The 72089-nt window shown below is 36.8% G+C and overlaps 3 protein-coding genes, 1 long non-coding RNA gene and 1 pseudogene across 4 annotated transcripts; 3 read left to right on the plus strand and 2 right to left on the minus strand.

Moving 5' to 3' along the window:
* Window positions 1-13594: 13594 nt before the first annotated feature.
* LOC132612776 (uncharacterized) lies at window positions 13595-13954 on the minus strand. Its single transcript, XM_060326866.1, has one exon. The coding sequence runs from the start codon at window positions 13952-13954 to the stop codon at window positions 13595-13597; it is 360 nt and encodes a 119-aa protein (XP_060182849.1).
* A 2461-nt stretch (window positions 13955-16415) lies between these two features.
* LOC132612777 (uncharacterized) lies at window positions 16416-39963 on the plus strand. Its single transcript, XM_060326867.1, has 9 exons — window positions 16416-16759; window positions 17710-17816; window positions 18155-18256; window positions 18494-19040; window positions 21794-22081; window positions 38580-38833; window positions 38933-39029; window positions 39123-39640; window positions 39725-39963. The coding sequence occupies exons 1-9, from the start codon at window positions 16416-16418 to the stop codon at window positions 39961-39963; spliced, it is 2496 nt and encodes an 831-aa protein (XP_060182850.1).
* Window positions 39964-51708: 11745 nt separating this feature from the next.
* LOC132612778 (uncharacterized) lies at window positions 51709-53537 on the minus strand. The gene is made up of 2 exons (XM_060326868.1): window positions 52437-53537; window positions 51709-52347 (listed from the first exon to the last, which is right to left on the minus strand). Exons 1-2 carry the CDS (start codon window positions 53535-53537, stop codon window positions 51709-51711), a joined length of 1740 nt encoding a protein of 579 aa, XP_060182851.1.
* Window positions 53377-53470, plus strand: LOC132616329 (small nucleolar RNA R71; annotated as a pseudogene).
* Window positions 53538-66689: 13152 nt separating the features above from the next.
* Window positions 66690-68281, plus strand: LOC132615009 (uncharacterized). The gene is made up of 3 exons (XR_009572523.1): window positions 66690-66879; window positions 67257-67385; window positions 67989-68281. It is a non-coding gene; the product is annotated as an uncharacterized LOC132615009 (long non-coding RNA).
* The last annotated feature ends 3808 nt before the right edge of the window (window positions 68282-72089 follow it).

Below are 72089 nucleotides of genomic sequence, written 5' to 3' on the forward strand. Positions count from 1 at the left end.
TCAGTATGATTCTATTTACTATATTTCATGCTTTACATGCTCAGTACATATTCCGTACTGACCCCCTTTCTTCGGGGGGCTGCGTTCATGCCCCCAGGTACAGACACTCGTTTTGGAGATCCGCCGTCCTAGGACATCTATTCAGCTACTTTGGGTTGCTCCTTTGTTCCGGAGCCTAGCTTGTGGTATAAATCCCTTTTGTTGTATATATATGTGTTTGTTCGGGGGCCCTGTCCCGTCATATGATACTGTCATTACTCTTAGAGGTCTGTGGACATTTGTGTGGGTCTGTATATAGTTGTTGTTTCGTTGTATGGATAAGACTTATGTTTTGGGGCGTACCCATTCGTAGTGGCAGCCTTGTCGGCTTGCGTATATATACATATGTTTTGGGATGTTGTGCGTAGTGGCAGCCTTGTCGGCTTGCGTAGACATATATATATATAATTGATATGAAAGTTGTAACTCCTCAGGAGACAGGTGGCTATGATATGCATATATATGACAACTTTAAAATAACGTCTTGCCTTTTTATACAAATAAGATCACGACATGCTAGCTGTAGATGATTATAGTTAACAGGTGATATGAGTGTCCAATTCGGACACTAGTCACGGCCTACGGGGTTGGGTCGTGACAATTCAATTGTTTCATTATTGCTAAGATCTCTTAAGAAATAAAACTTCACATCAATGTGCTTGCTTCTTCCATGTAGCACTGGATTCTTAGATAGTTGGATTGCTGAATTGTTGTCACAAAAGATCTTGGTAGCTCCTGGTTGCTTGAATTTCAACTCCTCTAGAAGTCTCCTCAACCAAATAGCTTGACAAGCACAAGCAGTCGCAGCAACAAACTCGGCTTCCGTACTAGACAACGTGACAATTGGTTGCTTCTTAGCTGACCATGAAATAGCACCAGACCCGAGCATAAAAGCGTAACCTGTAGTGCTTTTTCTATCATCTTGATCACCAGCATAGTCGCTGTCAGTATAACCGAGCAACTTGGATTTTTCATTCTTCTTATAAAATATCCCATAGTCTCTCGTTCATTGGAAGTAACGGAGAATTCTTTTCGCTGCCGACAAATGCATTTCTGTGGGATTCTCCATATACCTACTGATTAAACTCACAGAGTACATTATGTCGGGCCTTGTTGCAGTGAGATACATCAAACTGCCCACAACCTGTTTGTAAAGTGTGCTGTCAACCTTCTTCCCAGTAGGATCTTTGTGTAGCTTCAAACCAAGCTCTGTAGGAGTGTTAACAGGATTACAATCCCTCATCTGAAATCTGTCTAGAATTTCTCCTATATATTTCTTCTGAGAAATGAAGATCCCGTCATCAGATTGCACTACTTCTATGCCAAGAAAGTAATACATTAATCCGAGATCGGACATTTCAAACTCATCCATCATTGACCTCTTGAATTCTTCAATCATCACACCACAGTTTCTAGTAAATATAAGATCATCAACATACAAACAAATAATGAGTATTTTTCCTTGATCCCCAATCTTAACAAAAAGTGTATGCTTATAAGGACATTTCGAAAAACCAACTTTTAGAAAATACCCCTCAATGCGACTATACCAAACTCGGGGAGCCTGTTTTAGTCCATAAAGGGCCTTTTTCAATTTGTAAACCTTATGCTCATTTCCAATTTTAACATAACTTGGGGTTGTTCAACAAATACCTGTTCGTCCAAGTACCCATGTAAGAATGCCGACTTGACGTCTAACTGGAAAATAGGCCAAGATTCCTGAGCCGCCAACGCAATTACCAATCTGATTGTATCATGCCTCGCAACGGGAGAGAATACTTTTGTATAATCGATCCCGTATTCTTGCTTGTACCCCTTAGCTACTAAACGTGCCTTGTACTTGTCAACTTCACCGTTTTCCTTCAACTTCGTTTTGAAGACCCATTTTACTCCAATAGTTTTCTGTCCATTTGGAAGATCAGACAGCTCCCAAGTATCATTTCGTTCAATGGCATTAATTTCATCATCCATTGCTTTTCTCCATTTGTCTTCCTTCACGGCACTCTCAAAAGATGTAGGATCACAATCTGAAAACAAAGCAAAGTGAGTAATTGGATCTTCAATTCCAGTTACCTCATAATCTTCCATCCAAGCAGGCCTTCTTCTAATACTCCCAACAGACCGAGTTGTTTCTTCATTTTCTACAGCAACTGTTGCTGAAGTTGCTGAATTTTTCGGTGTGCATGCTGTTGAAAATTTCTCTGGTTCAACGTCACTATCATAGAGTACTTGGGTAAGCTGCTGCCCATTCCAATCCCAAGTGTTCTCCTCATCAAAAGCAACATCCCTACTGATAACAATCTTCCTTGTCAATGGATTGAACAATTTATATGCTTTGGAAAATTCACTTACACCAAGAAAAACACATTTTTCAGCCTTGTCATCAAGTTTCTTCCTCTTCTGATCTGCGACATGAGCATATGCGATGCATCCAAAAATTCTAAAATGATCTACTGTTGGTTTTCTCCCATTCCATGCCTCTTCCGGTGTCATATTTTGAACAGAAAAAGTTGGGCTTCTGTTTAAAATATGAATACTCCAATTTACTGCCTCAGGCCAGAAGATTTTTGGAATGCTTCCTCTTGCCAACAAACTTCTCACCATGTTGAGGATGGTTCTATTTTTTCTTTCCGATACACCATTCTGTTGTGGTGTATCCGAATGCCATGATCTATACAAAAACCTTCAAATTCTTTCGAACAATATTCGCCACCACGATTTGTTCGGAGAGTCTTAATATTTTTTCCTGCTTCATTTTCCACACGAACTTTGAAGCTTTTAAATATTGAAAAAACTTCAGATTTCTCTTGAAAAAAATAAACCCAAGTTTTCCTTGAAAAATCGTCGGTAAAAGTGATTAAATATCTTTTACCTCCATTGGATGTTGGGTTTATTGGACCACAAAGATCTGAATGCATAAGCTCCAAAACATCCTTTGCTCTCCATGACTTTCCTTTAGGAAATTGAGAGCGAAGTTGTTTGCTAACAACACATTCTTCACAGATTTTGGAAGGAGCAGTGATTTGAGAAAGCCCTGTGACCATGTTTTCTGGTGGAGTGTCTTCAATCCTCCAAAACTCAAATGACCATAACGAAAATGCCACAACCATGAGGAATCCTTGACTTCAGCCATCAAACAAGATTGAATATCATCAATCTTTAGCGGAAATAATCTGTTGGAGCTCATTTGAACTACTGCAATTGCTCCTCTCACAGGATCATAATTTTCACACTCACCGTTCTTAATAGTGATGACATAACCCTTCTCTTGCAACTGACCAGCACTAAGTAAGTTGCTTTTCAAGTCGGGAAAATACAACACATTAGAGATTGTTTCAACAAAACCATTTTTGGTTTTAATCTTGATATCACCTTTCCCCATCACTTCAATAGTAGAACAATCACCAAATGCCACAGTGGAATGGAAATTTTCATTTAGAGATGAAAAAGAAAATTTACTTCCACACATGTGGTTACTACATCCAGTATCTATATACCAAATATCCGACTCATGTTTTATTCCATCTTGGACAACCATTAACAAAGTTTCTACTTCCTTATTTTCGACAAAGTTGGCACTTTATTCCTTTTCTTTATCATTAGGCAGTCTAGTATAACAATCTGATGCATAATGACCAAATCTGTGACATCTATAGCATTTTACCTTGGATTTGTCATGGTCTCGACCTCTGCCTTTGCCTTGAAATTGATCAGTGTTGGCTTTGAAATTTATGTGGAAATCTCTGCCTCCACGATCTCCTCTTCCTCTTGCTCGGCCTCTGCCTCTACCCCTTCCTCTATGGTTATTGGAATGAGTATTAGTAGAATCCTTCAATGCTTGCTCCTGTACCGTGGAACTTTTGTTCATCTTCTGTTCATGAACCAGTAAAGAACTTTGCAATTCATCAAGAGATAGTGCATCTATATCTTTTGACTCTTCGATTGAGCAGACCACATAATTATATTTTGGTGTCAACGAGCGCAAAATCTTCTCCACAATGGCAACATCGTCTATCTTCTCACCGTGGAAACGCATTTTGTTGGTGATTTCCATTGTTCTAGCACAATAATTGGTGACAGATTCTCCTTCCTTCATCTCTAGTGTTTCAAAATCCTTTCTCAAAGCTTGAAGCTGTGCACGCTTCACCCTTGTAGAGCCTTGATACTTCTTCTTCATGGAATCCCAAATATCTTTGGAAGTTTCTTTGCAAAGAATTGTTTCCAAGATGGGACGATCAATTGCCTGAAAGAGATAGTTCTTTGCTTTCAGGTCTTTTAGCTTTCTAGCTTCGAGTTCTTCTTTTTGTGAATCTGTCAAAGTTGTGCCGGCCAGTTGCTGGCTACTGAATTCCATTTTCGATGACCTGCCAATACTCCTTGGACCGCATGAAATTCTCCATTAACATGCTCCAATGATCTGCATTTTCTGTGGCCATTGGTTAAATGTAAAAGGAGATGAAAGAAATTTTGGCTGCCTCACTTGTTTTCCCTCTCAGGATAACTTGGCTCCTGATACCACTGTTGGAAAGAAAAGAAGAAGAAAAAAGATACGCAAGGGCTGAAGAGAATAATGGCTAGAAAACTGATACTTTCATTCAAAAGTTCAAGCCTAATATATAGGCAAATATGTAACAGAACATACCAAAAAAATAGCACCCATATCAGTCCATGATATGCATAAAGCAAATAAACTTCTAAAAGAAACAAAACACGTTACTCCACTTATCCCTAAAAATCATAACAACCTGGACTGATTCAAACAAAAAAAAACATAATTAAAAAAAGAAAAGAAAACAGACTAATATTTCAACAGCTATTACAACTTACAAGTTTAACTTGTGATATATAGTAACTAGTAAGTTAGTTTCCAATTTACATTTTTATTTTCAAGAAACAAATTCAACTCTGAATCTTACTTTGATAAAAACTCAAGTTGGCTCTCGAAAGATATTGAAGAAATATTTATATAAAAAATTCTTTAATGAAAGATGAAAATTCTTTTTAACCTTTAAACTATAACGATAACGCTATGCGTGCAATATCTAAATTAGTAATATTCAAAAAAAAAAGAGTACGCAATATATGAAAAACAGTTTTAAAAAAAAGAAGAATACAAATTCAACCAAAGAATAACACATTACGGAATTAGAAAAAGAAACATTTCTATTTAACTGCAAAAACACCGACAACGAATCACCAACAACACTTGGTGCTCGTTCTTGGAAAATTGTTATATACGTGGAATATTGTATGGAGAACTAATATAATCATTATTAGATCAACTTGGAAATAATAAATCAACAATTTTTTTCCCTTTGCATTAGGCACAATTATTGGAGGGCACTCACATTCCCGTAATCGGATTAAAATGCCCTTGTTCTGACAAATTTTTGTTAGAATATCACTAACTCAGGCAGAGTGTATTCCAGTCTGATATAACTATAGATTTAATCTACCCTATTTAAAAGAAGAAAATACTAGGAGAAGTAAGAGAAGATGACAAAAAATTATCTCGTGCCTTTGGCTAGGTTTTAAATAATCTCATTTATATAATCAAATAGTTTTGATTCTTTAAATTTATCAAAAATGAGAATTTTGAATTTTTTTTAAGATATTTAATAAACTTTAATTGTTAGATTTAACAAGAACTATTTAAAAAGAAGATTTAGAAAACGCACATTTGGAGGTGCACTTTTTTTTTTTTTTTTTTTGCAGTTTCTACTATTTTTGGCTTATTTCTAATATCTAGTGCAGTTATTTGGGGTACTATTTTTGCTGTTTTTCTTAATCAATTTCTGGTATATAGTGCAGTTTTTGGGATATATAACTGGACTTAATTTTTGGTGTTTCTATTTAGATCTTCTTCTTCTTCTTTAACAGTCTCTGTCAAATCTAACAAGCTAGAGTTAGTTAAAAGTTTTACGGAGCCCTAACGTGCTCCCTTTTAACAAATTTTAAAAGATCAAAACGGCTCAAGTGTGCATTTAATGGACTTTTTTAAACAAACTCCAAACACAATGGATCATTTTTATCATATTCCCCAAAGTGAAAAATTTCACTCCTGGTGCTTCAGTTTACCCTTAACAAATAAAAGGTTGTGATTTGATACAATATTTTTACTATCCTTTAATCATGATTATATTTTCTCTTCATTTTCTAGGAACATTGTCATTGAAGAGGTACTTTATCCAACAGACGGCCTTTCGTATCTCTAAGACGTGGTTTAAAGATTTGTGAAATGATAAAGTCAAAATCGATATCGTTGCAACCTTGAAAGACACATGGAAGACTTCTATTTTAATTATTCAACAATTTGATTTATTTATTTTTATCCAGTGGTTTAGTGTGAATTGACATAGACTACTTGACGACAATGTAGGAAATATTTTCCTTGTTGGAATATTTTTTTTTTTTGGTTTGCAAGTAAGCATCACTTGTGCAGGAGTATTTGAACTCTACTGTTATAATGTAGAAGAGTATATTTGATAACTATGCCAATAACACTAGATTTCTGTGCTAATCCAGTTTAAATCATTTTAGATCACAGAGGTCGGGATTCAATAGAACAACCTTCTCCCTCCCATCCATCCGATGAAACTACTCTGGCAAAGTCATTTGTAAAACCTTCCTTCTTCCGCCGATAAGAGCTCTTAGGAGTCATCAGTCTGTTATCCTTGGTGTACCATTTTGATCTGTTGAGTGAGAACTCTTTCTCATGGGACTCCTGGATCATTATGGCCGACTTTCGTAACATTTTAATATAGCAATGATAACTATTTTTGTTTCCCACCCAGTGTCCAGCAATTATATTTGGGCCCGATCAACTAAATTCGGTTTCACACCTGGGTGTTCCACATTTGGGAGCGGAGGGGGGTTAAACCGCTTCCTAATAAAGACGATTTTCATACTCAGGACCCGAACTGAAACCTTTAATTAATGATAAAGGAGTACTTTGTCAAATGGTATCAGAGTCGGGCCCATGGTCGATATGGGTCCACGGAAGCCCGGACCGATGAGGAGTGAAAATACTTCCGATCCATGAATATGCACACTCCACACCGGACAGTGAAACCCCGAATGAAGAATATCTAAATCTGGGTGTGAAGGGAGTGACGAAGAAAATGATCTCACATCGGTCCGGGATGAGATCCCTGTGCTCCTTATAAGGCTTGTAAGGAGCTTAGGATTCTCATTCTTCACCGATGTGGTATTCCATTCATCATACGTATTACTCCACCAGAGCCCTTGTATGTTGGCTATGATCAGTTGAGAAGGTTCACTCGTGATGGAAAATAAATTGTCAATCATAGTTGAAATGAGAATTTTATTGTAGATCATATTTAGTGCGGAAATCCTTGATGATAAAACCTATGAGTCCACCAAAACAGTCTAAGGGACCTGGTCCCTGAACTGTTTTCACAGATAAATACATAAAGTAAATAAGGCAAGATATTTACGTGGAAAATTCCTTACTCAAGGGATTAAAAACCACGACCTACCCTAGTAAGATTTCCAACTTCACTAGACTGAGCAATGTTTCAGATTACCAGCTTTTGTAACCTAGGAATTAGAACACTAATCCCTCCCCTTATAATAACTCTATTGCAAGCACACTTTTGACTAACTCTAGTCAAGCATCAAACTGATTCAACTAACTCTAGCTGAACCTTAATACTACTATGACTAACTCTAGCCAAGTTTCTACAACAAAAGTTTGATAAAAACAAAACACCTACAAAACCCTTCTTGAAGAAGTGTAGGTTTACAATGTAGAGATCACAAAGACAAAGACTAGACAACTCTAGGACTCAAAACATCTTCCGTTGTTGGGATCTGGTCCATGAACTTGTCTTAGCTTTGTTCTTGAACGCACCAAGAGAACTGTGGTGGCTGCACTTGTATGGTTCTAGATTTCTAGGTTTTTAAGTGATGGATTAAACAAATGCTAACATGTTGTTTATATATGGAACCAATGAGGGCATGTGAGGATCATGTGAGTGACATGTGACCTGGATAGAGACGTTACACTAGTCTTTTGCTTTTAGCATGCATGCAGCTATGCTGCTGTGATACTGCCTGTCGGAACAGTGTCATAGCTTTACAGCTGTCATGTAACGTACAGTGCTCAGGGGACCTGATCAAGGACTTGGTCCTTGGAATGTTTGTCAAATCATCAAAACTATGAAATGTCATAACTCATCACTTGATAACTAAAATTGTCGATATACGAGGTTGTGTTTGATATAATGGAAATCAATCAAAAAGACATTTTTTAGGAGGGAAATCATCTGTTGATATGTGATTAATTATCAGAAAACATATTTCATCACGGGGAAATTAATTTGCTTATTTATGAGGGGAAGTCATTGTTCTTGCAACTATCTTGACTTTTAACTTTTATATTACTTGTCTCAGCCAACATTTACATATTATTATTTATCATTTGTATTAAAAAAAATTAAAAATTACTCTTCGATTTGCTCTTTAATACATTTATTTTTTTCGAAAATATTATCAATCGAACATCAGAAAACATCTTTCACGGAAAAGACTATTGTCACATCAAATAAACTCATTGTTTAGCAATTTTGATGCAATAAAGTGAAAGTTGCACGATTATATATGTTACAAAGTTATTAAACTATTTTTTGTAAAGAAAAAATGATTAAACCTTTCGTTAAAAGTATCTAATCTATTTTTTTTTTAAAGTCACTCAATTATGTCAAAGTATCATAAAAAGTTACTAGTACAAATTATCGATAAGGCTTCAATTATCTAATGACCTTATGTGATGGTAAAGCAAAATTGGGTGTCTTCTCATTAGAACAAATAGTTTAATGATTTTTAATGATACTTAAACATAATTGAATGATTTTTTATTACAAAAAATAATATTTACAAAAAATAATATAATAACTTTGAAATAAAATTTGAGTGACTAATATCCGTAAAATTAACCCTTAATTTTCCTAATAATTCTTGAATACAAGCATGTTATCCATGACTGAACTCCCCATGCATCTAGAAATTGCTATCATATTTGGACGCTTATCCTCGATGTTGGTCCCTTTGTGCTCCTGTAATATTATGTGCGAGTGGCTAAAATATTCATTCACATTTTAATAATTTTGTACATTAAATAGTTTAACATCTGCATTGTCAATCTCTTTAACAACAGGCCATGTACCCATGCCATAGTTTTGCTTCTCATAGTAACACCACAAGACTACTTAGTTTCGCGCTTTCTCGTTAAATATAACTCTATGCGCTACGAGTTTAAATCAGCCGAGCTAGAGATAACTCAATGATTTCAAGAAGATGAATGCACTATTACGAAAGGTGAATCTAAAATTTATATTTGACATGGTTCAATTTTTAGATTCTTACATTGAACCTTGTTAGAAATTATAAGTTCAATTTTTTCTATTTTTGCAATTTTAGTGATTTTTAACATATGTACATATACCCTGTGTTGAAAATATTGTGATCAGTTGAATCCATCAACTATATGCTATTTCCTCCACTGCTACTAGTTTTAGTATAGACTTTTCGTCTATTATATAAACTAGATACCAGAGCCCATGTCAGCACGGGCCCAACATGTATTTATAATTTTATTTTTATGCAATTATAAAAAGAATTGATATATTCTGCAACATTTCTTGAAAGTCATGTATGTAAAAATAGAAATTCTGAGAGCACGGGTTCAATAATTTGTGACATGGTGTTATTTCTTTGTTTCAGTTTATATGACTTTATTTAAGAAAAAGGCTAATAGACACTTTTAAACTGCGCGTTAATCAAATTTGAACCAGAATTTCAAAACTTATTGACTTTTTAACTACTTCTAAATACGGAAACGTCATTTGAACTACCATTCCCCTAGGCTAAAACGTGAAACTTTTTATACATATGGTGATTATGTATATTGTGTCATATAACATGGGCATAAATGCGGTATAAGATTTCTATCCTTTTTTTTACTTAACCTATCATAAGTATGTACAAATAAATTATTTTGGTTATTATGGTGCTTCGTATATAATTAGAAACTTAAGACATTGGAAAATGCCTTTTGAGAATGTAATACCCATCTTAGTTTCTTTTTAGGATATTAAACAGTACTGCAATAAACATCCGAGTAATTTATTTTATCAGTTGTAACAATATTCAATTAATTTGATTATAGAATTACAGTTGGTGAGGTAAGATATCACCCATGGAACTACAAAATGTAATAAGTTGTGATAGTAACTTTTAAAAAATGAAGCTTGATAATAATATATTCAGAACTATTTTTGAAAAATTAATCACCATTATTGACTTAATGAGGGATACTTTGAGAATTACATGTATATTGCTTGATTTTTTAATATGGAGTCCACATTTTTTTTTAAATGAGTTGGAGGTGGACGACGAAACCACCTCCAAACTCATGCTTATATATAGTATAAATTTTTCAATAACAAAAGGAGAATAGAGAATTCAATAAATCGAACTTTGGAGATTTTGAAATAATAAGTCATCAAATAAAGGAAATAATACTTAATTTTAAAAACAAGAAGGGACACCAATCATGCCCACAAACGTGAGATTTGAAACCCCAAGCTCAATTCTAGAAAGAAAGAAAAAACAACAAGATAGACATGAGATTTGAACTCCCAACTTCACTTGTAAAAGTGCGTGAATAATCATTGTACTATACTATCATTTTTGAGTTTGGGTGCACCCATATATATATATATTTACGGTCAAAGTTATAGGAGAGGAGCACGGATGCACTTGAACTAAATATGCTCCTCCACATATACCCACTCCTGAATTAGGATAGTGAATTTCGGATACTAAATGATTATATAGAAAGAAAAGAAAAGGTCCCTCACCGATAACTTTCTTGTTCTACAAACAATACCAGCCTTGTTCTTCTGCAGAATTTTCCAAATATCACATTGACTTTTCATTTTAATATCAGCTATTTCCTGAGATCTACAAGAATCCTTTTGCATACCCTTGTCGAGGAACAAAGTGTATAGTGGACACATTCATATATAAGACACCTCGTGCAAATAACCCCTTAACCTTCAGTGTATTTGATAATGTAAACTCTACTCAAATGTCAAGGAAGATTTGGGATCAAAACTAGATGAAGGACACCAGTTATATATTAAAAAATCTAATTGGATATTCTCTACCATTGGAATTAAAAAGGAAGAAGCAATTGCGTAGCATAAAAATAAAGTGCTCAAGCACTTACACAATGCAGAAGATTCGAGAAAAATCAAAGACATTAGAAGGGAATAAATATGTAGGATTCAGAAAAGTTGAATTTAATTTGTAAACTGAAATTCAGCATTTTGAGTGAAAGATTACCTAAAAAATAAACGTAGAAGAAGGATATAAGATGATGAGTGAAGCCCATAAATGTCAAGGGAAGCTTTCAGTGAGATGATCGGCAGAAGACATAAGTTTGAACTGAGTGCTTTATTTTTCATTCTTCTTCTTTTGAACAGAGTGCCTACTAGAAATATATTTATCAATAGACTTGATAGGGAAAAATACTACAAGGCTTTTGTTTTATTTGGGCGGCTTAACAAAGGTTAGGGGTGGTTTGGTACGCTGTACTAATCAAAATAGTCTTTGTATTAAAATTTAGTCCATCCAATACGATGTTTGGTTAATTCAATTTAATCATACGTAATACATGAATTACTTATACACCACAGGGGGCTTATCTAATACTGAGGAAATTAAGGGATTAATTATACCAGGTTTAACTATACCTGGATAAGACCCCTAAAATGACTAAACTACCCCTCAATCCCTTTTTCCAATTACATGAAATAGAAAATCCCACAAATATTCAAGGATATAATTGTAAAGAAGATTTTGTATAGTTTTAAACCAAACACAAGCTTAGATTATATATTGTATATCTAATTTTTAATACAATGAACAAAACACTTGATAAAAAATAATTCTAGCATTACAATCTCTGCATTACTAATACCTACATTACTAATCCCCGCATTACTTGTCTCCGTACCAAACGACTAAGGCCACTTTGTGATACCCTGGTGTGACAATAATTACAAATTATTGTTATGAATAATAATAATACTAATAACAACAACAACAATTACTATTTGACTTAACACAAAGTTTAAGAAATAAAAGAAGACTTTTGAAATTAGTGGTTTAAAACAGAACTTGGACATTTGTGTGGTTATAAATCATTTCATTAAGGGTAAAAGGGAAATTTTAAAGTTAAATTGTTTCTAATTATAGCATGATACATTCTTTTTGGGACAGACTAAAAATGAAATGGTGCCACATAAATTGATATTAATTTTCATAATTCAAGTCCATGGCTCATGTTATTCGCTTTGGTCCAACAGACATTAATTTTCATAATTCAAGTCCATGACTCATATTATTCGCTTTGGTCCAACAGACTTCACAATTTTGTTAGTCTCGAAGCACAAATACTGATTATAGTAATAATAATCAGGCAGATCAAATACTTATTTCTAAAAAAAGGTGACAATTGATGATGAAAAAGAATAACTTAGAATAAAGTATAGTCTACAAATTAGAAATTACACTATAATTAAAAAAAAAAAAAGGAATAGGAATTGCCGATGAAAATCATATTTTTGTATATTAATTGCTAATTCGTCATTAAATAAGTTTAGCCATGAATTTTATTTATTTTTAATTTAGCGAGAGAAGTTGTACACCACTATTTTTTTTTTGTTAGTGTTACTTCTCAATTAGGCCTTCCCTACTCCATTTGCTAAAAAGGAAAAGTCATAGTCATTAACTGCTATAGTTTTTGTTTAATGGAATGTACATGCAAAAGGTTAAGATATTTTGGTTTTGTGATTAAGAAATTGGATTACTAGGATTGAAAATGACAACTTAGAAACAAACAATTGCTAGAAAAGGTCTTTTTGTTTTATGCGGCTACAATGAACAAAATGCGTTCTAGAACGAAAATGACATATGAACTGCACCATTGCATTGTGATGTGAGTTAAAGACTTGATTATTTTTAAGGAATAAAATTATCCCCCTTTTGGGGTTCTAAGAATTCAATTTTAACAATTTTTTTATTAAACAATAGTAGAGCTCTGCTAATAAAGCCGATATCTTAGGGGAAGAGAGAATAGGAGTGATGACAACTAAAACTCCTTTTGACTGTGTAATTTTATTTTATTATTTTAGTTTAAACCGGCATCCTTTTATTCAAATTGGCAATAGCCAGGAGGACAAATGAGGGCCTTTGTTTGAAGCATTGGCATCCCAATCCCTATGGCTGTGTCCATCTGAAATAGTGTAAAAGAAACAAGAATTAAAACATATCTATTCATGTCTATGGTGGTTCAAATTGGATCTCGGACGACTTTAGTTGTCTGAATCTCAAAGACGCAGTCCCCATTTTGTCAAGTAGTATCAGTCCACGCACTACTCTTGGGAGATAGTCTGCTCTTGTGAAAACCAGATGGCGTTTGTGTATGTGACTCAGAGCTGCAATCTTATCCGCTACCATGTTTGCTTCACGATAACAGTGCCTCAAGTCTCATGAATTTTTCCACCACCTTCTCTATTCTCCGTGGTGCGGTCACTTCATCTCTTGAGCATTTCGTCAGTAAGTTGGAGTCCGCTTGCGCGATTATGGGTTGTAGGTGAAGTGTTTCACACTTTTGAAACTCAAGTAGCATAGCTTGTCCTTCCGCCAAGTTGCTCGTTACATCACCCAAAAAGACTGAGAATGCTAGCATGATGTTACCATTGCTGTCTCTAATGATTCCTCCAGCACCACATTTTTCATCTCGACAACTCCCGTCTGAGTTTAGTTTGTACATATTTGTTGGTGGTTTTTCCCATCTCACAATCTTGTAAGTCTTGTGTTGCATCTGTTGATCTGCTATTTATATCATTCGCAGGTCTGAAACACTGGTGCTGAACAACCTAGCAGGAATCACCGATCAAAGATTTGGTAAGGTAAAATTGCAGGCACCACATTTTTCATCTCGACAACTCCCATCTGAGTTTAGTTTGTACATATTTGTTAGTGGTTTTTCCCATCTCACTATCTTGTACGTCTAGTGCTGTATCTATTGATCTGCTATTTGTATCATTTACTCCGAGGAAGCCTGCAATTTTACCTTACCAAATCTTTGACCGGTGATTCGTGCCTAGGTTGTTTAGCACCAGTGTTTCAGACCTGCGAATGGAAGGTTGTTCTGTACCATACTTTACTGCACATCTTGATCATCATAATTCCTATATTATCAGACTAGGTAGTATCTTGATTTTTAAGGATGCCACCATATTCCAGCTATGTTGTTGCCACCATCTTACCAACAGTTGCCCCAAGTTCAAACCTGTAGTCTAAATTCCAAATAACCCTTCAAACCTTGTCCACAGGCCTTGAGCAAGGCTGCTCGAGCAGAACAGGTGCTCTTTGGTCTCCAGTTCAAGAATGGGGGGTGAACAACAGTAACACTTTGGCTGAATGTTTATGCCAAATTTTGGTACTTTCTCATATGTTGGGACCCTGTTGTGTATAGTTATCCAAGCCATAAAAGCCTCTTGAAAGGTACTTTCTTATGCCATACCATCTTCTCAATCATTGTTGGTGTTTTCTTCTGTCTGAGTAATTCCCATGCCGACCCTACTGTAAATTTTCCTTATTCAGTAACTCTCCAAAAAGCTTTGTCTGCAACTCCTGGTGTTAACCTGATCACTTGTTGATTGATAATGTCACTAACTTCAATTGGAATGTCTGCACTCAAGCCTTCTAAGTTCCATTCTCCATTGTTGTTTACTTCATTCAATAGCACATCTTTTGGTTGTATCTCATCCTCTAACAGATTCACCAATGAGCCTTCACCAGTCCAATTGTCATACCATAAAGAAATATTTTCCTCTCCTGGTTGCCACATGATATGTTCCTCCACCATTTGTCTGATGTCACATGATATTCTCCATGATTGGGATTTTCCCACATTCCGCTTTGTAACTGTAGGATGGGATATTCTACAAAACTTTGCCAGTATAAAGTCTCTCCATAATGACTGTCCAGTTCTCAAGTTCCACCAAGTGTTTGCAGTAAAAGCTTTACATACATCTCTGATTCTCCTAAACTGAGCTCTTTCTTCATGATGAGGGTAGCACATGGCTTCCCAAGCAATCCAGTGATGCCTCTCTTTTCCATCAGAGACTCTCCAGAAGAAATTAGTTAGACAAATTTCTATTTGAGTAAGGACCCCTTTTAATGGATTCATTGCTACCAGCAAATGTATAGGAATAGCTTGAAGTACATGTCTAATGAGAATTGCTTTACCTTCTGTTGAGAGAAATTTAGTTTGCCATCCCCTAGCTCTGCTTGTCACTTTGTTGATAAGATCTGAGAAGTGACAAATTTTATGCCTATCTTCAACCAATGGACACCCCAGATATTTGACCGGGAACCTTTTCTGTTGCATGTAGATTTGCCTTATGATTCTTTTGATTCTGCTTCCTGGTGTCCCAGAAGCTAGAATTACATAGCTTTTCTCTTTGTTCTCCTTTTGCCCAGAGACAGCTTCATATTTAGCTAGAGTGCCCATGATTATGTTGATTGTTTTCCTCCTACCACTAGAGAATAAAATCAGATCATCCGCAAAAGCCAAATGGTTGATTGATGGACCCAATTCACACATATGAAAACTTGTATACCCTCTTCTTCCTTGCAAATTATTCAACATGATGGACAGTAACTCAGCACTGAGAACAAATAGGGAGGGAGAGATGGGATCTCCTTGTCTCAACCCATTGTCTGATTTAAAGAAGCCATATCTCTGTCCATTAACTATCAAGAAGTACCAGTTATAGAGATGTACCTCTTAATTAGACTGATCCATTCCTTTGAGAAGCCTAACCTCTCCATTAACCTTTGAGAAGCCTAACCTCTCCATTAACTGTGTAATTTAAAAGATAAAAGATACTGGTCAAATTATAGTGTCTGCCGCTTTCTTTCATATATAATAGAATTGTTATCTCTCAATGAAATAGAAGCTTCTTGCCCAAGCGAAAAAGATGCATTCTTTATAATGATTGTATCTAGATATGAATACTAAATAATTATGTGTCTTGAATATCTAAACATATATTATTTATCTTTATTTACGAACTAATAACTATAAAACTTAAATCAGCTAATAATAAATAAATAAATATAAGTTGCTCTGTTGATACACTAGTTTCTCGGCTGAAATATTCTCTCTCTAAAATAAAACTCCTCTCCGTACAAAATTGTCCGTTAGGATTAACAACGGTCACTTTTTGACCCATCGGGTAAAAAATTAGCGCGTCTCCATCAAGCGCCACCTCATGGAGCCTCTAATAGCCAGTGAAACGGCGCGTATCTCTCAGCCTAAGGACCCTCTTAAGGCTGCGATGGAACCGGAGGCGGCTGTGAACCAAAAAACATCTTACATAGATGCATTCACTGGAGCATCAAGCTCTGAAATTACCAAACTTCCAGCTCCAGTGATAGCAAGCTATACTTCTCACAGCAGTAAGACTACTGTACTCTTTAATGCCACTGATTACTATGGCGAAATGACTAAAGAATGCAAATTTACTCTGGTTGGAAAATTCACAATGGGAAGGCCCCAAATTGATACTATTAGATTAAAATTTCTTGAGCAAATCCCCCTTAAAGGGAAACTACGGTTAGGGGCTTATGACTGCAGACACGTTTTCATAGATCTCTTCAATGAAACTAACTTCAATAAAATGAAAAGCTTATTCCAAAAGATTCATAGAAGTTGGGAGCTCTCTTATGAGAATATTCAAACGGACTTCGGATTTTGACCCGACTGAGGAGACTTCTTTGGCTCCTGTATAGGTACTGTGCCAGGGCTGAAATACCATCTCTTCAAATGGGAATACCTCAACCAAATCCTTACTCCAGTTGAAATACCTTTGAAGGAAGATGTTGCAACATTAGGAAAAACCAGACCTCATATGGCCAAAGTAAGAGTGGAGTTCGATTTGATGAAACCCCTACTGGATTCAATCTGGGTGGGATTAGAAGGTTATGGGATTAGAAGAAAAGGTTATGAGCAAAAGTTGGAATATGAAGGGGTTCCAGCATTCTGCAGATCATGTAGAATGCAGGGCCATGATATTTCTAAATGCAAGGTAGAAGCCAGGAAGAAGGAACAAAAAGAGCTTGAAAAAAAGCATGAAAAATAAGGCAAAAAAAAAAAAAAAAGGATCAGCAAACCAACAAACAAGACACCAGGAACAAGGCCAAGCAAAATGGTGATCAAGAGGAAAATAAGAAACAAGAGGATAGTGATGGTTTCACAGAAGTCAAGAATAAATAGAAAAGGAACAACACAAATAGACAACAAAAAAACAAAGTCTAGCATAAGAATAACAAGGAGAACAAGGGAAAAGATCACACTAAAGAACATGAAGACACTTCAACAAACATGAATCAAGCAGATCAGACTAGAGCAGCACCATAACAAGTTCTGACTCATAACAACTCAGATGATGACCAAGAAGAACAAGAGGACAACAATAAGAGAAGAGCTAATAAGAATCCCAATTCCAACATAAAATAAGCACATGCCAGTAACTTCTTGAAACTGCTGGTTTGGGCTAAACAAAGGTTGAAGCAGACTCCTGAAGGAAGGAATAGAAAGGGCAACAAGAAAGACAATAACATGGAGGAAAAGGAAAAACCAGGAACTGGGAAAACTATTAACAAAGACAAAGGCAACAAGAACAAGAAAAAAAAAAGAAAAAAACAAAGGCAAATCATATCAAGGACAAAGCAAATCCTAATCAACAGGAGGATCAACATAGTAATTTAGGACCCCTTACTATCACAGAACATGAAATTGCACCTGATATGAGTGGTCAGCTTGTAGTGGACTTAGGCTCTGTGGAAGTGTTGTTGGATCATAACACCAATCACAGACATGGTCCAGATTTAGAGTAGGGGTACAACAACAATAATATTATGAAAGGAGGTGAAGAAAATTCATCTTAAGATGAGCTAGAGGACAGGGTTTCAGACTCTTCAGATGAAGAGGTGGACTGTGAATCTTCAGATGAGGAAGTGGTAGAGTGTCTTATCAAAACCTTTGCTCCTATCAGCCAGCAGGAAGAAGACCCAGTATCCAAAGAAATCAACAAAGTTGTTTCCATACAAGGTTTATCTCCAAAAAGACAAAGAAACATCAAGAAAAAGCAAAAGTGGGGGTCTGATCAGACTTCCTCAAGCATCCAATTTTAAGGTTCCTACATAAGCCATAATTTTTTATGATTAACTTCATACTATGGAATATTAGGGGTATGATTTAAAAAAAAAAAAGCATCTGAGAGACTTCTAAAGTTAACTAGAATGCACAAAATTGATTTTGTGACTTTTTTGACTGCTACACAAATAGAAAGGTACTGGCTTTACTTTGGTTTTGATCATGTTGCTGCTAATGTCAATAGTAAAATTTGGTGCTTTTGGAGGAGTAATATTACTTGTAATGTGATCTCCAACAAAAAGCAACAATTGTCTTTCAAATGTTGTAAAATCAATTCCACTGATCAGTTTTGCATCACAGTGGTGTACGCTAAGTCCAAAGCCAGAAGAAGAAGGAAGTTATATGATGATCTGAGGTTAATTCATAACACAATGGATGGACCTTGGACTGTTCTAGGAGACTTCAACTCCATCTTAGCTCCTGAGGAGAAAAAAAGGGGGATCCTTCACAGTTTTAGTAGAAGTCTTGACTTCATTAATTGTTTGGAAGAATGTGATCTAGTAGATGCTGGATACACAGAAAATACTTTCACTTGGTGTAATGGCAGAAGAATGAGGTTCAGGGTTAGTAAAAGGCTAGACAGGGTCCTTATTAATGACAAATGGTCTGATATGTTTCATAACACTAGAGTGGATCACAAAGCTAAGAATGGGTCTGATCATAGTCTTCTTCTCATGAGGTGTGTCAACAACAATGATCACCACTATCGAATATTTCAAATTCTTTAATTTTTGGTCACAACAGCCAGGCTTCTAATCAATTGTAGAGGAATCATGGGACCATGAGTATGAAGGAAATGCTATGTGGATCTTTCAACAAAAACTCAAGTACCTTGCTCATAAGCTCAGTTCATGGTCTAGAGACTCCATTGGCAATGTATTTGATATTGTTAATGTCACGCCCCAAACCCGACCCTGGAAGTAACAGGCATCTGATGCTATGAATAACACCAGAAGCACCTTATTGTAAACAACGAACACCTAATATTTTCTGTTAAACAACTATCTTAACGAATAAGAAACAAGTCATTTATAATCGAATGAAAGCATCACCATTCTTAGAGATAATTCAGCGGAAGTCAAATCAAATACTCAGTTAATAAATGTGGCAAAACGTCTCAATGAGTCATATGAGACTCCAACGCACTACCCACAATCTGTCAACTAGCTATGGATCTTCTACGATAATGAATAAATGTCTAACTCATCGAGACGCAACCCAAAAACTAAAATACGAAAAGTAAAGATAGAATTGTGCCCCACGAAGAAATCATGTGGGCTCACCGAATGGTCTTGAAGCAGCAAGTTCTCCTAAGTCGTAGGCGTATCACGAACCTGCTCCTCAATGTTACCTAACACACCATCAAAAACAACAATGGTATGCCTGAGTACTGGGTACTCAGTGAGTGTCTCCGGGACAATGAGTAATATAACAAAATAATACAATAATGTTTAGAAAGAAAAACAAAACGTTCCAATAGGATAAATTTGCAAATCAAAGGCAAGATTAATCGTGAAACTCACAATCATTAATATAAAACTAGCAAGACAAGTGTATATCTTTTTTGATTAATTATACTACTTATTACCATTTGAGTCTTTTCAAATCTGAGAACAATATCATCAACAAACCACCCACAGGGGAACCAATCAATCGATACTTCGGGCTAGAAAACCACGGAGGCTAATCGTCCTCTGGACTAGCACAACAATAGATGCACCGGGCTACATGCCTCGGAGGTCAATCGTCCTTTGGACTGACACAACAATAATTGTATCGATACGTTAGGATCCATAACGGCTAATCGTCCTCTGGACTAGCACAGCTTGCCCATACAGGCCCAAACACAAACAAGATACAAATCATAGCATATTAGCCGAACCATCAATCATGGCATAGAAGCAGAATCACCAGTCATATCATGATAGCCAAATTATTCCTCATGGGTTATGTTCATCTTCCCATTATAGGGGTACATCAATTCATCTCAGTTTTAGAAACCAGCCTCACTTCTTTAAACAAGTTTCACTTTTAACACAATCCATTTAAAGAGCGTTCACATGAGATAATCAAACTTTCCAAATATCAAGTTTAAACATCCCTTAAGGGTAATTCGATTTCAAATACCAAAGCATATAATCTTAATTTTTAATCATCCCTTAGATAGGAAAAACAATCATGAATACGTATATATAATATAGTACAAACAAGGTTTACTGTGGGCTTGTCCCTCACACACACAAACCACAACCAAAGAGTTCATAAAAATCGTTCAAAAGAGTATGTTAAAAAAGAGACATACCTCAAATCCCGATAAAAAGTTACTAAATGGAATTCCCGAGGTTCAAAAATCACACTACAGTGGTTTTAGATGAGAAAGATTAGAACTTTAATCAATTATAGGGATTTCTACCCTTGTTCGAAAAAAGGGCTTTTCTACCCTTTAAAACGAGTTCTTAATCCCTTTCATGAATTACTAATAGATTTCAACCTTGTAGAACTTTCTATTCTAACCCATTACTTTATTAATACTAGGAGAATTCAGAACTTAGGGTTTTAGAGAGATGATTTACTATCAAGAGGGGATGAATATGGTGTGGGAATGATCAAGATTGAGTGACAACTCACCTTAGGGTTAGAGAGACTTTTCTAGGATTTTTTTCCTCAGAAATATTGATTTGAAATGAAGTGGGAAATAACACAACAAAGTAGGACTTAAAGAAAATTCAGAACCAGAAAATATTCCCCGCTCCGCGTTGAGCCCGCGTCGCAGGTGCAACTCCTGATCATGGATCCGCGTTGGCCACGTGACACGGCTCCAACACCTGATCATGTTTTTGTCTGCAACTGTATTTTGCGCGATGGGTCCGCGACGCACACCCAACACGTGTTTCCGACAATTGATATTTGGTCAGTAAAATGATTATAAATACCTGTACATAGCTTTGTTTGAGCCCCACTTTATATGGTTGGAAAGGTATTTCAGAGACATACAACTTTTATATTTTGAGTTTTCCCAAATTCCCAACGAAAATACCCTAAAATTGGACATATCTAAAAACTGTCTAAGACTTAGACGAATTTCAGAATTTCTAACCAATCTCTTTTACCTCGTTTGACCCCGAAAAGGCCATTTAACACCTGTGCCCACCCCGAAGGGATCTATATAGCTAACATGACATCTAAACCCCAATTATTTCACATTCACACCTAACGCGGATTTACGGGATGTTACAGTTAAGCAGATGGAAGACAACACCAAACTGCTAGAAGAAGCATATAAACAGGATGGCACTGATGGAAATAGAGAAATCATGCATAAGGCCCAGGCTGACTATAGGCTATGTCTTACCAAAGAGGAATCCATCCTCAAGAAAAATCCAGGATCAAGTGGGCTGAGGAAGGTGATATTAACTCTAAATATTTCCACAGTGTTATCAGACAAAAGAGGAAAAGAAACATGATACACAAAATTAGAAATAAGAAAGGTCACTGGGTTGAGGGAAATCAAGATATTTCAGAAGCTGCTATTGATCATTTCAAAGATATTTTCTCTGGTCAAAATGATGATAATCTAGGAAACATTTTGAGATGGATTGAACCTGCTATAACTGAAGAGGACAATAATACTCTTGAGGATACACTACACCAAAAGAGGCTTTTAGTGGCAATATATTTTCCTTTTAGCGGCACTAGTTATTGCCACAAAAACATGTACTAGTAATTGGTTAATCCCATTAGATCCAAGGTCGCTAAAGCCTTTAGTGGCATTCATTGTTAGGGCTAAAGTTTGATATTGCCGGTAATAATAGATTCTAGAATATAATTGTTGACACCTAATTTTGTCCCGCCTCTCCTCCAAAATACCTATTTACGCTTCTAATATTTTTTAGAAAATTAAAAAATATATATTCATTTTTTACTATAATTATCAGCCTCTTATCAATACCGGCACTTCATTATTCTATTACGGTTACTATTATTATTATTATTATTATTATTATCATTATTTATTACTATTATTATAATTCATAATTTTTTTATCATTTCGACATTTTACCAGCTTACACCCACGCATCGCATTTACTTCGCACAGTTAAATGACAACGTTTATTTTTAAAAATACTATTGCACGGTTATTACAACATCATATAATTTTATTACCCGAGTCCTAATAATTACATATTTTGTAATATTTGTCACACTCAGTATAAGTTTGATTAAAATAAGCCTTTTATTTAAAATTAGAAGCCAAACTGCTCCTTGCATTCAGTCCGTATTTTTGATTTATCGGACCCCAAATCAAAGTCCAATCAACTCATAAATATTTTTGGACCATCCCATATTTTTTACCCCAATTTTTAGGACCAGTCCATGCTTTAATTCACTAGCCCATATTTTTTAATACCGGTCCAAAAGAAATTGACCCAGTCCACAAGGGACCGGGTCCGGCCCATTCCTTTTCGTGATAAGAGAAACCCTAAAGGTTTCCCCTTCATTTTTTCCTCTTCTCTTTTCCGCCTCTCTTTCCCTTCCTCTCATCTTCTCCGCTCCCCCCCACTTTCTCTCCCCCACGTTACTTCCACCACGCTTCTGCCACCCTCACGCGTCTGTCACCCCACTTCCCTCTGTCCCCCCGCTCCTCTCTCTCTTCTTCGCAACAAACCCTAGAATCGCCCTATAAATAATCGTTTCTAAGTCATCAAAGGGAGGATTTTTTTTGATTCGGGAAACCCCCAAGAAATCCCCCTGCAAAGTAATTTTTTTAGCTGTCACAACATCACTTAATATAGATTCAAAAATACCAAACGTTTTTTTGTTTATTCTCTATTGGCTGTTTCGGATCCGAGTGGATACCAACTTGGAGTTCGTGGTGTTTCGAAGTAGATCGAGGATTCGTACCCACTTCGCTGCACCCGAAGAAGGTAATTCTCCCTTTTATTTTTATTCTTTTATTTTATTTTATTTTTATTTTATTTTCTCTGTTTCATGATCGATGTGTTGGTTTTGAAACAGATGGATTAGTTAGATTAGTTTAGTCTCATGTTTAGCTAAGTACGCTGTGTTAGTTTGATTAAACTGGATTTTCCATTAGACTGATGTGGGATTTGAAGCATGCCTATTTGGTTTTTGTTGGTTTTATCATAAGTCTCGGGTTGTAATTCAAAAGAGTTAAAGGTATTCTAAACTCTGTCTAGTATCTATGAATTTGCACTAATGCTTTGTTGGGTCTGATAAGAATGTTTGAACTCCCCTGTTAATGGAATCTGTTAGTCTTGTGCCGTATGACCCTGTATGTAACTCTGTATGCTTGCTCTCATTAATTGTATGTTTGCTTGCTTCTGTTTGTTGTCTGTTAAACTGGGAGTTGATGATAAAGCATAGACTTAAGGGTAGTCTAAAAATGAGGTAAAATGCTGAAAGGCTGATTTGAAAGAAGAATTGCATTTAATATATAAATAAATAAATAAGAGTGTGATGTTATACTCAAGCAGGATATAGATTGTAAGCATCGAGTAAATTGGTTCAGTTGTTCAGGATATGTATCACTTGGGTTTCAATGAAATCAATTGGAGAGTTTTAAGTTAATGGAACCAAGTTTCGGGTGCGAAATCTTTATAATCTGTTCTGGGGTTTGAACCACTGAAATATTTGGTTTTCTTTTTCTCGTGAGGAATATGTGACATGTATTTTCTGTCCATTATGAAACAGATTTAATTTTCATGATTTGCATGAGGCCAAAAGACATCATGCATGGTCTTAAAAATTAATGACAGTAGCCAGTAGTATTTTATCTTTGATTATCATTTCCTTTCAAAATTAGTTAAGTCATAGTCTTAATCATGGGCTGCTTTCTCTTTGTTCTGGTAATTTTGAATATGACTATTAAGCATGTATTCATTTTGAAGAAGAGGGAGTGTTGTGCCATTATTTGAAGTAATGTGAAGCTTCCATTTCAAGCAAGTATGATAAAATGTGCATAACAAAACCATTCCTTTGAGTGATTTCTTCACTTGCATTCTCATTGCTTTTGATTGCTATCCTGCTGGGCAAAAATGCATGATTAGGGAATTCAGAATGCTTGAAATCTTTGTTTTTTTTTTTCCTTTTACACCTTTACATTAGGCTGATGAAGAATTCCATGAATGTCATATTAAAGTTCTTCCCTTAACAACTCGGCTGCTGCTCATAGGATAAAATAGTTCTAAGCTTTGAATCTCTTTGAACTGCTGTCTTAATGTTTGTTTCTTTGACGAGCCCATTGTCATGGCTGTTTGTTTGGGTTACTGAATCGTGAAAGGATAGAGCACACAGAGAATTGTTGTTGTTTGGTATACTTTGTCATTGAAAAATTTGTTGTCATTCGATAGGCACCGGTTATTGTTCTTTCTTTTAAAAGACCTGATCTTGGTTGGCATTCTAGAATAGCTGGTGGTTTATCGTCGCTGCTCGACAGCACTAGTTGCTACTGGTTGCATTTTTCCTATAGATCTGATCAGTTGGTGCATTCTCATCTGCGAATGAAATATATTATGCCTTGTTATCTCGTTATGTTGCGGATTGTTTTCTCACACAAGTGCCGCCTATTATGTATTTATGTGTTGTAATTGTTACACCTTAATTACTGTGACCTTTTCCCTGAATCTCTGACATATGCTTTGAGATGTTTTCATTCATTGATTATGTGATATTTTCTTTTAGTTACTGCTCTCCTTATTAAAAATTCAAACTATTTTTTCCCATTTATTAATCCTTTTCTTTCCTTCCGTTTCATGCATGATCATCATATACGGGTCCGAGGGGCTTGTTCTTTCTCCATATCCGGTGTTGGGCTAAAAGTCCAATGAAATTTCTTCCGCGTCCCACCAGTCCGCAGCAAAACAAAACAAAAATGGGAATTCTAGGCTAAGGTCCAACAACAACTTGGTCGCAGCAGCTCCAAAAAAATGGGCTGAATCCCATTTAAATTATATTTTGCCCTTTTATTTTATTTATTTTGCGCATATCAATTTGTATTATTCAACTAACTCTTTGTTTGTTTTGATTATTAGTTTAGATAAATCCTTAATTAGTAGGTTTAGCTTTAGTAATGGGTAGTTAATTTAAGGAAAACCAACGATCAGTTCCACAAAATTCCATTTTTTTTTTCTTTTTATTAAAAAGTTATTTGTGGTATCCGTAATACTTACTTCTCATTAATATGCAAAAAATAAAAAATTCAAACATATTTTGAACAACTCTTCGAATTTTGAGTCAATCACGCATTTCTTAATTTAAGCATAATGGATAAAAATAATAAAAAAAATGAATAAAAGAAATCTATTAATTCTTTTATATTTTATTCACATTTCTAAAATTCAAGTTTAATTAATACCTCATTGGTTAGTTCGTTCAGATGTTTATCGCGTGAATTTGCATCTTCTTCTACTTATATATAAATCATCATATTTTGCAAACTTCATTTTTATGCTACTTCTTTTGAAACTGTTAGTAACTACTATAAATTTTATTTCAAATAGCATCCTAAGATTCTCCTTTATATAAAATATTAGTCTTACTTTTAGTAGCCTCTATTTTAATGCCTTAATAACCTTTATAAGTCTTATTCAAAAAATGGCGTTTAAAGTTTTCTTTATACAAATTATTATATTCTTCTGTAAATCTTATTTTAACTAACATGATTTTCTTCTTAAAACTTTAGCCGTATTTTAAGTCATTTTCTAAAATTTAAACACTATATTTAACTTTAATTAATTAACCTAAGTTGGTCGGATAACCGTAAGTTAACGGATTCTAAAGGATGCCTAACCCCTTCCCTTTAGGATAATATAGAGCCCTTACCTAGAATCATACTGGTTAAGCAGACTATTAATCGAGGTTTAGTTTTAACTTTACCTTAGTTAATATTTAGGTGTCCTAATTCACCTTTAAAATCAATTAGGTGGCGACTCCTTAAAACAAATAAATAGGAATCACCAATACGTCATACTCCTAAATCAACCCGGTTAAAATGGGGTGTGACAGCTTGGCGACTCTGCTGGGGAACTTAGTCTCTAACCATAACAACTTAGGTTAATAAATAATTTGTGGGACATTTTGTTTGTTTTGCTTTATTTTCCTTATATTGTTGCTTTATATACTTCTAAATGTTTGCATTTCATTCCTTGTGTGCATTTTTTCTATGTAATATGTATATTACTGATTTCCTTAAATTGGCATTCCGTTCATATTTCATCCACTTCTGGAAACTCACACTATCACACGTACACGCGAGGTGTGTTTTGCGCACCCGCAAATTTCTTTCGTAGAATCCAAATTTTAGGAGAGTTGGCGTATGCGCGAGGTGCCCGAGTAACGGGGATCGCGTAGCCTTCTCACTCGAGCAGTCCGCTTGGGAACCTTGTGTCTAGTAAACCCATTCTTAGTCTACTTAGGGTAGAGCGAAGCCAAAACCTTGTAAGGACATGCATCATTTTACACCTAGGAGGCTTAATACCCTTGGTGTATTAAGTCCATTAGTCAACCTTACCAAATGTCCAAATGAGTCTATGACTCTAAGTGACACTTTCACTATTTATGTGCATTATTTGAAGGACAAACATGTGGAATATGTGGACCTAGTACTCTATAGATAAATATTTCAAGAAAATTGACCTTTTGTCGCAGGTTGCGTGGAGCATTCAACGCCGGAGGTTGAAGACAACCAAAGAGAATTAGTGGAGTTGAAATATTAGATATCTTAGATTAATTTTGAGATGTATTATCGATTTGGCATGTAATAATTTTTATTCTTGTAAATTACTTTTGGGAGGAGTTATGGAATGATACATAAAGACACGTTTGTCCTTCAAATATTCGTTAGGCCTACCTCTGGCATAAAGAGGTCCCTTGCATTAAAACGCGACTTATGTGTGCAATAATGTGTTTATATGCAATAATATATCATTCCCGTACACTGACTCATTTTCTTTTTTTCTTTTTCTTGTTTTATCTTTTTTTTTTTTTTTTTAAAACTTATTTTCAAAACAAAAGGTTGACTTGTGCTAAAGGGGAACTGGCGGAGCATTCATATTTCACACGGTCCAGAGCCAGGAAAGCAGATTCCAATCCATCACTAATCACCTGGTTAACCAAAAGGACTCGTTCTAAAATGGAATAAAATTTGATCAATGCAACCACTTCATCCGAGCCATCTCTTAATTTACCAATCACAAGTGATCCCATATCCTCCAAAGAATCAGAAACACATTTGGAGACCATTGCTCGTCTGGAACGACGAGTTGCAGAACTAAGTCATATGGTACTCCACAACCGGTCATTTTCTCAAACACTGCCACACATGACTCCGTCCCAAGGAGTTCGTCAGACTTTGCCTGTGCCACCTCCGTTCCCAAATTTGGATGAATTTAACCAAACAAATTATTTTACCACTTCTCAGCCAGTTCGCTCCGAACACCTCACTCAAAATGCTCCCTTTTTATTTACAACCACCTCTTCAAAAGCTCAATTCATACCGCCGGCACATGATACACATCAAGTTCCGCCAGTGTATACCTATACCACAGCTCCACCCATGACACAGATTCAAGGGCAATGTCGCACAGATGTTGATCATTATGCCGAAGTTGAAAATGAAGCACGGTCAGTTAATGATGAAATGATATATAGAAAGCTCAAAAGTTTGGAGGATGCCATGAGAAGTTTGCATGGACTGGGTAGTAATCGAAGCGTGAGGTTTGAAGAATTATGTGCATTCCCTGAGGTAGAATTGCCACCAGGTTACAAGATTCCAAAATTTGAGAAGTTTGATGGGTCGGGAAATCCTTTCTTTCATTTGAAAGTCTATTGTGAAAAGTTGATTGGCGTAGGAAAGAATGAAGGGATAAGAGTCAAACTATTCAATCAAAGTTTGAGTGGGAAAGCCTTGGAATGGTATTCCAAGCAAGATACAACCAAATGGCGTACTTGGGATGATTTGGCAAATGCTTTCGTGGATCATTACAAGTTTCATGTTGAGATTGCTCCTGACAGAATTTCGATTACAAAGTTGAAGAAGAAGACGATTGAATCATTCCAAGAATATGCTATACGGTGGAGAGAAGAAGCGTCTAGGGTACACCCACCCATGGCGGAGACAGAAATGGTTACTTTTTTTATTCAAGCACTAGAACCGGAATACTATGAACGTTTGGTGACGATGGGCGGGAAAACTTTTGCAGAGGTGATCAAAGCTGGGGACATGATCGAGGATGGAATTAAAACAGGAAGAATAACAAGTCTTGCGGCTTTACAGTCTACTAGTAGGTCCTTACAAATTGGTGCTCTCGGAAACGGAAAGAAAAAGGAAAAAGAAGCAACATCGGTAATGGCTTTGGGAAACACATCATACCGCCATCAACAACCACCACAATACCAGCCTAACACTCACCACTCACAATATTTCCAATATTCTCCACATCCATACGACCAAGCTTTGTCATCTTACCAACCTCAATCACCACAAATATCCTACCCTGTTTACCACACACAACCAGCACACCGAGCTCCGCGACCACCAACATATCCAGCTCCACCATCACAACCTCATCATCTAAACAATGCATCCGCGCCTCGTCCAAATAAACCGTTTCGCAATTTCACACCATTAGGAGAGCCATTGAGCGTTGTTTTTGAAAGACTGCAAGCTTCAGGTTTATTGTATCCTGTGGAAGGTAGAATTCCAGATCCATTACCTAGAGGTTTTGATCCCACTAAAACATGTGCATATCATTCGGGGGTAAAAGGCCATTCCCCTGATCGTTGTTACTCATTAAAACACAAGGTTGAAGATCTTATTGAAGCAAAACAGATCATGGTCAAACAACCGGCACCAAACATGGTTAACAATCCACTCCCGACCCATGATGGGGCCACGATAAATATGATTGGAATAGATGAAAATGATGACGATCCAGCCAAATTCATAGTGCCTGTGGATAGCGTGGAAGATCAAGGTCTTGTAGTCGTTGCTTCTCCGGCTATAGTGATAAGGGGTTTTGTACCTATCGAGATATTAGGAGCTTCATCAACACCTATGGAAGTAGTTCAAGCACCAAATCAGTTACCAGTGCTCGATACTAAAGCCGTACCATGGAATTATCAATAAGCTGTGATGGAATGTCGAGAAAAGGACACGATCACTGACAAGATTAAGACATCAGGAATGACAAGGTCTGGAAGATGTTATTCCCCAGAAGAGCTAGCTAGATTGGGGCAAGCTAAGGAAACCAATGTACCTCCCAAAAGGGTCGTGACAGAATTCGAAGTAAAAGAATTTTTGAGGAAGATTAAGGCCAGTGAGTACTCAGTTGTGGATCAGTTGAAAAAGACCAATGCCCAAATTCCTATTCTCTCTTTGCTTTTGAGTTCGGATGTGCACAGAAATGCACTCTTGAAGATTTTGAATGAAGCATATGTTCCAAGTGAAACAACTAGTGAGGCGTTAGCTGGGATGATCGAGCGCGTGCTTGACAGTCATCGAATCAGTTTCGATAATGAAGAACTGCCGCCAGAAGGATGCATGCATAACAAAACGCTCTATATAACTGTCAAGTGTCGTAACATGTTTGTGGCTAAAGTGTTGATTGATGGGGGTTCTGGACTTAACATCTGTCCATTAACAAGTCTGAAGAAGATCGGATATAATGTTAGTGAGCTCAAGACAAGTGATGTGAATATTCGAGCATTTGATGGGGCTCAAAGGCGCCCTATTGGAGAAATAGAGTTGAAAGTGTTGATTGTTCCTGTTGAATTCATTATGGATTTTCAAGTACTGGATATTTCCACGACATACAGCATGCTGTTAGGAAGACCGTGGATACATCTGGCTGGGGCTGTACCATCTACTTTGCACCAAACTGTCAAATTCGAGTGGGATCAGCAACAAATATGTATACATGGAGAAGGGGATACTTCTTTCTATCGAGAGCAATCCATCCCATTCATCGAGGCAGAAGGAGGGTTCGACGGAGCAGCTTACCACACTTGGGAGGTTGTGAATGTCACTAAAGTGGGTGAAGTCTGTCAAACTCAAGAGTTTAAAAGGTCATGCGCCGCGATTATGGTTGCAAAAGAAATGCTGAGAAATGGGTACCAACCTAGATTTGGGATAGGTAAGACATTAAATGGGCGGGTTGAGCCAGTCGTTCTCCCTACGCAACAGTTTACATTTGGTTTGGGATATGAGCCAACTGAGGAAGAAGTGAAGAAAGCACGAAAGAATAAAAGGAAGGAGGTTCCATTGCCAAAACCTATTCCTACCATTGATCAAACTTTCTCAAAACCTTCAGATCTGATTATTGAGGTTGCCTATGATGATATCGTGGAGGGAATCAAGAACCTGTTCGTGGAAGATGAAGATGATCATGCTGTGACAATCAAAGACTTTGCTAAAATATTGACTTTATAGGCTGCTGAGCCAGGACCTGAGTTGCGAAGTCGAACTTCTATCTTACCCGGTTCGTCGGGAGTTTCAGTATTTTCAGTTTAAATTTCTTTTTGTAATAGGCCGGAGGCATCAACTAGAACATTTTGTTCCTTTTGTCATGTTGCCTCCATGTTTTGTTACGGCCTTTTTAAATTAAGATTCTATCATTTTGTCTGTCACGAACTACGTCTGGCCTGATTCCTTTGGGATACGTAGGCAACCCGAGGCGGGTTCGGCCCTTCTATTTTAAAATTTTAATATCTTCGGTTTGTCCAAACATTTTGGTTCCTATAAAATACATAAGGATTTTTTTTCTTACCACCGTTTAAATTCATGTGTCTTAGTATCTTGAAACTGGGACAAATTTTTGAAATCGATCAAATCACTTTCAAAAATTTTCATTACAACTTTCTCACTTTTCGATTGTTTAGAATCAAGTACCTCCAGGACTTGAAACTGGGACAAAATTTTGAAGTCGGTCAAATCACTTTAAAAAAAAAAAAACTTTCATTATAAGTTCTTACCGTCCAGAATCAAGCATCTCCAGGATTGAAACTGAGACAAATTTTTAGAAGTAGCATAAAAGTGGTCTTAAACGTTTAACGATGTTAAATAAAAAGTCCACCAATATATTTCTGGAAATGTGGATAAAGTCAAAATCGAGTCTCCACAATCATTTTATCTATTAGAGTCACTAAGTATTTCCTTTCGAAGTCACCCAAAACTCATTACTTTTATTTTTCAAAATACACTTTGTATAACTGAAACTCCCCGGCAAAGCAAAACATGTGATGAAAATCGAAGAACGAGGGACGCGACCGAGTCAAAAATCAATTCAAGGGCCAAGTTCCCTGACATGCACAAGTCAATCAATTTTCTTTTAAACTCACAATTTTTCTTTGCTGAGACAGGTTCAATTAACATGAATATGGTGCATATTTGACTCTTCTTAAAATTTTAATTATGGACGTGATCAAAGAGTTAGCTTTCTTCAAAAGGGCAAATATTCTTCAACATGGATGCAAAGGTAGCTTGCGCTAAACGGTGGATGTTGTTCCAATCATCATGAAATCTTAATCGCAACAGTGGAAACGAATTTATCTTCTCAACCAAGGGCTGTGAGCATAATTCTTTCAAACCCAGCTATTTACATATTCTTATCACTAACAGTTGTTTTAGCTCGGGGCATTTCTCGATGGATCAAGTACATATAATTGTGGATTTAACCTTCTCCAAAGTGGATACTGACATTGGTCATCTGTTATTGGTTTGAATTCCTCAATTTTGCTATCACTTTATACATATTTATTTATTTCAAGTCGCTAACAAAGTTCTTTTAGAATGTGGTATTTTAATAAGGTAACAAGATCGAAATTTTGCGTCGTATATTAAATTGTGGGGATAATTATAGATTTAACTTCCGTCACAACGAGGCGTGGACTAGGATGTGGATATAAATGTGGATTCATATGAACATTGTGGACGTGGAAGTGGATTTATTTTCAAAGTGGAGGTGGATTTATTTTTCTTGCATCGTGAAAAGTGGATGTGGATTTATTTTTCGAAAGTGGAAGTGGATTTATTTTTGGTACCGTATAATACGGACGTGGAAGTGGATTTTTTTTTTGTACTGTATAATACGGACGTGGAAGTGGATGTGGATTTACATTTTTTGTATCGTGAGATGCGGACGTGGATTTATATTTTGAACTGTGGAAGTGGACGTGGATTTATTTTTCAGCACTGTGGAAGTGGATGTGGATTTATTTTTGATACCGTATAATACGGACGTGGAAGTGGATTTATTTTTGTACCGTATAATATGGACATGGAAGTGGATGTGGATTTACATTTTTTGTACCGTGAACTGCGGACGTGGATTTATATTTTGAACTGTGGAAGTGGACGTGGATTTATTTTTCTGCACTGTGAAAGCGGATGTGGATTTACATTTTTGTACCGTGGAAGTGGACGTGGATTTATATTTCAGTTCAGGCGCCCACCTCCGAATGCGGGTATTTTATATTTCAGTTCAGGCACCCACTTCCGAATGCGGGTATTTTATATTTCAGTTCAGGCGCCCACCTCCGAATGCGGGTATTTTATATTTCAGTTCAGGCACCCACCTCCGAATGCGGGTATTTTATATTTCAGTTCAGGCACCCATTTATATTTCAGTTCAGGCGCCCACCTCCGAATGCGGGTATTTTAGATTTCAGTTCAGGCGCCCACCTCCGAATGCGGGTATTTTACATTTCAGTTCAGGCGCCCACCTCCGAATGCGGGTATTTTACATTTCAGTTCAGGCGCCCACCTCCGAATGCGGGTATTTTATATTTCAATTCAGGCGCCCACCTCCGAATGCGGGTATTTTATATTTCAATTCAGGCGCCCACCTCCGAATGCGGGTATTTTATATTTCAGTTCAGGCGCCCACCTCCGAATGCGGGTATTTTACATTTCAGTTCAGGCGCCCACCTCCGAATGCGGGTATTTTATATTTCAGTTCAGGCTCCCACCTCCGAATGCGGGTATTTTATATTTCAGTTCAGGCGCCCACCTCCGAATGCGGGTATTTTATATTTCAGTTCAGGCGCCCACCTCCGAATGCGGGTATTTTATATTTCAATTCAGGCGCCCACCTCCGAATGCGGGTATTTTATATTTCAGTTCAGGCGCCCACCTCCGAATGCGGGTATTTTACATTTCAGTTCAGGCGCCCACCATTTCAGTTCAGGCGCCCACCTCCGAATGCGGGTATTTTACATTTCAGTTCAGGCGCCCACCTGCGAATGCGGGTATTTTATATTTCAGTTCAGGCGCCCACCTCCGAATGCGGGTATTTTATATTTCAGTTCAGGCACCCACCTCCGAATGCGGGTATTTTATATTTCAGTTTGAGGCACCCACCTCCGAATGTGTATTCAACTTTCGAAACAGGGGTTACAAGTGTAAACTTCCCCAGCCCTATCTTATTTATACATATATTTTTTTTGCTAACAATTGTTTTTAGCTGATGGCTTTTGACAATATCGAAGTTGGCATCACATCTCAACTCGTGGAACTATTTCTTCGGCAGCGAACTGGGGCAATGCGTTGGGAAGGATAAGCAGACTTCCCGACACGGGTCAAAGATCTACCTCGAACACTCGTATCTAATCACAAGTATTCTTTTGCACTCCAGCAATTCAATTTTCAGAATTCTCAAGTTCTATCATAATACCCAGTGTGATCATAATTCAACATTGGACAATATTTTGCAAAATTCGCGCCAATCGGGGTTCATTAGTCATGAGGTGTCGTAGTTGTCCCTGAACTACACTCGACCTGATTCTCGTGCAACCCGAGATATGTAGGCAACTCAGAGACCGGAGTTCGGTCATAATTCTCTCAGATTCCCTTTAGCCGGGACGAAATAGGATATTGAGTCAACGTCTTTGCCCGCCAACTCTTCTCATCATTACCGGGCAAAGAGGGATAAGTTGTTGACACCCAATTTTGTCCCGCCTCTCCTCCAAAATACCTATTTACGCTTCTAATATTTTTTAGAAAATTAAAAAATATATATTCATTTTTTACTATAATTATCAGCCTCTTATCAATACCGACACTTCATTATTCTATTACGGTTACTATTACTATTATTATTATTATTATTATTATTATCATTATTTATTACTATTATTATAATTCATAATTTTTTTATCATTTCGACATTTTACCAGCTTACACCCACGCATCGCATTTACTTCGCACAGTTAAATGACAACGTTTATTTTTAAAAATACTATTGCACGGTTATTACAACATCATATAATTTTATTACCCGAGTCCTAATAATTACATATTTTGTAATATTTGTCACACTCAGTATAAGTTTGATTAAAATAAGCCTTTTATTTAAAATTAGAAGCCAAACTGCTCCTTGCATTCAGTCCGTATTTTTGATTTATCGGACCCCAAATCAAAGTCCAATCAACTCATAAATATTTTTGGACCATCCCATATTTTTTACCCCAATTTTTAGGACCAGTCCATGCTTTAATTCACTAGCCCATATTTTTTAATACCGGTCCAAAAGAAATTGACCCAGTCCACAAGGGACCGGGTCCGGCCCATTCCTTTTCGTGATAAGAGAAACCCTAAAGGTTTCCCCTTCATTTTTTCCTCTTCTCTTTTCCGCCTCTCTTTCCCTTCCTCTCATCTTCTCCGCTCCCCCCCACTTTCTCTCCCCCACGTTACTTCCACCACGCTTCTGCCACCCTCACGCGTCTGTCACCCCACTTCCCTCTGTCCCCCCGCTCCTCTCTCTCTTCTTCGCAACAAACCCTAGAATCGCCCTATAAATAATCGTTTCTAAGTCATCAAAGGGAGGATTTTTTTTGATTCGGGAAACCCCCAAGAAATCCCCCTGCAAAGTAATTTTTTTAGCTGTCACAACATCACTTAATATAGATTCAAAAATACCAAACGTTTTTTTGTTTATTCTCTATTGGCTGTTTCGGATCCGAGTGGATACCAACTTGGAGTTCGTGGTGTTTCGAAGTAGATCGAGGATTCGTACCCACTTCGCTGCACCCGAAGAAGGTAATTCTCCCTTTTATTTTTATTCTTTTATTTTATTTTATTTTTATTTTATTTTCTCTGTTTCATGATCGATGTGTTGGTTTTGAAACAGATGGATTAGTTAGATTAGTTTAGTCTCATGTTTAGCTAAGTACGCTGTGTTAGTTTGATTAAACTGGATTTTCCATTAGACTGATGTGGGATTTGAAGCATGCCTATTTGGTTTTTGTTGGTTTTATCATAAGTCTCGGGTTGTAATTCAAAAGAGTTAAAGGTATTCTAAACTCTGTCTAGTATCTATGAATTTGCACTAATGCTTTGTTGGGTCTGATAAGAATGTTTGAAGTCCCCTGTTAATGGAATCTGTTAGTCTTGTGCCGTATGACCCTGTATGTAACTCTGTATGCTTGCTCTCATTAATTGTATGTTTGCTTGCTTCTGTTTGTTGTCTGTTAAACTGGGAGTTGATGATAAAGCATAGACTTAAGGGTAGTCTAAAAATGAGGTAAAATGCTGAAAGGCTGATTTGAAAGAAGAATTGCATTTAATATATAAATAAATAAATAAGAGTGTGATGTTATACTCAAGCAGGATATAGATTGTAAGCATCGAGTAAATTGGTTCAGTTGTTCAGGATATGTATCACTTGGGTTTCAATGAAATCAATTGGAGAGTTTTAAGTTAATGGAACCAAGTTTCGGGTGCGAAATCTTTATAATCTGTTCTGGGGTTTGAACCACTGAAATATTTGGTTTTCTTTTTCTCGTGAGGAATATGTGACATGTATTTTCTGTCCATTATGAAACAGATTTAATTTTCATGATTTGCATGAGGCCAAAAGACATCATGCATGGTCTTAAAAATTAATGACAGTAGCCAGTAGTATTTTATCTTTGATTATCATTTCCTTTCAAAATTAGTTAAGTCATAGTCTTAATAATGGGCTGCTTTCTCTTTGTTCTGGTAATTTTGAATATGACTATTAAGCATGTATTCATTTTGAAGAAGAGGGAGTGTTGTGCCATTATTTGAAGTAATGTGAAGCTTTCATTTCAAGCAAGTATGATAAAATGTGCATAACAAAACCATTCCTTTGAGTGATTTCTTCACTTGCATTCTCATTGCTTTTGATTGCTATCCTGCTGGGCAAAAATGCATGATTAGGGAATTCAGAATGCTTGAAATCTTTGTTTTTTTTTTCCTTTTACACCTTTACATTAGGCTGATGAAGAATTCCATGAATGTCATATTAAAGTTCTTCCCTTAACAACTCGGCTGCTGCTCATAGGATAAAATAGTTCTAAGCTTTGAATCTCTTTGAACTGCTGTCTTAATGTTTGTTTCTTTGACGAGCCCATTGTCATGGCTGTTTGTTTGGGTTACTGAATCGTGAAAGGATAGAGCACACAGAGAATTGTTGTTGTTTGGTATACTTTGTCATTGAAAAATTTGTTGTCATTCGATAGGCACCGGTTATTGTTCTTTCTTTTAAAAGACCTGATCTTGGTTGGCATTCTAGAATAGCTGGTGGTTTATCGTCGCTGCTCGACAACACTAGTTGCTACTGGTTGCATTTTTCCTATAGATCTGATCAGTTGGTGCATTCTCATATGCGAATGAAATATATTATGCCTTGTTATCTCGTTATGTTGCGGATTGTTTTCTCACACAAGTGCCGCCTATTATGTATTTAGGTGTTGTAATTGTTACACCTTAATTACTGTGACCTTTTCCCTGAATCTCTGACATATGCTTTGAGATGTTTTCATTCATTGATTATGTGATATTTTCTTTTAGTTACTGCTCTCCTTATTAAAAATTCAAACTATTTTTTCCCATTTATTAATCCTTTTCTTTCCTTCTGTTTCATGCATGATCATCATATACGGGTCCGAGGGGCTTGTTCTTTCTCCATATCCGGTGTTGGGCTAAAAGCCCAATGAAATTTCTTCCGCGTCCCACCAGTCCGCAGCAAAACAAAACAAAAATGGGAATTCTAGGCTAAGGTCCAACAACAACTTGGTCGCAGCAGCTCCAAAAAAATGGGCTGAATCCCATTTAAATTATATTTTGCCCTTTTATTTTATTTATTTTGCGCATATCAATTTGTATTATTCAACTAACTCTTTGTTTGTTTTGATTATTAGTTTAGATAAATCCTAATTAATTAGTAGGTTTAGCTTTAGTAATGGGTAGTTAATTTAAGGAAAACCAACGATCAGTTCCACAAAATTCCATTTTTTTTTCTTTTTATTAAAAAGTTATTTGTGGTATCCGTAATACTTACTTCTCATTAATATGCAAAAAATAAAAAATTCAAACATATTTTGAACAACTCTTCGAATTTTGAGTCAATCACGCATTTCTTAATTTAAGCATAATGGATAAAAATAATAAAAAAAAATGAATAAAAGAAATCTATTAATTCTTTTATATTTTATTCACATTTCTAAAATTCAAGTTTAATTAATACCTCATTGGTTAGTTCGTTCAGATGTTTATCGCGTGAATTTGCATCTTCTTCTACTTATATATAAATCATCATATTTTGCAAACTTCATTTTTATGCTACTTCTTTTGAAACTGTTAGTAACTACTATAAATTTTATTTCAAATAGCATCCTAAGATTCTCCTGTATATAAAATATTAGTCTTACTTTTAGTAGCCTCTATTTTAATGCCTTAATAACCTTTATAAGTCTTATTCAAAAAATGGCGTTTAAAGTTTTCTTTATACAAATTATTATATTCTTCTGTAAATCTTATTTTAACTAACATGATTTTCTTCTTAAAACTTTAGCCGTATTTTAAGTCATTTTCTAAAATTTAAACACTATATTTAACTTTAATTAATTAACCTAAGTTGGTCGGATAACCGTAAGTTAACGGATTCTAAAGGATGCCTAACCCCTTCCCTTTAGGATAATATAGAGCCCTTACCTAGAATCATACTGGTTAAGCAGACTATTAATCGAGGTTTAATTTTAACTTTACCTTAGTTAATATTTAGGTGTCCTAATTCACCTTTAAAATCAATTAGGTGGCGACTCCTTAAAACAAATAAATAGGAATCACCAATACGTCATACTCCTAAATCAACCCGGTTAAAATGGGGTGTGACAATAATTAGCGGCAATTAAGTTATTACCGCAAATTAATTTTCGCTAAAAGCATATTTTGTTGTAGTGATATTCCCACTGAAGATGAAATCAAACAGGCTGTATTTTCCATTGATCCTAATAGTGTTGTAGGACCTGATGTCTTTAATGACCACTTCTATCAGAGCACCTGGAACACTATCAAAGGGGATTTATGCAACTTTGTGCAAGCTTACTTCAATGGGACTAACTTGACAAAATTCGACACCCATACTTGCCTTCCTCTTATTCCTAAAGTACAAGCACCTACTAATTTCTCTCAGATGAGACCTATTAGTCTATGTAATATATCAAACAAGATTATATCAAAGATCTAGACTATGAGAATGGCCCCTTTGATTCCCAAGCTGATATCTGATAACCAAGTTGGTTTTGTCAAAGGTAGACTCATCACTGAAAATGTGCTATTGGCCCAAGAGATTATTCATGGTATGAAGGAAAGCAATAAGAGAGGTAACTTGGTCATCAAACTAGACATGTATAAGGCCTATAATAGACTGTCTTGGGATTTTTTTATGAATGTTTTGAGGAAAATGGGGGTTCTCTGAATGGGTAATTGGAGGATACACAGGCTAGTCTCCAACAACTGGTATTCTATCATCATTAATGGGACTAGGTTTGGTTTCTTCCACTCTTCTAGGGGCTTGAAACAGGGTGACCCTCTATCACCAACCCTCTTCATTATTGCTGCTGAAGTCTTGTCCAGAGGACTCAATCAACTCAACATCAACTCCAACTTTAATGGTTTCTCCATGAGCAAAAATGGAACACAAATCAATCATGTGTGCTATGCTGATGATCTGATACTTTTCAGATCTGGAGAAAGGAAATCAATGAGACTGTTAATGAAAGTACTAAGGGAGTATCAAGAAGCTTCTGGCCAAGAAATTAACAGAGAGAAGACTAACTTGTACACCTATGGCATACAGAGTAGAAGAAGAATAAGAAAGTTGCACAGATGGACTGGTTACAAGCATGCCAAGCTTCCTTTCACATATTTAGGGTGTCCCATATATACAGGAAGGAAAACTTGCAATCTTTTATCTGACATGGCCATAAAGATTCTCAACAAAGCAAATGGATGGCAAGGTAACATGTTTTCAGTCGGAGGTAAAGTTGTTATCCTTTAGCACATTTTGCAATCTCAACCTCTGTACCTTATGGCTGCTTTAGTGCCACCTGTTACAATTATGAAACAAATTGAAATGTATTTTTCTAATTTTTTCTGGGGAAAGAAGGATGATAAGAAAAAATACCATTGGAGCTCATGGTACAAGATGTCCTATCCATATGACGAAGGTGGAGTTGGTTTCAAAAAGCTTAAGGAGTTTGATGAGTTGGAACCTTCTTTTGGTGCTCGATCATGTTATTTTGCAACTGCTAATAAGTCAATTTACCTTGATAGTATGTAGGCTACAATATGCATGCCCCTGTCTTAATACAGTTTCCTGGTATTAGGATAGAAGAGGTAAGGTTTATGCCCTCCTCCTTGATTTTTGTAATCTTTTGGTTATCTAATTAACAAGATAGGGGTCCATGCTAAACCCCCCAACACCTTAGAAGATAATCTGGGTGATTGGTTTATGGAAAAAAAAAGTTAATAATAAATATTATACTCGTACAATCTCAAAGAAAATAGTAATCTACATCATGTTGTACTCCCTCTGTCTCAAATTACATTGTTATTAAAAATAGTTGTCTTAAATTATTTGTCGTTTTAGAAGTTCAAGACATTAATTATTTTTCCCATTTTACCTTTAATAGAATTTTGTCATTCATGGAGATGACACATAAATAAAGTAAACATTTAATGAAGAGAAACTATAATTTAGACATAAATAAAGATAAAGTTAGTCAAATAGCTCTCTTAATTAATATTTCTTAAGGGGCGTTGAAAATTAAAAAAAGACAGATAATATGAGGTGTAGGAGTATAATTTATGTGTTTGACAAATTTCTACTATTTAGAAGAGTGAGTTTTACTCACTCTTCGTCGTCCGTCGTGGGCCCTCCATAGATAAAAAAAAAAAATTGGGCCCCCACCCCCTATAAATAAAAATAAAATAAAATTTTGAGCCCCCCCCCCCCCCCCCCCCCAAATATTAAACTGGCCCACAAAAATAAAAAATAAAATTGTAAAAAAACTAAAAATTTTGGCCCCCCTCTAAAAGGTGGAACCCATCACATCCAAACTCACGGGAAAAAAAGTGAACCCCATATTAACAAAATCAAGCAATATTAAAAAAAAAGTGAATCTCGTATTAAAAAAATAAACAATGTTAAAAAAAATTGTGGGCCCCATATTAACACACCATGCATATCCGTAGCAAACACTAATATAATAAAGTTTTAAATACGGAGCACAAGCTACAATGTTATATTAATCGTGTTTTGAATATAGTATCCTATATTGACAAAATCAAGCAATATATATATAAAAAAAAGTTAATCCCATATTAAAAAAATAAACAATGTCAAAAAAAAAAGTTCAGACTTTGTATTCTTAGCAAACACTAATATAATAAAGTTTTAGATACAGAGCACAAATTACAATGTTATATCAATCGTGTTTTGAACATATATATATAAAAGTGAATCCCGTATTAAAAAAATAAACAATGTTAAAAAAAATTGTGGGCCCCATATTAAACACCTTGCGTATCCGTAGCAAACACTAATATAATAAAGTTTTAAATATGGAGCACAAACTACAATGTTATATTAATCGTGTTTTGAACATAGTATCACATATTGACAAAATCAAGCAATATATAAAAACATAAAAATGAATCCCATATTAAAAAAATAAACAATGTCAAAAAAAAAGTGCAGACTTTGTATTCTTAGCAAACACTAATATAATAAAGTTTTAGATACGGAACACAAATTACAATGTTATATCAATCGTGTTTTGAACATAGTATATATTAAAAAAAATAAAAAAATTGGACCCCATATTAAACAGGCCCATTAAAAAAAAATTGTAAAAACAAATTGTGGGCCCTATATATATTAAACAACAACTAATATAAAAAAAATGTGGGCTCCATATTAAACACCATCGGGCAATTCGCAGAATTGCCCTTCTTTTGGGGTGGTCTTTAAATTTTGCCCCTCATATTTGAAATCTTTAAATTTTGCCCTTCGCTAAATCCCATGGGTTTCAGGTTCGAACTCCCACACAGTCAAAATTTAAAAAAAAAAAATCGTAAGGCAGAGTTTAAATTTCGCTATGCCCCCATCGGCATACACTTGTGAAGGAATTAGCAAAGTTATGCCGGGCCCAGCATACTTATGCCTTATGGGCAGACTTGGCATAAGTATGCCAGTTCCGGCATAACTTTGATAATTCCTTCACAAGTTTATGCCGGATCCGACATAAAAGTTTGCCCATTAAAAGTATGCCCCCATCGGCATAAACTTATTCAGGAATTACCAAACTTATGCCGATGGGGGCATACTTATGCCTTATGGGCAAACTTTGCCTTGAAGCATATATATGTATTTTTTAAAACTTTTCAAGGTAAACCTTTAGTAATGCCTTAACTAAAAGTGTGCCCATAAAACATAACTAAAAGTATGCCCCATAAGGCGTAAGTTTTCCTTAAGTTTGCCTTATAAGACAAAGTTTAAATTTTGAAGTTTGCCCATTAAAAGTATGCCCCCATCGGCATAAACTTGTTCAGGAATTACCAAACTTATGCCGATGGGGGCATACTTATGCCTTATGGGCAAACTTTGCCTTGAAGCATATATATGTATTTTTTTTTAACTTTTCAAGGTAAACATTTAGTAATGCCTTAAATAAAAGTGTGCCCATAAAACATAACTAAAAGTATGCCCCATAAGGCGTAAGTTTTCCTTAAGGCATAACTAAAAGTTTGTCTTACAAGGCAAAGTTTAAATTTTGTATGCCCCCTCCGGCAGACTTTGCCTTGAGGGGCAGACTTTTAGTTATGCCGGATCCGGCATAACTTTAACTTTTTTGTAAAGATTGTATGCTGGATCCGGCATACACTCCCCCAGTCCTGCCTTGCGAAATTATTTTTTTATTTTATGCCTGAGCGGGGGTTCGAACCCAGAACTTCATGTATTCGTTCATCTTTCCAAGCAAAGGGCAAAATTTAAAGACCACAAATTTGAGGGGCAAAATTTAAAGACCACCCCAAACGAAGGGCAATCCGTGCAAAAAAATGAACACCACCCAGTATTAAAAAAAAAGTGGAACCCATCACATCCAAACTCACGGGAAAAAAAAAAGTGAACCCCATATTAACAAAATCAAGAAATATTAAAAAAAAATTGTGGGCCCCATATTAAACACCGTGCGTATACGTACAAACACTAATATAATAAAGTTTTAAAAACAGAGCACAAATTACAATGTTATATTAATCGTGTTTTGGACATAGTATCCCACATTGACAAAATCAAGGAATATATATATAAAAAAAAAGAATCCCACATTGACAAAATCAAGGAATATATATATATAAAAAAAAAAGAATCCCACATTGTGGGCCCCATATTAAACACCATCCAGTGTTAAAAAAAGTGGAACCCACCACATCCAAACTCACGGGAAAAAAAAAGTGGACCCCATATTAACCAAATCAAGCAATATTGAAAAAAAAAAGTGAATCCCATATTTAAAAAACAAACAGTGTTAAAAAAAATGTGGACCCCATATTAAACACCATGCGTATTCGTAGCAAACACTAATATAATAAAGTTTTAAATACGGAGTACAAATTACAATGTTATATTAATCGTGTTTTGAACATAGTATCTCATATTGACAAAATCAAGTTATTATGTTCACTATAAGATAGAATTTAATGCAAAAGACAACATGACAAGTAAAATGAGCTAAATCGAGAATATTTACCAACAATTAAAAAATAGTATTTCTTCGTTTAGATAAAAAATCAATTTCTACAACAAGTCTTCTTTTTTAAAAAATATTAATAAATTTGCCGATTTTGTATTCATAGCAAACATTAATATAATAAAATTTTAGATACGGAGCATAAACTGCAATGTTATATTAATCATGTTTTAAACATAACATATACTCTCTCTCTTTCTCTCTCTCTCTCTCTATATATATATATATATATATATATATATATAATCACTATTCAAAGACAACTACATACACATAAATGTACTATAATCTAAAGTGTTGAGCCCGTGCGCAGCACAGGCATAAGCCGTCTAGTTACACTTTAAAAGCTAGCTAGCGGGCAGCGGCCAACGGGAATCAGCCAAGATGGTGGTGTCAGCAATAGTATTTGTATGGTGGTGGTTGACGGTAATTATGATTGGTGGAGGAAATTGATGACATTAGTTGTACAATAATCGCTAATAATTGTACGTTATTTTCATTTTCTCCTTTGATTCTATCACTGTACTTTTGAACAAGAAGTAGATTAAATTGATTTATTTCATCTTATATTTTTGCAAGTATATGCAAACAAGACAATGGAAACGACAAAATGAAGTCCTTTTATCTTTCTCCGATGCCACACGTCAAGGAATCAATCTTAGGTTATTGTCATTTTTAAATGGATAGATCCTAGATTGGTGTCATTTTAAATGGGATGGGATTATTAGCCCGGAATTATCCCATGTTTGAATGGTGAGAGGCCTCCTTTGCTATCCCACCCAATTTCATTTATATGAAATAAAAGGTGAGATAAGTTATATCATCTTATCCCACACAATTTCATCTACATGGGATAACTTATCCCTCCTACCAAACGACCCCTAATGTTTTCATTTGAGGTCACAACTCATTCTAGGATCAATTTCCTACCAATTCATTAATTTGAATATAAGAATCGGACAAAGCAAGAAACATTCCAAACCAACAAACAGATAAAGAACTTTTGTGATGAGCATCAAATTACATGTATATATGTAGAGAATATACCAAGCATATTTCGAAATTTCGGATGACTATAGAGCTGGTGCTTTTAATTGCAACTACTTTTGAAGAATACATTTGAGAAGTAGTCCAAAATAATCCAGAGTCTTTGAGTTAAGACTCAAAATAATCCTTTTTTCACGTGGAGTACTAATACTATTTAATAGACCACAATATTTTTCACAGAGGTGCACTTTTGGTCACTCACCGAGGTTTCCAAGAAATTTAACGGAGATGGAGTTTCTTCACAAAAGATCTCTTATCAATCCTAAGTTGTAGAGCTTCCTTCACTATAAGTGTCAAAGAAAGTTCTGTGGAATTTCATGAATTAAGGCATACAATGAGTGATCTCTATTGATACAGAGAGATCGAGTTCAAGAGAACAAAGAAAAGATTCTTAGATTTTGGGAATTTCTTGTATATTCATAGAAAGAATCAAATGAATTGTTACATTGAAATTGAATATATCTAACGGCAGTTAAAGTACATGTGTCATCAAATAGTAATTAACAAACCAATTAAGCTAACTATTGTACAACATATAGTAGCTATGGTACAAAAGTACAAGCAGCCAATTCCTTCTCAAAATATGTTGTACAATAGTTAGTTAAATATTAATGTTGAATCCGACTAAGGCCCTTGGTGAGAATATATGTTGGTCGAGTTGAAGATGCCAAGTACAGAGTCTGAACCAAACCTTGTTCGACCTCTGCCTAATGAATGACAATCAATATCAATATATTTTATATGCTCGTGAAAAAATGGATTGACAGCAATCTGAATTGCGGACTTTCTATCACAGTATAAAGGGACAGGTAATGAAAAAAATATGTCCAATTTTTTGAAGAGACCAGTAAGCCAAACAATTTCAGCTATAGTTGAAGCTAAGCTCTTGTATTCAGCTTCTGCTGAACTTCTGGATATGGTGGACTAGTTCTTGAATTTCCAGGAGATAATTACCAAATTTCACCAAGTAACCTGTAACAGACTTCCTCGTATTGAAATTTGAAACCGAAGTCAAATCAGCATCACAATAAGCATGTAGTGTAGGTGTACCATCAGCAACAATAACATTATCAGTCCAGGATATTGCTTTTATGTTTTTTTTTTTTTGGCTGAAAGGACAAAATTGCATAAAAGAAATCATAAGTGGGTCAATCCTTGCAGATTAGTCCATAGAGTCATTACAAAACGGGGAAGACCTTAACGGTGCTGTCCCTAAAGCATGTCTTGATAAGTCTTGCTGTAATAAAGAAGTGATAAAAGTAGGAGGAGCATTCCAAAATAGTGTTTCTCCCTCTCCTGTCACTTGGACTTCTAGAGAACTCCCAAACTTGGCAAGCTTGTCCGCAACCTTGTTTGCTTCACGGCTCCTGAACTGCACCTGGGGGTTGTTCATTGCTGCTAGTAGGAAGCTGCAATCAAGCAATAAATTGGTGTGAGCACATATAGTTCTGTTGTGTGCAAAATGATCTACTAATAGCTTAGATCAAGAGCCTGCCCTCCTGCAGCAGTGTCTAGTGATGACTTATGTTGGGCATCCAGACTCTCAATAAATGTGTGTGCCAGAACTTCATTCGTCTGATGGTGGTGAGACAATCTCTGAGAAGACCCTTAAATCTCTCCCAGGCTTGATACAAATTTTCTCCATTCTTCTGCCTGAATGACATGATCTCTCTTCGGAGGCGAGCGGTCTTTGCTGGTGGAAAGAACCTTGTCAAGAATTTTGTCGCCAAGTCATCCCACATAGTGATAGAATCGGCGGGCTATGCTAATAACTAGTTACTTGCATTCCCCAATAGAGAGAAAGGGAACAGTGTCAGTCGCACATATTCTTTAGTGACCCTTCCAGTAGCAAAAGTATCGACAATCTGCAGAAAAGTATAGATGTGACGCTGAGGATCCTCATGTGACATTCCCGTGAATTGCCCACTAGAGTGAAGAAGTTGAGTCATAGGACGCTTCAGCTCAAAATGCCCTTCGATGGTGGGCTTGACAATGCTTGAAGTGACATCTGCCACCCGAGGCACTGCAACCTCTCTCACTTTCGCCGGTTGATTTTTAGCCATGACCACAGGTAATTCTGCGATAGCCTGCGGGTTCCGCAATAAATTTAAATCTCTCTTGCGCCGATTGAAAGTACGTTCAGGCTCAGGATCGAATTCCTCAAGATTGTTTTGACTCGCAGTCTTTCGCATTCGAGTAAAGTACCTGCAAACAAGAAACAGCTAAGATCAAGACGTTAACACTTGGATAAAATGAAGCAATAAAATTTATTATGGCAAACATAATTGATTTCTAAGTCCCCGGCAGCGGCGCCAAAAACTTGTTGCGTCCAAATGCTCACGCAAGTGTACGTGGTCGTACAAGTAATAAAGTGATTATATAAAATCGGATGTCGAACCCACAGAGACTTATGACCAATACTTCACGAAAATAAACTATTTCTTACTATCTATGCAAGTGAAGAATAAAAGTGTTGGTTATTTTATAACTAAATGCTATAATGTAATTGACTAGTAATGTATCCAGAAAGTGTGCTTAGAACGTAATTGAGAACGGTTTTTATCAAGAGTTTAGAAGTATTCCAGGGTCGTGGTTGGTTCACCAATCCTATTGAGTCAGTCAAGTATCACACCTTAGCAACTTTGTTCACAATAGCTAATTAACAGGCCGTTCATACACATATCCATCATCCAAGGGGAACTTTTTGTACCATTCTTCTGCCAAACCAGTCCTGTAAAAGGTAGGTCGATGCCTCTGGGAAGAGGCCCGAGGGATAGGGACCATTGGTTGCTTTCCACTACGAGTTGTTGCCCCTTTCTTAGTGGCGGTGTGCTTGCCACCTCTACTCCTCTTGGAACCTTGTGACGGGCCTGACTCGTCCACTTTACCCTTGCCTTTGTTCACCATTGTACCTGTGGAGATTCAAAACACACACATCTAACTTTGTTAGCAAATCTTAAACCAAGTGGGGTCGTGAAACGACCCCACACTTATTGCAAGCCGTGTGTTTATGCATTCGATGTTCATCTTTCTTGACGTTCGGGTACTCTCATGGCTTTAATGACTCTCCAGTGGGGTAGTGAAACGACCTCACACTTACTTCCGACTATGATACACAAAATTCAAAACAAAGAAGTTAACTAATTTTTAGCCTAAAACGACAAAATTAATGAAATAAAGACTATCCTACAAAACAAGGAAAAGCATGTTGAATGACCTATGGCTGTTCATGGCAATGCCCTATGGTTTAGAATGTTGTTTCAAGTTTATTTGTTACTCAAGACTTCACAAAAATCACACGAAACTTAATTGAGGAATTTTATCAAGTAACTTGTGGGAGTAGAACTTTCCCTTGAAGTTTTGCCACAATGGAGGGTTGTAAAACCCTCCCTTATGTTTGGGAATCATTATTCTAGCATCCAACACTCTTTAAAAACAACTCAATACCAAAACACCCATACAAATTCGCCCAACCCACAAACCCTTATTTATCAATCTCTCAACCCAACAAAAAGGGGAAAGAAGGAATGGGATTTCATTGATGAAAACACACGAATTTTTACCTTGTATTGTGGAGGAGATGATTTAACCTACTTTCCTTGGAGTTGGAAGGGATTGGGAGAAGGGTTTTGATGTTTGGGTTCGGTTGGGAGCAGTTTTAGAGAGAGGGGGGGGGGGGGGGGGGAGGGGGTTGTGAGAAGTGGGGATTAAGTGGGGGGTCGGCCGTGTCTTATTCTTTTTAAAAGAATTCGAACTGGGCCGACCCGAGTGTTGGCCATGCGTTGCATGGTCAGCGCACACGATCCCCCGTTCTGAACTTTATACTTAGAAAATTTTTGCTCTGATTTCCCTTCATGCGCTGGCCATGCGTCGCATGACCAGCGCACAATGCACCCCTTTCAGAACTTTGTACTTAGAATTTTTTTTGGCCTGCTTACCCCTTGTGCGATTGCCATGCGACGCATGGGCATAGCATACACAAACCTGGAGCTGTTTCATTAACTGCTTCGCGCATTTATTGTTCCTGCTCATTATTTGGACCTGCAAGATGAACACACACATGACATATATGCTAAAAGTTGGGTTGCCTCCCAACCAACGCCTTAGTTAAGGTCGTGGCACGACACTTTTTTTTTTTGAATTGTTACATTACAAACTCGGGTTGCCTCCCGAGAAGCGCCTGAGTTAACGTCGCGGCACGACGCATATCCTTCTCTACTCATCATTGAGGAGCACTTGCTCCTTTTCCTTGTCAAAATCTCCGCCCCAATATCGCTTGAGGCGCTGTCCATTGACCAAGAACTTGCGCACCCCATCCATAGTTTATATTTCGACGGCCCCATGGGGTGTGATTTTCGACACCACAAATGGGCCAGACCATCGGGACTTAAGTTTTCCTGGGAACAACCGCAGCCTAGAGTTGAAGAGTAGTACCTGCTGCCCTGGGCGAATTCACGATGTCGTATATGCTTGTCATGCCATTGCTTTGTTTTCTCCTTGTACAGTTTTGTATTCTCATACGCCCCCAATCTGAATTCATCAAGCTCGTGCAGCTGCAACAACTTCTTCTCTCCGGCCAAGCTCATATCAAGATTGAGCTTTTTGATTGCCCAATATGCTTTGTGCTCTAGCTCAACAGGAAAATGACATGCCTTCCCATAGACTAACCTGTAAGGATAAGCTCCGATGGGGGTTTTATATGCTATGCGATACGCCCATAAAGCGTCATACAACTTCATTGCCCAATCCTTCCTCTGAGCGTTCACAGTTTTCTCTAAGATTTGCTTTACCTCTCTATTTGAGACCTCTACCTGTCCGCATGTCTGTGGGTGGTAAGCTGTAGACACCTTATGCTTCACCTCATATTTCGCCAAGAGGTTCTTGAGCAGGCTGTTGCAGAAATGGGCACCCCCATCGCTGATCATAGCCCGTGGAGTTCCAAACCTCGCGAATATATTCTTTCGCACAAAATTCACCACCACCTTCGCATCATTGGTTGGAAGAGGGACTGCCTCTACCCATTTTGAAACATAATCGACAGCAAGCAGAATGTACCTGTTACCAAAGGATGGTGGGAAAGGCCCCATAAAGTCAATGCCCCGAACGTCAAATATCTCCACCTCTAATATGTTCGTCAAAGGCATCTCGTGCCTCTTAGAGATCTAGCAAATGCATGGGCATCTTTGAAGAGGGTGGGCCAATAGAAGCCAGATTATAATACCTTAGTCGCAGTACGATCACCTTGAAAGTGTCCCCCGTATGGGGAAGAATGACAACTCTCCAACACTTGACCCACCTCAGTCTGTGGAATACGTCTCCTTATCAGCTGATCGGTTCCTTGCTTAAACAAGTACGGCTCATCCCATATGTAAAACCGTGAGTCATGATATAGCTTCTTTCTCTGCTGCGAAGTGTCTTTAGGTGGGTACACCCCACTTGCGATCAAGTTCACAATATCAGCGTACCATGGGACTTCGACAACAGGAATTACAAATAGCTGCTCGTCAGGGAAACACTCTCGAATTTGCACATCCTCCACAAAATGGTTATGGTTGTCCAATCTGGACAGGTGATCTGCAACTTGGTTCTCCACTCCCTTCTGATCTTTAATCTCAATATCAAATTCTTGCAACAGAACAATCCACCGAATCAACCTGGGTTTAGCATCCTTCTTGCTGAACAAGTAGCGAATAGCTGCATGGTCTGTGTAAACAATAACATGTGTTCCCACAAGATAGGACCGAAACTTATCAAACGCATAAACCATAGCTAGTAGCTCCTTCTCTGTCACAGTGTAATTCGATTGGGCAGCATCTAACATCTTGCTAGTATAGTAGATAGAATGAAAAACTTTCTCTCGTCGCTGTCCCAGCACAGCCCCCACAGCGTTGTCACTTGCATCACACATTAACTCGAATGGCAAGTTCCAGTCAGGTGCATTGATTATTGGTGCAGTTACCAATCTCTTCTTTAGACCTTCAAAGGCTTTCATACATGCATCATCAAATAGGAATTTCACATCCTTTTCAAGTAATCTGCACATCGGACTTGAGATCTATGAAAAATCCTTTATGAAGCGCCTATAGAATTCTGCATGCCCGAGGAAACTGCGCACGCCCTTGACTGATATGGGGGGTGGCAACTTCTCAATGACCTCCACTTTTGCACGATCAACCTCCAGCCCTCTCTTTGAAACCTTGTGCCCAAGGACTATGCCTTCTCGGACCATAAAGTGACATTTTTCCCAATTTAAGACCAGGTTAGTTTCTTCATATCTTGCTAGCACTCGGTCTAGATTCTGCAAGCAAACCTCAAAAGAGTTCCCGAATATCGAAAAATCATCTATGAACACTTCTACGAAGTCCTCAACCATCTCAGAAAAAATAGCCATCATGCACCTTTGGAAAGTCGCGGGTGCATTACACAACCCAAATGGCATGCGTTTGAAAGCATATGTGTCATATGGGCATGTAAACGTGGTCTTCTCCTGATCCTCCGGAGCAATAGCTATCTGATTATATCCAGAGTAACCATCCAAAAAATAATAAAACTCTTGCCCGGCTAACCTGTCTAGCATTTGATCTATGAAGGGAATAGGATAGTGATCCTTTCTGGTTGCCTCGTTCAGCTTGCGATAATCCATGCAGATTCTCCATCCAGTGATTGTTCTCGTAGGAATGAGCTTATTTTTGTCATTTGTCACAACTGTCATCCCTCCTTTCTTCGGGACGCCTTGCACCGGGCACACCCACTTACTGTCCGAAATGGGAAAAATAATGCCTGAATCTAACCACTTGATTACCTCTTTATTGACAACCTCCTTCATCACAGGGTTTAGTCTCCGTTGATGCTGTGCGCTAGGCTTATGATCATCCTCCATGAGTATCTTGTGCATGCACAGCGCGGGGCTAATTCCCTGAATATCAGATATCTGCCACCCCAATGCTCTTTTGTGGGACTTCAATACTTTGAGACAAATATTAACCTCTTCGGTGGTCAACTCTGCTGCCATTATCACTGGAAAGGTGTCCCCCTCACCTAAGAATGTATATTTAAGATGTGCGGGCAGGGGCTTCAATTCCAACGTCGGAGGCTCTTCAATTGATAACTTTGGAGTTACTCCCATTGGCCTGTCTAAGTGCTCAAACTCGCCTGCCCGAATATAAATACTCGCCATATCCAGAGTCTGCACCATCTCAAACGCCGCCATGTCACCAAAAATATCATCCCCCCACCAAGGCTCTCTCCAACGGATCATGGGAAGTGATGAGTGGCCTTCGTGTATCATCATTCAGAACAGTAATGGCGGACAGCTCCTCATAGATTGCAGGAATCTTCAGAGCTTGGTATACATTGAAGACCTCTACTTTATCATGTACTCGCATGGTAAGCTGCCTAGCAGCTACATCAATAAGTGTTCTCCCTGTGGCCAAGAACGGACGCCCCAAAATAAATGGGACTTCCGGGTCTGGCTCGAAATCCAATATCACAAAGTCAGAAGGAATTATCAACGACCCCACTTGTACCAATACATCTTCAATAATGCCTTCGGGTCTTGCTAACGATCTGTCTGCCAGCTGAAGAACTATACTGGTTGGTCTGGGCACTCCCAAACCTAGGTTCCGGAAGATAGACGAAGGCATCAGATTTATACTTGCACCTAGGTTACAAAGTGCTCGAGCAATAACCTGTGTCTCAATAGAAATCTCAATAGTGAAACTTCCGGGATCCTTCAATTTTGTGGGCAACTTGTTCTGAATACGAGAAGTGCACTCTTCAGAAAGTGCAACCGTGGCATACTCTGTGAAACGGCTCTTGTTTGCAACAATATCTTTGATGTACTTAGCATACTTTGGAATACCCTGCACATATCGACCAAGGGGACGTTCATGTATACGTGCTTAAGCAAATCAAGAAACTTCAAATAAGTAGCCTCTTCTTTCTGTCTTGCCAGACATTGAGGGAATGGAGGCGGTGGCTTTGCAACCACGGCCTGTGGCTGCTTTGCCACTGGTGCCTCGACTGCTTTATTTTTTTCACTTGTTTCTGTGGCAATCTTCTCTTTTTCAGCTTCTACTCGACCAGTTTTCTTTGAAGTCACTTCCTCTAGTTCTCGCCCATTTCGCAGAGTTACAGCATTGCAAGGCTTGGGATTCACATTTGTGTCACTTGGAAGTCCTCCAAGTGGTCTAGTATTTTGTGCACCAGCTATCTGTCCCATCTGCCTCTCTAAATTCCGTACAGCCAAACCGCGATTCTGATTATTTGCTATCAACTTCTGCTGGTCTATCATCATCTTCTGCATGTCACCCATCATTTTTTTCATCATCTCTTCCATACTGTTTGTGGGAGCTTGAGGAGCAGGTGCTGACTGATAGTTCTGCTTCTGATTACCTGAGTTGTCACTCCACCTGAAATTCGGATGGTTCCTCCAATTTGGGTTGTAGGAATTTCCGTATTGATTGTTGTTTCCTTGCCCCTTGCCTGCATTACCCACAAAGTATATGGATACGGGATTTGCAGGACATTCATCACTGTTGTGACCCTCTCCGCAGACATCATAAAAAGCTATGGCTTGCTGCACTGCATGCACCTGTGGTGGCGCTTGTGACGCAGCTAACTTCCTGAGTTTGGTGCGCATGGCATCAATCTGTGCTGATAATGTTGTAAAATTATCTACTTCAAAGACGTCCGGTGCTTTCCTAACTGAACTGCTAGCTGCATCATCCTGCCAGTCTGGAGTGCTTTGAGTAAACCTGTTCAATAATGTGAATAGTTCTTCATAGCTTAGATCAAGAGTCTGCCCTCCTGCAGCAGTGTCTAGTGATGACTTATGTTGGGCATCCAGACTCTCAATAAATGTGTGTGCCAGAACTTTATTCGTCTGATGGTGGTGAGGACAATCTCTGAGAAGACCCTTAAACCTCTCCCAGGCTTGATACAAATTTTCTCCATTCTTCTGCCTGAATGACATGATCTCTCTTCGGAGGCGAGCGGTCTTTGCTGGTGGAAAGAACCTTGTCAAGAATTTTGTCGCCAAGTCATCCCACATAGTGATAGAATCAGCGGGCTATGCTAATAACCAGTTACTTGCATTCCCCAATAGAGAGAAAGGGAACAGTGTTAGTCACACATATTCTTTAGTGACCCTTCCAGTAGCAAAAGTATCGACAATCTGCAGAAAAGTATGGATGTGACGCTGAGGATCCTCATGTGACATTCCCGTGAATTGCCCACTAAAGTGCAGAAGTTGAGTCATAGGATGCTTCAGCTCAAAATGCCCTTCGATGGTGGGCTTGACAATGCTTGAAGTGACATCTGCCACCCGAGGCACTGCAACCTCTCTCACTTTCGCCGGTTGATTGTTAGCCATGACCACAGGTAATTCTGCGATAGCCTGCGGGTTCTGCAATAAATTTAAATCTCTCCTGCGCTGATTGAAAGTACGTTCAGGCTCAGGATCGAATTCCTCAAGATTGTTTTGACTCGCAGTCCTTCGTATTCGAGTAAAGTACCTGCAAACAAGAAACAACTAAGATCAAGACGTTAACACTTGGATAAAATGAAGCAATAAAATTTATTAGGGCAAAAATAATTAATTGCTAAGTCCCCGGCAGCGGCGCCAAAAACTTGTTACGTCCAAATGCTCACGCAAGTGTACGTGGTCGTACAAGTAATAAAGTGATTATATAAAATCGGATGTCGAACCCACAGAGACTTATAACCAATACTTCACGAAAATAAACTATTTCTTACTATCTATGCAAGTGAAGAATAAAAGTGTTGGTTCTTTTATAACTAAATGCTATAATGTAATTGACTAGTAATGTATCCAGAAAGTGTGCTTAGAACGTAATTGAGAACGGTTTTTATCAAGAGTTTAGAAGTATTCCAGGGTCGTGGTTGGTTCACCAATCCTATTGAGTCAGTCAAGTATCACACCTTAGCAACTTTGTTCACAATAGCTAATTAACCGGATTGTTAATCTCGTAGTATTCTTCCGAACCGCTACTCGCCGATTCAAGATAATTCTCCTCCTATATTCCTATGGTATTGACCTATCAAGAATGCAATAAGAGCACGGTATATAATTGATTGCGGTAACTAAGTATATTCCTATCCTAGTCAGAAATCCTAGCCCAACTTTAGGGATATTCAGATCACAATCTCATTACTTCTTCTCCAAATTAACAACGTCTTTCCCAAGCACGTATATCAATGAGTAAATAGAACTCAACTGTTGCGCAGACAATCAAGAAATTAAACACAGAAGTAACGAAGCAATTGCATACGAACAAGCTACTAAGGTTGAAATACTTGTCAAACATCAATATTCATGGCTACGCCACAACCCCAGAATTTAAGTGTTTAGTTACACATGATTCGATAATGGAAACAAGAATTCATGATTAACATAGGGTTTTTATGTAAAGAGAAATAATAGAAGAGGAATAAAACCTAGAGAGAGTTTCACCAGTCTCAAAATTCGTCCAAGCCCCTTTCTAATGTTCAAAACGGCTATTTATATGCTAGGGTAAAATATGAGATAAGTTGGCCCAATCCCGATCTAATTAGGATAACTGACGCCGCTTGTGCGCTGGCCGTGCGTCGCATGGCCAGCGCATAACCTCCTTTATGTTCTTCTTGTGCGGCGCATGACCAACGCATGGTCTGTCTGAGATTCAGGAATGGTGTTTTTGTGCGCTGGCTGTGCGGCGCATGGCCAGCGCATGAGACCCTTCAGTGGTCAGATTTTGCCTTCAAGTACTGGAACTTCCTTCACAACGTTCAATCGACGTACACAGCCTCAGAATCACTCAAAACTGCCCGGAATACCCTTCGTTGGTCCTTGTTGTACCTATTCATATAAACATACCAACACAAGCTCATATACAACAATTCGCATTCAAAACTGCGATGAAAGTGCTAAGAAGTAAAGTGTAAATAACACTAAATCTAGATATTTGTGTCAAATATCACAGTGTTGATTGTGCAATGAGTCGCTTTGCAAAACCTTCTCTCCAGTGGCCTGAGGAGTCTCTAATCAGACCTCCTGCTCCACCAATGTGCTCTATGTTACCATGGGAGCCATCAGTGTTTATAAGTGAATGGGAGGAGTATCCCATTGATGGGGGGCTGGATGGTGGTTGGGGTAGGGTGGGGTGAGGCAATGTGGAAGAACTCAAGGGTGTGAGTAACAATGGTGTCTGTGTTGGTATAGAGATTGAGGTTTTTGAAGATATTAGAATTGCGGTTCAGCCAGATATGCCAAAGTGTTTTTATGTATCTAACTACTCTAATAATTACATAAATATGTGAAGTTTTTGGAACTGTGGATGAACTGATTTAAACATTGCATTATAAAGAATATGTCATGACCGGTGATTGTAGAATAGAGCAGCCTCACAATCATTCTGACAAGAACTTGTATCAACTAATAAGTTATCAGTGCAGGGACCTCTGCGATTGCGAAGAAGCACTACAAGAAAAAAGATACGTGGCAACAAAATCTTTTTTGTTGCCATAGATTGATTATTGTTGCAAAAAATACTTTTGACAACAACAAAAAAAAAATTGTTGCATGAACTTTTCCCAACGGCTGTTATTGCAACGACGTGCAACAACAATTTTTATTTTATTTTTGTTGCCAAAGGTACTTTTTGCAACAATAATCAATATTATGGCAACAAAATTAAATTTTTTGGCAACAAAAAAGTTCATTTGCTAATAATAAAACTAAGTTGTTGCCAAATATTAAATTTTTTGTTGCCATTTCTATACTTTCTTGTAGTGAAGGGTTGACCGGGGGTTGACCTGACTATACCCTGCATGGTCGCACTAGTGCCCTAGCTCGCGATCTCTAAGAAGGCACCAACACCAACAAAATCTGCAATTTCAGCCATCAACCCATGTTGCCGAAACACCCTCAAGCCCCTTGGGTCCCAATCCTAACATGCCAACAAGTCCAAAAACATTATATGAACTTATATGAAGTCTCAAAACATGCAATTACACATAAATACTCAAAAAGAGGGGTTGGATTATTACAGCATGGTCATAGTCTGAAAAACCCCTTTTATTCACAAAATCAATTTTTTTTTAAAAAATAACTTAGTTATCAACTTCAATTTCAATTATCAAATTCAGACTCAATTTTCAGCTCAATTATCAACCTGCAGCCTCAGTTATCAACTTATGTCTAACTCTGGACTTTATATGACTTCCATGCTTAACGTGTATCCTTACTTACTACTCCTATATTCTTACCCCCAACAAGTCTAGCTCCGCTTTTTTAAAAAAGTAACCAATGTGACTTACTGGTATCCTATCGGTGATATTTAACTCCCGAGAGTCTGCTTCCATTTTTTGGACATCACCGACCATGTTCCAGGTGCGATCAGTTAGGTTCAGTTGCTAGCTCAGCTTACCTTCACCATCTTATTCGATTAGAGTTCATTTTTTATCTCTCCATCCATTCAATTTTATGTGAAGGTGTTGCTTTTTGGGAATTAAATATCTTTTTATTATAATTTTCTCGAACTCTTTTAAATATTTTGAATCATTAGCTATGTGATTTGTAGTTCTTTTCTTTTAGTTTTATAGTAACAATTTAATAAAAATATTTTGACCCTCGTACTCTGAATTATTTCACATAAATTTGGACAGAGGAAGTATGTTATTTTAGACATTTCAGTATTCCGGGGTATGCCCCGAAGACACTATATAGTAAGTATTCTTAGAGGATCATGACTTAGCATAGTCGGTGTTAGTAAGTTTTACCGTACATCTTTAGCATTCTGTTATAACTCAGATGTTTCAATTATGTTAATTATGTTGGATTTTCTGGTAAATTCAGTCAGCTTAGTCAAATTGCTTATTAGACAACTACATACATGGTTCATTGTACAGACAGTTAGCGTCAGGTGCTAGTTTAAGGGGGTGACATTAAGGTCTTTTAAATCTTAAATATTAGAACAAAAAAAAAAAAAGATAAAATTTAAAAAAAAAAAATGAAAATCTAGAGGAGGCGATAAACCCCATTTGCGCCTTTTCTTTTGGTTATTCTGCATGGTAAAATGACCAGGGTTATTTTAATAGGATACACATCAAGTTCATGAAACATTAAAATGAAAACAAAATACGTACTAAAACCCCTTAACAAAAACATCAAATAGATCTCGGCATGAGAAAGAGCTATACCAAGGCTTACAGTCTAAGTTTATCGGTGAGAAACAAGTCCTCATATACCAAGCATCATCGATAAAATTGGTAATAAGGGACTAATTGGATCAACGAAATCAATAGGCTAAATTACGAGAACAAACTTTCATTAGAAAATAACTGGTAAAAACAACCTTTGTTGTAATTAGTGGCGGAGACAAGTTAAGCTTTTTCTAAGGGGATTCAAAATATATAAAGTAATCACACAAGTCAAAGAGATTCATTGATCATCTATTATATAAATATACATAGAATATAATTTTAACCTACATTATTCAGCGAAGGAGATCCGAATGACCGAATGAACCAAAGCTCCGCCCATGCCTTTATTAATTGTAAAAGGAGAAATTAAAGAGGGTGCTAGGGTGAAACTATAAAAACAAGTATTAACAAAGAAAATTCAAAGTTAAAAATAGTGGGAAGAAGTGATTTCCAAACTCTCAAGCAACTAATTAGAAAGGTAATTAATATCAGTTAAATCAGGAGGAAATAGAAAGAGATAATATAATAAGAAGTAAAAATTAAATCGAACAAAGTTGTGATCATGACATGAACCTCAAATGCAGCATTTGGTCTGAAAATTGGGATAATATAACAAACCACCACCATATATGAGTCAATGGAAGCAAATATGAAGAGAGCTTTTAAGCAGAAAACACAGCCTAAAGAAAGCACTCCATTCTTCTTCCTATTTTTGTAGTTCAACTGTTCATGAAATCATCATGCACCAAATGGATATATACTAAATTAATAGATGTTGCTTAAGAAAAGGACACAACCTAATGGGCAAGGCTTTCAAAAGGTAGTTTTTGTCTTATTTGCTCAGCTTATAAGAAAGGAATATTAGACCCCCAATATAATGGTCGTTGCAAGTTGCAACTAGCTAAAAAATAACTAACAATGGTTGTGGTTGAAGGGATATTTTGTGATGTGATGAATAGGAATATTTCACCGTCCTTATTTAGAAGTTTCGGGTTTGAACCCTATTATACGGAAAATATCATGTTAGAGGATGCTTCCCCCCTAAATGCATTTTTTGCGACGCGAATCCAGATTAGTCCGGAACCCCAATATATATATGAATATCGAACACCAAATGATCAGAAACTAAAAAAAACTAGCTAGAAAATAATTTTAAAAAAAAAGTGATTTAATTTTGAGATGATTTTATAGGTCTAATTTACCAAGCGAAGTAATCCACACCTCCGGCCCACCCCCCACCCCCCATCCCACCCCACCCTCACAAAACCCCAAACACACACAAACAAATAATAGGTGTCCACTCTAATTCTTAACTCTAGAAACTCCAAAATAAGACTTTCCTAAGTGACATGATATACTATACTATGAGATTATTTTACTACTTATCTACTTAATGACTAAAGCTATAAGTACTCTTTCCGACTTGAATATTAAACGATCTTTTTTCATTTCATTAATTATTTTGGGTCAAAGAAATGCACATTTGCTGAAAATGACTGGTTATACATTAGAATATAGTCTCCATTAGTAATTGAATATGTTGTATGTACTTGCTAATCAGCAAATCTTTTCTTTTATTTAAATCGAAAAAGTTTAAACGTACGTTAGATGTGACCCTCACAAGTAATTATTGAATGGTTCACAATTACTCTTCTTAGAACTCACGTCAGGTTATTTAATTTACAACAACGCATTAAATTACTTCCATCGGAAAATGACACCAAATGAAGAAAAAATCTAAAAGGCGGTTTTTGTCTTATTATGAGGAGTCACCCGTAAAGTCTACAAATAAAAGGACAAAATTAATTAGGTTTGCCGGCCAGAGGTCCACAGATGATACATGGTGAGTAGGACATTAGAAAATACTCGATGGAAAAAAAAAAAAAAAAAAGACATTCGACTGTATTTATTGTTTTGAAGAAAAAAAATCTTATCCTTTTTCTGTCCTTTTCTTTTACATTTGTAAAAACAAAGCTAAGGCTCAATGACTTCATCTAAACACAACGAATACATATTTTCCGAATTTTACTGGCAACAACTGATTATTCATACCTATTCATCTGTTGTGTAGGCGAAACTCGAAAACACTTGATCGTTGAGTTTTCTTTTTCCTAATCAATTCTATTGTCAGGGTTCAATTGTTAGTCTTCAAATTGGTCTAACATTTTGTCATGAGAGGATGGTCGAGGCTCCTTACATTAGAATTTTAGCTATTGGTCAACAAAAGGTGCTTGAATTATAACCGAATTAGTGCATTAGCTTTCTTTAGTTTTGACTTATCTATAGCCAATGACATTTTTTCTTGATTAATTGGTTTTTATAGTAATGGACTAGTTTTTAATTGACTGCAGGCCATTAACATTGAGTCATAAAATGCATAGAACAAGTTTTAATTTCAATGCAAAGGAACATTACTCAATGTCTTCAATTTGATTTTCAAACTGTAAAATGTATTACAAAAATGATATATACTTGGACAAAAGTTTTGTTGGCTTTCTGAAACAAGCCTACGAAAGTGAACCTGAACGAAAACCCCTACCTTTTTTCTTTTTTTGGCTTAGGCATCTAATACTTGAGACCATTTAATGAATTTAAATCAGTCGACTATGAGATTTTCGATATTAAAAACATAAAACAAACAGAGAAAAAACAAGTCCTCGGAGGACTTCTTTTTACTCCCTTTTCGAAGTACTTAATTACATCGTTCTAACTTATTATCATTTGCTTGTCCTTAATTCTTCCAAAATTTGAATTTCTTTGAAAGGAGAAATGGCAACATATATAGTGTAATGGCTAAACTTTGATTTCGTCATTAATTATAACATTTAGCAATGTGATACAATCGATTCATACGTCCTGCCATACGTCTTTTTTAACTTTAATAATGAATAATCATTAACTCTTATCAAATTAATGAATTTTCTCTCTCTGTTTCGATTTATGTGAATTATTTTTTTTAATTCATTTTAAAAAAAAAAAAGATCCTTCAACTATGAAAATCTATTAATTAAATCTTTTCATTTTATCCTTACGGAAAATTATAGCCATATAAATGTTATGATATATTTAATTAAGAACAAATTTCAAAAATATGATAAACATGCAAATATTATGACATATTCAATACCATAATCTTCAAAAAGCTTTTATAGGAAATATTTTCCATAAAAAGATTTCATTCCTTGACTTGGTTAATATACAAACTATACAACCATCATGTTAGCCTAGAATTAAGGAGCTAACCTAAAATAGGAGATTACAAAATATTCTAACCTAAAATAGGAGATTACAAAATATTCTAACTAATATTTACATAATCTATCACACCCCCGCAGTCGAAACGGGAGGTTTACGAACGCTGAGACTGCCCCGAAAATCTTCAAATAAGACTTGTGGTAGTCCTTTGGTGAAAATATTGACAATCTGATAACGGGATGGAACATGAAGGACACGAACCTGTCCCCGCGCAACCTTCTCACGAACAAAGTGGATGTCCATTTCAATGTGCTTGGTGCGCTGATGTTGCACTGGATTGCCTGAAAGATAAATGGCACTCACATTGTCACAATAGACCATAGTAGCCTTATGAATAGGACAATGTAATTCTAACAGAAGATTTCGACATACAATTATCAGTAGTAAACTTCCGGACTGAAATTAAATTATTAATAAGTTTAGGAGCATTTCAGACATTCCGTAAGGATAAAGGGGGGTTTGAGAGAGGCAAACTAGTATGACCACAACCACGAATTGGAATCGAATGACCATTTCCCACAATAATACCATTATTTTGATTGCTCAAATTAAAATAAGACGAGAGATTACAGTCCGAGGATGTCATATGAGAAGTGGCCCCGGTATCCATGTACCAATTTTGATCGGGCGGGTTCAAGGTCATGGTGTACATTGCAGACTCGATGTCGGTTGGAACATACGACCCATGAGGTGCTACTGCTGTCGTATATAGCTGCTGGGCAGGAGGAGGGCCCAATATACCTTGCTGCCATGGTGGGCCAGGCGGGGGACGAGCCCATGACGTGGTCGGGTACGGGCAAGGGGGAGGAGCAGCCACCCAGCGAGGCTGCGGTACCCACTGCCAGTGGCCAAACTGTCCGGCAGGCCACTGCTGCGAAGAGGAGCCCGCTGGTTGCGGACCCCCACTGCTATGGCCTGAACCACCGCGTCCGCCGGAGGTGTTTTTACCACCGCCTGAGCCGCGGCCAGAACTATTTTTTTGGCCAGTCCCAGAATTTTGGCGGTCAGAATTTTTGGTTTTCCCTCGGCGTGAGCTTGTGTTTTCAGAGGGCAGTGCCGCGTCGTCGACTGCGGCTACTATAGCCGAACCAAACCCGTGAGACACCATTACTGCAAGTTCATGTTCTTCCAAAACAAGGGAAGACCGAGCCTCTGTGAATGGGGGGAGAGGCTTAGCATGGCGAATTTGTGTCCCAACCCCTTTGTACGCCTCAGTGAGACCCGAAACCAGTTGATGGACAAGGAGACTATTCGTCACGGGAGCTCCGACGTTTTTCAGTTGATCCGCAAGGCTCTTTAGACATTGACAATAGGCGGAGGCATTGGGAAAATCCTCCATACGAGTCGTCGTGAATTCTTGTTCGAGAGTCACCGCACGAGAGTTTTGATGATCTTGGAATATATCACGCAAGCGAACCCAAGCGTCCATGGCAATAGCGTCTGGTTCGATGATGGTGTTTAACATATCATTCGAAATTGTCGAATATATCCATTGAAGCACGGTGGCGTCAATGGTCGGCCATAATTCGACTTCCTCATCAATTTTGGGAGCCGGCTTCTCCTTACCTGTGGGTGGAGGAATGATGTGATGAAGGACCTTGTGAGAACGAGCACGAATCTTGAAAAGCTCGGCCCATGTTCCGTATTGTGAGTTCTCCATCTCAAGAGTAACAGAGATGTGATTCTTGATTTTCGAGACCGCGAGGGCCGGGTGGAACGAGGGCTTAATTAACCGGAGTGGGTGTTGCATCGGCCATGGCGGATGTAGTAGAGAAAGAAGGTGACGGAAAGAGGAAGAAGAAAGAGGGACTAGGGCGTAGCAGGAGGAGGAAGAAGAAAGAAACCCTAATCTGATACCATATAGGAAATATTTTCCGTAAAAAGATTTTATTCCTTGACTTGGTTAATATACAAACTATACAACCATCATGTTAGCCTAGAATTAAGGAGCTAACCTAAAATAGGAGATTACAAAATATTCTAACTAATATTTACATAATCTATCAGCTTTTAAAAAAGTTTCTCCAATCAAATAAGTTCACATGGAGTATTAAACTCGTTGTCTGTAGGTGGAGTACTAAAAGTTGTGATTTTCGCAAAGCTCCAAGAAAAAATTTCTAGTAATAGAAATTAATTTCATGATACATTTAATTCTGATAAGAATACATTAGAAAGGACAAAATATTGCCTTTTCCAACACCAGATGTCGAGGAATCAATCAAGTAAAGAATATAATTAGAGCCCAACCCTCTTTTGTTCTTTTTCAGTAACGTGGATTATATTTTGGACTATTCTAGCAATGATTAATTATATATCATGCATTAACATAAGTACATCTTAATTAGCATGTCATTATAAGTTATTCATTGGACAAGTACCAAACCATTTTGTCTAGGCATGCTCTTTGAGGTCATAAAACTGACACTGGCCATTTCATAAAATTACTTATAAAACTTTGAACTCCCAATGAGGAGATATAAAATATAAAAATAAAAAGAAGGCTTATTTAAACAAAATATAGGAAATTTCTAAATTAAGATATTAATTTAAATCCTCTATAGCTGAAAAGGAAAACTTGTACTCAAGTAATGACTTTTTACATATGGCCGAGTAGTCATTTTCCGTTTCTGAAGCAAAGTTGCTTCACCATTTGTACCACGAGTAGACAAATTTGACCTTGTTGAATATAATTCTACCATCCTCCATCAATTGTTTTAAATATATATATGTACATATATATATTGTACGCTTAGAGAGCTACATAAAGATGAAAATTTCAAATTAATTAAACAAGATTATTGTTTTTTTAAAAGGGACAGATTTGGGTAGAGTAGAGAAATCGCATTTCCTAATTTGTAAGTTTTTATATTGTTAATCCTTGTAGTTTGTTTAAAGATATAAATTGAAAATGTTAAGTAGCATGATAGTCGATGCATATATTCAATGTTGAAGAACACATAACGAGCATATTATTCATTTGTTGATTATGATGGGATGTTAATATATGTATGAAGGGGGAAAGGCTAAATGTATTCTTATACAGTGCGAAAAGGATCAACTTTACCCTTCGTTATACTATTCGTACAAAAATATTTCCGATATTATTCAAGTGGTTTAGATATACTCCTCCGTCGTTAGAGCGGTCTAAGGTGGATACCCAGTCCCATGTAGCACTAACATTTTGATAAGATAAATACCACGTGGCATGTGACCTCACATCTTCAGCCCGTCTTACCCAGATCTGGGCGGATACCCTCTAGAGGCGGCTTGATAGTAAGGCAGCTGAGGCCTTTGCCTTAGGCCCCACAAATATGGGGGCCCCACTTTTTGGTATTTATATATAGTAGGTATATATAACAAGGTGTGTTATGTGTTAATATATATATTTTTTTTTGTTGCTTTGGTGCACTTCTACGTACGAAGAGGACCAAGATTTTAGCCATACAAAAAGGAAAGACAAGATTTTAGTCAAAAGACATCATTTTGCTTTAATGATGATTGGAGGTTTGGTAATGTAATAAGGAGTACTTTTCCTTTTATAAATCTGTTAACCTTCATCAATTCTATTTTTTGCCATTCAACATTCTCTTTACAAGTCTAGAAACTTGCAGATTTGTAATATAGTGTATTATTTTTCTTTGACTCTTTCGTTTACTCAAGTCTCAAATTTCTATAAGCTAAAATCAATTAATCAAGTCAGTACTATTCTGTGAAAAAAAAAGAAGAGAAAAGGCCCGATCAAGTTATTTGCTTCTTCAATCAGGTTTAATTTTTTCTTTCTTTATTTTGTGTCATCTAGATTAATTACTTATATATTATCATTTCATACGTATATTATGCCCTTCTTTAAAAATTTGTTAAGAGTTTTAGCTATGTCAAATAGAAAATATGAATTTCATTACTCAAAACTCCAAACAAGAGAGAAGAGTTGAAACCTTAACAAAATATTCACTATAAAAAAATTATTAATAACTTTGCATCTCAAAAAGCTAGGAAAATAGATATTTAAATATAAAAAAGATGCTTTTGAACAAAAAATAAATAAATACACACACGCACTCTAAGTTAAGGCTCATCACTAAAGTTTCGCCTTAGGCAGTCAGGCCCCAAACGCGGTGACCCCTCCCTCCACTTCTTCTTCTGCCACTAGTGCAAAATACCAGGAACACGACAAAGAATACGTTACTTAATTTGACTCAGAATATTAACACATCATCTCTTTCTTTTTATTCTTTCAAGAAAATCATCTTGATGGGTGATTTTTATTAACTTGAAAGAATTTTAAAAAGGGGACAAGGACATAAATGGCCATCCGGCCCAAACTAATCCCACCGGATGGCCCAAGTTTCTCCAAACCCATTTTGTAGCCCGCCTAGCCAATGTACTACAAAAAAAAAAAAAAAAAAAAAGACCTTTTGTGGCGACTCATTTTGTAAAAAAAAAAGAAAAAAAAAAGAGTTGTCGCTAAGGTTCGTTGCAAAAAAAAGACTATTTGTGGCGCCTTTAGTCGCCACTAAAAATCAACTATGTATAGAAAATGTACCATAAGTATACAAAGTATCATTGTCGTATAAAATATGTATCCCTACCGTATATCTATAGAAAATGTATCATAGGTTTGTATCATTGTTGTGTAATTTGTGTATAATAAATGTATCATCAACGTATACTCACTAATCATACATATATTATACATTAGTTATACATTGATTATACACTAATGATTCACATATTATACATATTCCAACATAAGTATAGAAAATGTATCATTGTTGTATAATTTATGTATAAAATGTATCATTCTTGTATAGAAAGTGTATCATACGTCTAGACAATGTATCATACATATACAATACATAAAATGTATCATTCTTGTATAGAAAGTGTATATAAACTGTATCATTCTTAGCTTGTATAGAAAGTGTATATATAATTCCAGCATATGTATATAAACTGTATCATTCTTGCCACTCTGTCTTCTCCACTACCAAGTATCACTACTGAAGCTGACAACTACAGTACTATCATGCCACATCTTGGCTCCTCAGCCCTCACTATCTTAGAATCACAACAAACACACACAAACACCTTTAATCTTTGAGTCATGCCAGTATTAATCTCTAGCCGATAGCCCGATTAACAGTGATGCCTAAAGAACTCTTCTATGTATTTTAAGGTAGGCCAGCAATGGATATGTTGCGCTAGTGGTTGAAGTTACATTGCTCTAGGGCATTGTTCGATGGGGGGATTATGATAGTCCACTCCAAAAAGGTATTGCGTATATCGCACAAGTCATGTCGCGATTAATAAGTTTAATGAAGCCAGAAACATGAAATTTTATGGGGAAAGAAAACTGGTTCTGTATTCAACTACCACAAAGAGCCATAAATTTTACCAATGCTAACTGAAACCTTGCAAAGTACTAAGAACCATAAAACTTCCATCTCGAAAGAAATATATCGTAGATTTTCATCGTACTATGGTATTTAGATTTGGAGAAAATTGCATACCATAGTATGGAACCTGAGTGCATGAAGAATGAAGAAGGCAGCTAAACAAGTCACTACCATTGTAGGACATGGGTTATTTTAAAATACCACTTAGAATTTCTTGGCATTCTTGTAGTTGATTGAAGGAAAAACCATAAAAATTGGTGAACTATTTTTCTCATATCAAATATCTTTTCTTACTACATCTGCTGCAACTGAGAATCATTTGTGTAACGACTTGTTTGTGCAACAGTTATGTCCTTTTTATCCGCACAATCCAGAAGTCTTGCTAAATGAATTGAAGTCACCAGCTGAGCTACTGGATTTTGGAGAATTCTCAGATTGCCTCGATTTTGGGAGCAGCTCTGGTTCCCCTCTACTTCATGTTGTAAATCCCGCATTTGATTACGTGCCACCAAATCTTGTTAGTTTGTTTATAACAGACACGTAAGTTCCCCTTACTGTTAGTATTTTTGAGAATGTATTTCTTCATGTAATGTTACTCCTTGGTGAATGCTAATTGATAGTTATGTAACCCGACCTTAATATGCATGAGATTAATTTACAACTCAATCTACTTAAAAGCAAGAAGAAATATCCCTGGGAGATCCGCCTGATCAATGTTGACAGTACAAACTAATAAATGTGTGAAATATTTTATTTTCTTATATTTTAACATGTTCCCGTTTTGGCATTACAGAATCATAGGGCAGTGTTTGCAATATTGGTTCGCTGTAATTTGACTACATGATCTTTTATTATGTTTTTGTTTTTCCCCCTTCTTATTTTAAAACTCTGGGCTTAATTCTCTTGTGCTGTTTCAGGGGTGGACATAATGCTTTATACATGTACCGGCTCATAGCTGACTATTATTCTGCTGATGATTTTGTGGTGAAACAGATCGATTTCTTGAAATAGTTTCAAGCTTCAGCTGTTCTATAAATATTAATGAGGTATCATTCCTTCTTTTCCTTCTTCTTTTGGTTATGTTTCTTAAGCATCAATGCATTTCTCAGGTAAGTTATGGTGTCCAAAAGTCTGACTCTGTAGTAGGGCTGTGATGTAGCAACAAGGCACGAGAGTGGAATAGTTGGATGAAAGGCATTTTCTTTTATCTTTATTCATTTCTTTCTCTTAATTCAATTCACATTTAAAACATCTATTTTTTCCTCTTCTTTCCTCTTTTGTTTGTTCATAGCACTGTCATACTGCAGCCTCAAATTGCTGATGGTTAACCTGTTTTACTTCACCTGTTCAAACTGAAATAAGTTATTAGCCTTGTCCGACAGTCCAGATAGTATTGCGAAGTAGTTTCACCGATAAAAACAGAATCATGGAGAAACTGGCTAAGAAAAGGCAAAGAAGTTGAGTTGTTTTTGCAAAATTTCTCTTGCTTTTTGTTCCAGTTTAATTCTTTTAAGAGGAGAATCTGCAAAATATTGAGTAGTTCCAGCTCAAAGAGAGCCTCGTTTGGTACTGCATCCGCTCACTTTAGACTATGCTACTAGCCGTTAGATTTCATTACGAACTAATCCTATAGTTGATTTGACGCTCAGGTAACTCATTCAGCTGAACCTAAAACAAGCTGCAGTCAAGGAGTGCTCTCCTGGATTTATTACAAGTACATGATAAGACCGAATTAAACGTATACCCAGATGAAGTTCCTGTAAAGACGCTTGAACAAGAGGCATTATAGTCAAAATGTCAAGTTTAGTAATCATATTCTTTTTCATTTGTCCAAGAGGCTACACCTATATTGTACTGACTGAAATAAACAGATGAAGAGAGCCTCCCGATTTTGCAGTGTAGATTGATTTTGAGATTAGATTTGTGCTTGAATTTTGTGCTTTGGGATATGTATGGCGTATTTTTTATGGACTTGATGTAGTTTTCCCAGAGATCATTAAATCTAATGAGATAATCATTCTTATGTAGGGATCCTTGAATGCATTCTCATGTTAGGATCCATCTGGAAAGCCAGATATTAGCAGTAGATTGGGATTAAAGGGCCAGAGTATTCCTTTATTACAAAATTCCCAACCTTTGAGGAGGTGTTTCCATATAAAGGAGTGTCCAGAAGCTCTACTTCTTCTCTTTTTATTAGGGTAAGAGAGCACTTTGGCCCAGGGAGCCTGCGGTTGGTTTAGCATCCTCCAAGTCAGGCTGGTTAAGCAAGCAAGATTCTTTTCCTTAGCATGCCTTATGCCTAGACCACCCTTTTCTTTATCTTGTGCAAGAGTCTTCCAGTTAAGAAAATGAATCATTGTTGGTTCCCCAAATAAAATTCCTTTGAATTCTGTCAATTTCCTTGAGGATCTTATCAGGCAATAAGGTATACTGCATAAGGTGATTGTTTACCCCGGATTCGGGTAGTCAATTAAATTTGTAAGCGGGTATAGGATATGTGCTTTGTTCTTGATATATACTAGATAGAGAAAATGAACGTTTGAGGGTTCCTTGATAAAGCGGCTAATGATGCAAGTTTGACAAGGATATGAACGTTTACAAACAATATATGATACTTGATGGAGGGAATGCGATAATAATGAAAAGGGGGCAGCCTTGGCCGAATCGAATAATGATAAAGATTGAATATGTATGATTCTTCTATTACATGTGTTCTTGAAGAAGTAAGAGGAGCCAACCCCTTTAAAGGAGGAGGATATGTCATATTTATAGTGTCACCTCCATGAGTCCTCATACAATGGGAATTAGTAAAATAATAGCAACTAGGACAGCTCTGCACGGATTTTGTGGGATTGGACTGATGGCGCCGCCCGACACACGCAAGGTAGGTAGTTGACTATGGCAGGACGCTACTAGCGCGTGGCCCGCATGCACCGGTCACACGGTCCAACGGCTACTCGGATTAACGGCCACGAATGCTCGGGTCATCGGGCTTGGATGTTCTAACAATGTTGAAGGCAGGCCTGCCGGTGCTCACGCCCAGCTCCGGTCCAAGCATTACTCCGGTCAAGGGCGAATAGTATCCGGCACGTCCTTATTCCTTCCTCCGGTTCCTCGTTCCACCGGTATGCCTTGTATCCGGTTTTTACCGTATACAGTGATTAGGAATTGTATTCAGAGTGGACTTAGCGAGAGTGACTCTTCCTGCAATATTCAGAAAATTAGTCATCCAGGTTGCAGGTCTAGTTCTCATATTATCCAGAATAAATTGATAATCCCGGGCTTTTGGATTATGTTTAAGAATAGGAAAACCTAAATATTTACCAAAGTTATCAACAATTTTCATGCTAAAAGTAATGGCACAGTGATCTGAAACGCTTTTAGGACAGCTCTTAGAAAAAAAATCTTGGACTTTGAGAGGCTCCAACTTTGATAAAACTTATCCCTTCCAATCTTTCTAATTTTCTCTTTCCTCCAATTCGTTTGTCTCTTTCAAATTGTACCAACAGTCCTACCTAATACTAATGGGATTTTGGAAATTTAAAGCTAGAAAAGATAGTTAAACTTTCCTTGGAAATTTAAATTTGACTAGTATTTGCATCTCTTGACATTGAAACTTATGGCATGTGACTAATATATTTATCTCTTTTTTTCTTTTTTTGGTCTAAATATTTATATCTCTTGATATTGAGTATGACACAATTAATTATATACAATTACATTAGTTGACCTATTTTTGTGAACTTAATTGCTAACCTATTACCATGGATAGGTTGGAGGCTGTTCCACCTTCCGTAGGAAAAGGAGTATGGGGAAACCTTAACTCCTCTCTTTTGTATGAAGTTTCAATAAATATATGCAGGTCCATGCTCAATGAGCATAGATGGACAGATTGAAAAAAAATATATATACAATTACATGGCTTAATTCACGTATGAGACATGATACAATTAGTCAAAAATCTAGAAAGTGATAGTGATATAATAAACTAAATGTTTCTTATGTATCAGGTATTTAAACCCATATTGAAATTTGGGTATGACTAGTTGTGTCACACTTTCTTAGTAGAAGTCTTCTATTTAATATTAGCTTTTGTTAAGTGATTTGTCGAACCTATTTGATTGGCATCATTAAATTTCCTAATGATAATGAGGATCATCAAATTCATTATATTTGTACGGATAGATATGTATAACAGCTCATGATCTCAAGACTTGTTATCTTATGTGGTTAGTATAGCTCATGTTGACAAGATCATGTTACTATTACTTCTGGATCTTTATAAAGACATACACGACATATTATCTATGCCTTGTGGATTTCCTTAATTGTTGCACATTATAATCTGTTCCACATATTGAGCTTAAGAAATTACGAATTTCTAGAGGTGTACATGTTGATCTGTTTGCCGCATGTTGTTACAGAAAGCCAAACTATTGATTTTATGATGGTGAACATGTTGATTTGAAAAATACATGTTATGAAAATTATTGGGGGCCGATAAGGAAATAACTTGTTTTGGAATCCATGTTGACGATACTGTTGGTTATTTGATAAAACTCCAGTGCTTGTGATTGTGGGTAGGTCTTGTGTTATTGATTGATGCAAGTATTGTTGCATCTCAACATTGATAGATTTGTTTGACTGGATCATATTCGAAGTGATGTTCTACTACTATGTGTTTGTGGCTACTATTCATTTAGTCGAGAGTCGTTTCATAAAGTTGTTGTTGTTTTTATTTTTTTATTTTTTTTACTTTTTGAAACAAGTTCAAGATTAAGTTAATATTGTCCAAGTGGGAAAATGTTGAATTTTATTAAATGTGGACCAATATTAACTTGATTATTGTGGTTTATAAAGTAGGCTAAATAAATATAGTTGATGGACATGATTTGGGCCGCTTATCTATTAGATTAGTTGCTGGAATTGAATTTACTTTATGCATCAATATGGGCTAGCAGTAGTGTAGACCCTGTTAGAGATCTAATAAAGTCTGTTATAGAAATCCATTAGATCAAGGTGTGATGCCTATAAATATATGGCAAAGCCCCTCTCATCTCCTCAATCCTAGGCAACCCCTCATTCGACCTCCAGGGTATTGTATGAGGAGCAATGAGGAGAAGACGTGACTATGTTTCATAATTCCGGAGTGCGTTTTCTCATGATGAACAAGATTGATAAACAAGACGACGATGTAACCAAATGTTTCATAATTTTGGAATGTGTTTTCGCATTGATGGACAAGGCTGATAAACAAGAAGACTATATAGGTATCGTTTTATCTCTATACTATGATATTCTTAATCTATGCAATGTTCGTGAGTTTATAACAATTAACTAACAAAAAGTTTATTCATATTATAAAATAATAAAAAAGAGAACAAAAGATATAGAGAATGGTAAAAGTTCTTATCCTCAAGAATGTGATAAAACTAAGGTAAGCGAGGAGTCCTTTATTTATAGGATTAATACCTTGTTCTCCAAGAAAAGATCCTAAATTTTAGGAAACATCAAGATTTTCCTTCTCAACTCTTTTTACATAAGAAAAATTTCTTTGGGGGAGATTTAGTTTGGATTTTATTGCAGTAAATTATAAACTCCTCATTCACTAAAAACTACGACAGTTTTAACCTTGTAATTAACCTTAAGCACTTATTCTTAGCCTAATTAAACATAACAAAAGGGCTCCAAAAGAAAAAAAAAGTACACAATTAATATTAAAGTGACAAGCAATCAACTTAATTTGTAGT

Source organism: Lycium barbarum, chromosome 10, assembly GCF_019175385.1.
Source record: "Lycium barbarum isolate Lr01 chromosome 10, ASM1917538v2, whole genome shotgun sequence".
Classification (NCBI taxonomy): domain Eukaryota; kingdom Viridiplantae; phylum Streptophyta; class Magnoliopsida; order Solanales; family Solanaceae; genus Lycium; species Lycium barbarum.

Excerpts from the sequence above, each read along its gene's own strand:
- LOC132612778 (XM_060326868.1), bottom strand. The coding sequence starts at position 53,537 with ATGTGGGATGACTTGGCGACAAAATTCTTGACAAGGTTCTTTCCACCA. Across the intron at positions 52,348-52,436 it reads CTCCATTCCCTCAATGTCTG|GGTATTCCAAAGTATGCTAA; the intron begins GCAAGACAGAAA and ends CGATATGTGCAG.
- LOC132612776 (XM_060326866.1), bottom strand. The coding sequence starts at position 13,954 with ATGCAACACAAGACTTACAAGATTGTGAGATGGGAAAAACCACCAACA.
- LOC132612777 (XM_060326867.1), top strand. The coding sequence starts at position 16,416 with ATGGAGCCTCTAATAGCCAGTGAAACGGCGCGTATCTCTCAGCCTAAG. Across the intron at positions 18,257-18,493 it reads CAAAGTTGTTTCCATACAAG|AAAGGTACTGGCTTTACTTT; the intron begins GTTTATCTCCAA and ends CTACACAAATAG. Across the intron at positions 39,030-39,122 it reads TTGGTCATCAAACTAGACAT|GCTAGTCTCCAACAACTGGT; the intron begins GTATAAGGCCTA and ends GAGGATACACAG.